General features: G+C 53.8%; 4 protein-coding genes across 14 annotated transcripts; all 4 read right to left on the bottom strand.

The window, feature by feature from the left end:
• Positions 1-18,670: 18,670 nt before the first annotated feature.
• Positions 18,671-27,219, bottom strand: LOC121056952. 5 transcript variants are annotated; one of them, XR_005813570.1, is made up of 5 exons: positions 26,926-27,219; positions 22,754-23,150; positions 21,884-22,043; positions 20,919-21,101; positions 18,671-20,789 (listed from the first exon to the last, which is right to left on the bottom strand). XR_005813570.1 is itself a non-coding variant. In XM_040530528.1 (4 exons), the coding sequence occupies exons 1-4, from the start codon at positions 26,965-26,967 to the stop codon at positions 20,499-20,501; spliced, it is 684 nt and encodes a 227-aa protein (XP_040386462.1). In that variant the 5' UTR covers positions 26,968-27,219; the 3' UTR covers positions 18,671-20,498. The 5 variants fall into 5 exon arrangements, 1 of the variants encoding a protein (XP_040386462.1); XR_005813568.1 differs by lacking the exon at positions 22,754-23,150; XR_005813569.1 differs by lacking the exon at positions 22,754-23,150 and having other exon boundaries at positions 21,898-22,043.
• Positions 27,220-32,160: 4,941 nt separating this feature from the next.
• LOC121056954 (Golgi apparatus membrane protein TVP23 homolog B-like) lies at positions 32,161-38,797 on the bottom strand. 3 transcript variants are annotated; one of them, XM_040530529.1, is made up of 7 exons: positions 38,669-38,793; positions 38,303-38,385; positions 37,291-37,435; positions 36,434-36,523; positions 34,991-35,122; positions 34,774-34,902; positions 32,161-33,790 (listed from the first exon to the last, which is right to left on the bottom strand). In XM_040530529.1, exons 1-7 carry the CDS (start codon positions 38,678-38,680, stop codon positions 33,758-33,760), a joined length of 624 nt encoding a protein of 207 aa, XP_040386463.1. In that variant the 5' UTR covers positions 38,681-38,793; the 3' UTR covers positions 32,161-33,757. The 3 variants fall into 3 exon arrangements, with proteins under 3 accessions (XP_040386463.1, XP_040386465.1, XP_040386464.1); XM_040530531.1 differs by lacking the exons at positions 38,303-38,385; positions 38,669-38,793 and adding an exon at positions 37,695-37,713; XM_040530530.1 differs by lacking the exon at positions 32,161-33,790 and having other exon boundaries at positions 34,787-34,920; positions 38,669-38,797.
• A 46-nt stretch (positions 38,798-38,843) lies between these two features.
• Positions 38,844-52,405, bottom strand: CDRT1 (CMT1A duplicated region transcript 1). Of its 5 annotated transcripts, none has more exons than XM_040530522.1 (14): positions 51,707-52,405; positions 50,813-51,019; positions 50,585-50,712; positions 49,913-50,035; positions 49,271-49,395; positions 48,620-48,823; positions 47,574-47,695; positions 46,899-47,047; positions 46,116-46,258; positions 45,257-45,412; positions 44,304-44,357; positions 44,089-44,231; positions 43,053-43,241; positions 38,844-41,654 (listed from the first exon to the last, which is right to left on the bottom strand). In XM_040530522.1, the coding sequence occupies exons 1-14, from the start codon at positions 51,792-51,794 to the stop codon at positions 40,789-40,791; spliced, it is 2,697 nt and encodes an 898-aa protein (XP_040386456.1). In that variant the 5' UTR covers positions 51,795-52,405; the 3' UTR covers positions 38,844-40,788. The 5 variants fall into 5 exon arrangements, 4 of the variants coding, with proteins under 4 accessions (XP_040386456.1, XP_040386455.1, XP_040386457.1 ...); XR_005813565.1 differs by adding an exon at positions 41,808-41,905 and having other exon boundaries at positions 41,581-41,654; positions 44,089-44,357; positions 51,707-52,402; XM_040530521.1 differs by having other exon boundaries at positions 44,089-44,357; positions 51,707-52,404.
• A 1,928-nt stretch (positions 52,406-54,333) lies between these two features.
• On the bottom strand, positions 54,334-61,459 carry LOC121057040 (cytochrome P450 2C16-like). The gene is made up of 9 exons (XM_040530689.1): positions 59,306-61,459; positions 58,762-58,924; positions 58,255-58,404; positions 57,443-57,603; positions 57,137-57,313; positions 56,782-56,923; positions 56,170-56,357; positions 55,655-55,796; positions 54,334-55,478 (listed from the first exon to the last, which is right to left on the bottom strand). The coding sequence occupies exons 1-9, from the start codon at positions 59,486-59,488 to the stop codon at positions 55,288-55,290; spliced, it is 1,497 nt and encodes a 498-aa protein (XP_040386623.1). The 5' UTR covers positions 59,489-61,459; the 3' UTR covers positions 54,334-55,287.
• Positions 61,460-67,768: the final 6,309 nt, after the last annotated feature.

The raw sequence follows: 67,768 nt of genomic DNA, 5'->3' as shown, positions 1-67,768 counted from the left end.
TCTGGTGTCACCGAGGAGGACACGGAGCTGGGGGAGCAGCCAGAGCAGGGACAGGCAAGAGAAAGTGCTTGTTTGTGTGCAAGCACAAGGAGGCAAATAGTTGACATTAAGGCTTCAGGGAGGCTGTGGGACTGGGCTATTTCTTTCAGCCCTCGCACAAAGGGACCTTTTTTGTCTCACTGCAGAACAGAAACGATATTGAAGGGTCTGTGGAATTTCTGGGCATTTTCTCCCCTTGGAGACGCGCTGGCCTGTGCTTCACAGCACAGGACAAAGTAGGACGCAGAGAACAAGATGTTCACATGTGGCCCTGCATCTGCCTCCAAGTGCTTTCTGTCCCCCCGCTGCCACCCCGCTCCATCCCCGAGGAGCCCCTGCTGCTTGCAGCAGAGCCCTGAGGTGCCGCAGGGCTCACGCCTGGCCTCAGAGCAGACCCAAAGCAGCCAGCCAAACCAACAAGCAGCTACAGGGTGCCATAAACACCACAGAGCTCTTCTCCATCCCGTTGTGGTGCAGGTACAGAGATTTCTCCAAGATCATTAAGGATGTATCTGCTGCCTGGCCCTCCCCAAGCCCCTGCCAATCTGAGAGCTCGGTGAGGCTGGCACAGGCCGCACACACTGCTCATCCTGAAGCTCCCCGTGCCATCTCCAGCCAGGGACAGTCAAAAACTCATCCTCCACAGGCAGCCAAGCTGCTGCCCGTGCTGCTGGAAAGCAGTCGGGACAGGGAATAAAGCTGACATCTGCCATCGGCCAGAGAGAGACGCCTCCGTGCAAGCAAAGCACCCAGCAAACCAGCCCTGACACAGCCACCGCTGCTGGAATGAAATCCCCTTCACCACCAGGACACAGCACAGCTCCTGCCTCTTGCAGGCATTTCCCTGCCTCACCCACTCAGCACCAAGGGGAAAACAGAGACCTTCCAAGTTCATCTGGAGTCCCGCCACGTTTTCCTCTTGCAGAACATGTACAGCACACAGCCAGAGCCTTGAGGTCACTTTAGGACAGCCTTCGCACAAAAGGCTGAAGGCGCATGGAAAATAAAAACCCCATTCTCAGGCAGCGAGCACCGAGCGTGCCCCCGTGCCAGCAGCGGGCGAGCAACCCCACCGAGCCAGCAGCGGGGCTGGCAGGGAGCCGGGACGGAGCGGGGACTGCACGCGGACGGCGGCACCGGCAGGATCAGCAGAGGAGTTGGCAGAATAATATTTCCCCACTTAACTGTGAGATTCTGGGGGAGGAAACCAAAAATATTGAGTGCATCTGCAGCCATGATGTTGAGCAGAGGGAGCCAGCCTGGTCACACTGGGCACAGCCAGGCACCATCTCTTTCGCATGGGTACCAATTCACTTCTAAACCCTGATTGCCTCCAAAAAACAAGCCCGGATGGAGAGCAAAGCCTCCTCTTCCTCCAAGCAATTAGGCTTTCAGTTGAGGAGCCCTTCCTGGTCCCCAGCACCTGGCCGTAAAACATTGCCTCCGCAGGTTTTATGCCTCTGTGGCACTGCACATCCTCGGGGAGAATTTCACCTCTGTGACCACAGGGAAGGCGATGGTGAGAAACCAGCCCCGCCGTTTCCAGCCGGTGCAGGGGAGGAAGCGGTGCCTGGGGAACAACAGGTACATTGCGAGCCCAGTGGGCAAGGAGCACACAGCAGAGCAGTACAAGTGGCGTGCAGAGCCAGAGGCACAGCTCAAACAGACCAGCCTGCTCGTCCTGCGTGTCCCAGAGGCCCCTGCAAGAAGTTCTGGCATTGCCACTTTGAATTAGTGCTTAGCTTGGAGAAAATGGGCCTCAGTCCCCTGAGAAAGCGCTCTGACTGGCTAGAGCTCTCCTTCCTAACTCCCGGTTTGAGTTTCCGTAATAAATCCCAGATTGCTCAACTTCCACAACACTGGTCTATGAGCTCAGGCAGCAGTTAACCCCATGTGGCCCCAAGCAATCTGAAAATATCTTTTCCTGCTTTATCTTCCTTTGATGCCATTTTTAGGATAAACTGCACATGAGGGAAGGCAACTAGCTCCCCAAAGCACTCACAGCTGTGCCATCTACCCCTATCCAAATCCCAGTACCCCCCAGTACCTTACACTACCTTCTTCTTCATACAGACCCTACAAAGCACAGGGCTGTGAGGAGTGAATGCAAGGAATACGGGTTAATCTCTGGCATGCTGTAACACCAGGCTACCATGCAGCAGCTTTCAGAGAGCATTAGTCCGTGCACAACCTGCCTAGAAGTCACTGCAATGCAAGGGTGTGGAAGAGCAAGCTCTACAGAGCCCTGAGCATGCACAATGCCTGTCTGGGAGTGTGGCTGTTGCACGCTGGACATCAGAGACCAAAGAAAGCAAGACAGTATTTTTCATCCAGAAAAATCTTTGACAGAAATAGACTTGGTTTTGGAAAAATCAGCAGCATTACCAACACTTTCTTGCATGGCAGGATAGGGATGCAGCCAGCATCACATCCCCACGTCCTCAGCCTCCTAACACACCTTGCAAGGAGCTGCCCAGGGCAGCAATTAACTCCCAATTAATTAGTAATTAGCCAATTAACTCCATGGCATCTCTACCTACTGCAGAGCAGCACATGCTGCCCCACAGCTCCCAAAGCACTGGTGGCCACAAATGTCTTCACAACCTCCACAGCAGAAGAAGCTCCTGTGTTTTCCTCCCCAGCCCGGGCTGCAGACATGTTTGTGCCACTTCTGGCAGGACCACAGAGATGGGCCTTGCCCAGGAGGAGCTCCTGGTGGCAGCTCACAGCCCCAGCCCCTCAGTGGGCTGCATCACAGGATGCTCCCCCAGTTCCCTGCCTTGCCACCTCATCCCGCACCCCACCGACCCCAGCCCCAGATGGCTGGGGGTTTGCTATCACTGCTTCCACGTAACCCCCCAGGTGCAATGCACACCCCAGCGCCACCCCCCCGCACTCTGCAGTCCCTAAAACCACCCTCTGCAATTCTGATGTCTGTAAACACCGTGGTAATAAAGTAAACCCTCTGCAGCAGAGCTCTACACCTTGCGTCATGGCTCGGACAGCCGCCTTAAAACCTTAAAAGCCCTCCAGGCTGCTAGAGATTGGGATAAAAGCTGCAACACTTCGTGTGTTTGTAAAGAAATACATTTGTAAAGACCACATCATTTGAGCTACGCTGACTCTGATTTTGCCTGGAAGTGAGCTGGCGTGGGGTGTTATTACAGCGCGGCTTCCTCTTAATGACTCTTGCAAACCTCCCACAGCTCACAGTGACAGAGCAATGCAGCAAGCCTCGTTGTGAGTCAGATCTTGAAAAAAGCTTAATCAGGCCTGTCGTTCCACCCATATAAACACTACCAGGGAAGCCAGAGAGATGTTATTCCCATTTACAGATCAACATGCATGTTGCCGTCTTCATAGTCAGAGCTTTCGGAGTTTTCCTGCACTGCTTTCTTCCACCACGGGACGCTCCTGTGGCAGGTCTGCTGGAAGTGCCACCACAAATGCTGGTGTTTGGGGCTTCTGAGTCACTTGGGGCTGTGCTTTCTCATGCTGTCTCCAGACTAACCCCACGGGAAGACCACAGCACCTTCCCAAGTGCTCTGGCTGTCCCCAGAGGTGCCAGGGCAGGGGGAGCACCAGGACACGTGGTGGCAGGGTGCACACTGCGGAGTAAAGCCACCAACAGCACCGTCCCTGTGACTGCCTCATTGCTGACATCCCTGCTTTGGGAAGCTTTCCAGGGAGAGTTGTGCATTCCCAGCTCCGTAGCACTAAATTTCACTTTCTGCTTCAGCAGCGACAAGCTGGTGGAAGTCCTTACACGCATCCTTGGCCCAGCATCACCCTCTTGGCATTGCTGTTTTGGGTGTCCAGCACAGTGGGGTACCAGAGCTAAGTAAAGCCTACCGAAGTACAAGTAATGACCACATTTTTCCCAGTAATCACTTTCCTAAGGCGTTAGCCAGTGCTTCCTTGGAAGGATGGCCATTTTTCACTGCTAGTTGACAAGCTCAAAGCAATGTTTTCCACCCACAGTTTTTCAGCAGGCACACCCAGCCCCTCCTGCAGGGCTCTCACACACCTCAGTGGAGATGCTCCGAGCCTCGTACCCAGAGCAAAGCACAGACAGCTGTGGGTCCTGCCCAGAACAGGGTGCCTGCCCCCAGCACAAGACTCCAGGAGGCTCTGAGCTAGCAATGCAGGCTCCTTGCAGGCTGCAAACCTTCCCCACATAATCTGGTCAATATTTGGACAGAAAGCACCGAGCTTCCTGCTGTCACAGTGCTCCTCTTCTGCGGGCACACATTAATTTGCTTCAGGGATGCTGCAACACAGTGACCTGCATTCCCCCCCAGGGATCTTGCCACAGCTCCCAGCACCTCCAGTCTTTGCACAAGCACTGAACCACCCCGAGCTGGTGGTTAACACACACCGCAGTTACCCCACATTCGGCAAGGACTGGATTTGGGGTCAGATGAAATCACAAAAATGAAGGGAGAGAAACAGGCTGGCAGTGCAGGCATGCAGGGAGGAATAGCAGCTTCCAGCATTAGTCAGAAAGAGTCAAGAGTTCATGTCCTTCCCACAGCAGAAGAGTTCTGCAGAGGCGCTGCGCTCAGGTTAAGGACTCCAGCAGGAGGGGAGGAGGATTTTCCCAGTGAGGACTTGCCCCTCACAACCTAACGCTTGCCCTCTCCGCATGAGAACGAAGCCCCAGACAAAATGCAACACAAAGCAAGCCAAAAACCCGAGTCCAGGCAGACAGCAGCACCTGCCAGGGAGCCCCAGGCACTATGGCCAGAGTGCTCGGCGTTGGGTACCAGACCCTCACCACACCAAGCCATGTGCTTCCTCCAGAAGAGCCACGCTGCGATTACTTTTCATAGCAGAGCTGAAATCCTGGAGGTGCCAGGGGATGGGGCAACCTCCAGGCTAACGCTCTGGATCTGGAGACCGAGCTCAGAGCTGGACTGGTGACTGGGGGAGTCCCCCTGGAGTCCACCCTCACCAGGAGCAGCAGCTCCCACCCCTGCCCACCCAGCTGCAGCATCAGACCTGTAAAATACGGCTCTGCAAGGCCAACAGGAGGCTGTTGTGTATGCACAGGGAAAGCCTTGCCTGCAGCTAGAGATGAGAGGAGTCCCTATTTCTCAGGCAGCAAGCAGGAGCAAGGAAATTGCTGCTGTGGAGGAGAGCAGCAGGGATGCTCTGCTCCTCCAGGGCTCTTCCTCTCTCCTTCACCAGGAGCTGCCCCCATGGAGCATCCTTCATCTTGTCCTGTGTGACAGCCCCTTGGCATTTCGGCTGCGGTGAAGGCAGGGCATGCCCCTGGGTATTTTCTCTGAGATCTAACAGGTACAGGGAGGAGATGCTGAAGCACAACAAAAACCTAAATCCAGACATGGATCTGGCCACACTTACAAACAGCCCTAACAAAAGCTTACACAGAGCTCCGCAGGAAGGAAAAGAGTATTCTCCCTCCTCACAGCCTCCAAGGCCAGCTTCCTATTTGGTTGCGCTCAGACACCACCCCAGCAAACGCCAGAACAATGCGGATAGCACCGTGAGGACACCAGCCCAGCACAGAGCAGCGCTGCAGCTCCCCGGCAGCGGACGGCCTGGCTCACACTCAGCCCGCTAAAGCAGCTGCCATCGGGCTCATACAACACAAATTAAACAGAAGGTTTTGCAATCAAGCCTCGCATCAAGAATAGTGATGAGATTTGAGTTACAGGCACAGCTTCAAACTAATATTTGTTTTACCCTAATTACTGCACCGTTAGCCCCTGCAGCAAGGCGACCCCGAGAGGCAGGCTCCTGCTGAGGCTCTTGCAGCGATCCCATGCCACAACCACAGCTAGCTCTATCTGGTCACTTAAATTCAGAGCACCTCTCCTCTGAAAGATTCCTGGATGGAATCGCGCATCTTTCAGACATGAAGCACACAGCAGGAGCTGTGGATGCCAAGGGGCCCACCCAGCTATTTAGTGCTGCCTTTTTGTCAGGCGAGACAGCCTGAATGTTAACTGGTGCATTGCTGGGCTTGCGTCTGATGGCTCCTGCATCCCACAGGAACAGGAAGGATGCTTTGGGCTCCAGCTCTTCTCCTTCCTGCCTCTTTTGTTATCTGCAATCCCAACAGAATTTCACAAAAGAAGTGGATTACCCAGGAAAGCCACATATTTTCCCTTGACTGACACATCCTATAACGTGACTCAGACAAAAAGAAGAGGAAAAGACAGCGCACATGCAGCAAGCAAGCATAGAAAGGATGGTGCAAGACTGCCAGGGTGGCTCACACCCAGACTCCAGGTTCAGCTTTGACCATCCCCATGGAGCTCCCCATGCTGCTGTTATCCCGGTGCTCAAGCAGAGCTGGAACAGTTCAGCAGCAGCTCAAGGACTGTCCTGGCAAATTCCCACCAACAGCTTCCACATGGCTGCTGGAGAAGCCCTCTCCAATGACCATTTTGACGGACATCCCACTTTTTGGCTGAGAAGGGTTTCTCAGCTTCCAGGCTGAACGGAGAAGACCAGATCAGAAGGTACTGCAGAAAACACCTCCTTTCCCACCCAGCAGCCTGGTCTGACTGCCAGCTGGACGAGAGATGGGGGACACCCTCTCGCTCCCAGAGGGGCTTTGGGAGAGGCCTCCTCTCCCTTACGAAGCACTTCCACCCCTGCTGTGGTCAGCTACAGCCCCATGGTGCTGGGTGCTGTTATCAGAGGGTCAGGATGTGGTGCTGGAGACCAAGGTGCTGGATGCTCGGTGGTCCTGCAGCAGGGACAGGGACACCCAGGCAGCGTGCTGAGCTGCAGCATGCAGACAGCTGCAAGAACAGGCACCAGGATACAAACTGATCGCAAAAAGAAGGATCCCTTGTAGCTGGGGAGCCTCCAGCAGATGAGGACCAACGGATGGAGCTATTCTTCAGTGGATTTCCTGGAAGACTGAGTCAGCTTCTCCATACCCCCACTCCTGTATCTAGAAGCAGGAGGCAAAGCTTCCGTCCCTGTCTTCTTCCCTGCCCATCCTGGAAGCTCTCTGGGGCAAGGACTGCACTGAGCTCACAGACCCCAACCTCCGCAGCACACCTGGTCCTGCTGCAAGAGGGTCCCCTTCTCCCAGCCTGTCCTGCAAGCACAAGGAAGGAGCTGTGCTTGCAGGTCCCCAGCCCCAGCAGCAGCCAGAAGGAATTTCACTGAGCAAGAGGTCAAGCCTCTGCGGTTTCTGATATTTCCCTGCCACAAGGGAGGCCCCAAGTCTTAAAGCACATTGCCTTGTTCGCAGCCCTGCCGAGGCTGGAGGCACCTCTGGAGATCCTCTAGTCCCACCTGCCTCCTTGAAGCAGGCTCAGCTGCAGCCTGCTCAGGGCTGTCTGGCCAGGTTTTGAATGATCCTGAGGATGGAGACTTTCCTGTTAAATGTTCCTTCTGCTTTCACTAAGAGCCCACCTTTTAATCATTATGCATGGAAAAAAGGTATTTGTACAAAAGCACTCGGATCAGGCAACATCCAATCTCAACAGCAATAATGAATTGAGCTGGCTGGAGATGAGTTGGGAGGAAAAAGGCTTCAGCTAGAAACTATTTTGCTGGAATAAATCTGCTTCTTGGAGTTCTCTCATTTTGAGAAAAAGTTAACGCCTACTGGAAAATGTCCACTTTGCATCAAAACTCTGATCAGCCAAGAGAACAGAAGACTTTGCCTTTTGGTCAAAACAATCTCTCAAAACAGCAAACCTTAAAACAGAAAACCTGCACTGTTTTGATTTCCTTTCATCATGAAATTCTCTCTAGCAGAGGAAAACACCTCCCTGCCAGCCCTGGGGTGACACTGGAGCTTGAGCGTGGTGCTCCAGCCACGGGGTGCATCCCGATGTGCCTGCACTCCTGGCCCCATCCCGCCTCCCACCAGCAGCACTTGGCTCCAGCTGGAGACCTGCAGAACATTTATTGACCAAGTATCTCCACGGCTGCAGGCCAGACTTATTGTTCACATACAAAACCCTCACTCCATTGATGTCCAAGTCCCACTCACAGCTTTGCCAGGCACAGGATTGCAAACCCCAGCCCTTAGCGAGCGACCTGGCCCTTGGAAGCAGAGCAGGGATGGACGGACGAGCTCCTTGTGCCCTCCAGCTCCCCGAAACGTGGATGCCACAGGAGCCAGCAGGCAGCAGGGACATGCCCATCGTGCCCCGGGGGTGCCACTCCGTGGTGGCAGGGTGTGCACGTGCATGCCCCCGGCCCCAAGCGGCTCTGGATGCAGCGTGCAACGTGAGCCCGGGGCCGAAATAGCATCTGTTCTTAGCAGGAAGATGCTGCAAGGCCGCAACACCCGCCCGCCACGCCAAAAATGCGAGGCGGGAATGTTCAGCATCCAGGCAAATCAGCCTCGGGAACAGAAACCCCGAGCTCGTGCAATTCGTCTTCCAGGGGAAGGGAACGTCCCCGGCCCACCCGAAGGAAACCCAGGACGACCCAGGACAGAGCTCCTGAACAACAAACAGGAACCGAACAAAGGCCAGGGCATAAAAGGAAGCCGTGCACGGACGTGCCACCAAATATATCTCAGGAAGGGGCCCGTGTGTTTGGGCACAAGGGCTGCTGAGTTCACCCACACGGGTTGTCACGTTTCTCTGCTCAAAGGCTCTGGCGTGGTTCAGCTGCAGCAGGTTCTTCTCTGTTCTTGCTGCCCCCAGATTCTGCAACGCTGCTGTCAGGGCAGCAGCCTGCACACGAGGGTGAGAGTTTTACAAGGCCAGGAAAGAAAAATCCCGCAGGTGGTCACTGCGGGAGCCTCCCGGAACAACTCATGCAGAGGAGTCAGTGAAAGCAGCCTCCTGGCGACCTCCTTTTCCTGATTTTAGCAAGCCCATGGCCTGAGAAACACTGATGGCTGCTGCACACCAGGGAAAAAGTTATTTTAAAGGTCAAAGTACAGGCACATTTATCCATCAGGAACAGCCCAGGAGCACAGCAGCTGGAGCCCGCAGGAGAACTGCCTGGTGTGCGTTACAGCCCTCCTGTAAGCAAGCCCTTCCTCTGCAGTCCGTAGCAGGGAAGTCAGTTTTGACAAAACAACGACCCTTTCCATGTCTGCCATCTCAGACAAATTTCTGACAGCCAGTTTCACTCAACACGGGAAGTTGTCTCCATTATTAGACCACAGCTCATCCAAAGGGAAAGCGTCCTCACTGAACACTGCGAACAAGCCATGAATATAATAATAACAAGCAAGCCAAATGCTTTCTAAGGACACAAGGTCTTACCTTTGGCTGGCTAGCTATGCACACAAAGCTGTGAAAACCTGAAAGTCTTTATTTGGGGAAGATCACCCTCTTGTTCACGGGTGCCCTGCTCTCCTGCAGAGACCAGCTCCAGCTTTAGGACCCAGCTTGGGGCCAGCTCTGGGACCAAGCCCCCATCCTTCACAGCTCCGATCCCCATGAACTAACACGCACATGTGCTGATGTTCTCCTGCAAAGCCCAGGACCAAGTCCCCAGCCATTTTAGTGCTGTGCGGTCACACTTAGGCAGTTGCTTACTACTTCAGTGCCACTCAACTCTGCTTTTTAGCCATAAATTGGAAGGCAGCCAGTTTTTGCTCAGAGCAGTACAAAGAACATAGCTGATCCCAGAGAGACCTTCACAGGCTCCCGTGTGCCAAGACCACCAGACAGTGATTTGGGTAACACACACCCCACGGTCCTACAGCTGCAGGGCAACCTGTTCACACCCTTTAGATGGCGGTAACTTTCTGAAAGCTGTGAAAATGCACAGATAAGGGAAAAGGGTAAGAATAAGCGCGTGAAGCTCACGAGAGACGAGTCTGGGTGAGAGGGAGGTCAGGAAGCAAGCTAAGCATGCTCACACCCCTCCAGATGTACACCCAGACTTGGAGGACGTGCAGCTAGAGCCGGCCAGCAGCACAGGATAAATGTAAGGAGCACATCCGAAACTATGTGAAGAGAGCTTTGTGGTGATTTCTGGAGCAACCGCCAGGAAAGTGATCTTTTCCAGCAGCCAGACTGCTCCAGCAGCAGCACTCGGTGACGGGGCCACCAGGCAGCCCCTCCGAGGGGACAGCCCGGTCCCTGCAGGACACACACACTCTCACACTGAAGCCCCCACATCAGTCATCCACAGTTAAAATCATACCCTGCTTTTCTGCAAGCATCCCCAAGATATTTGCTTGTGAGTTTCCTGCAAGGAAGCATTTGATATAGTTTTCAAGGAAAAGCAACACTGCAGAAGCCTGGGCATCAGCAACATGAGTTTCTTCATAAATACGAACACATCACTGAATTAATCACTTCCAACTTTCTTTTCCTAAGCCATGATCAAGTTTTTTTTTTTTTTATTTGCTGCATAGTGATTCCCAGAGGAGAACTCAGTCCCCTGAAACCTTACTGCATCCTCTGCTTGCCAGGGAGCATTTTGGCTGTTATTTCCATTTTAGAGAAAATGGAAGCAAGACCATCTTCCCAAGAGGTGCAAATTAAAAAGGTGAAACCAAAACAAAACCAATGAGTGGCTGCAGCAAGTACCCAAAACACCGACTTTTCCTGAGCTGGTAGGAAAGTTGTTTCAGATAGAGGAAAAAGAGTGAACTCAGAACAATGAACCACTGTATAAAGCAGGTTGATCCCAAATGAAAGTACAGAAAGATATTTCCAAAGTCAGCCAGGGAGTTTTGTGTTCCCAGCCCTGATGCATCCTTGGGCGGTGTTTCCTCCGTGCAGATGAAGCCCCCTCAGAGGTGCTGAGCTCCCAGACCTGAGTCCCTGCTGTGTCCTCAGCCACGTCTCGTCCCCACCTGCAGCACTCAGCCCTGCACAGCAGACATTTGCTCCCCAAATCCACCACTTGAAATCTTCTACATTCTGGGGGGCCAAATCAGGGCATTTGGTTCCAATTAGTTTTCCTAATCTGTCCTGAACACCAGCCAGGGCTGAAGCTACTCCAGCTGTACATACAGCTTGGAGCAGGAAGCGCCCAAGTCCTTCGAAACATCCTCTCCAGCACCTCACTCCAAGAAGGAAAGTCACTCTAGCACTGAAAGGTTTTCCTTCTCAAGCAGACTGCTCACGCTTCCTCTAGAGCTGTTTTTTGTATACTCTCTTCAGCCATGCACTTCCAGCCATCTTTGTAAATACAGCAGTAAACAGAGCCTATGGGCAAGGCAGAATAAAACAAATTTTTTTTTTTTAAAAGGAGCAAAGGAACTCGGATGGGCTCGCACAGGCACCTCCCTGTTCTGCAGCAAGCCGTTCCCTCGCCACATCCGTGCTGGAGGAATTTCCCACCCGGAGGCAGACACAGGCAGCAGTATGCTCGGCCAGCACCAGGACCCTCACTGCCCCAAGCTGCAGATGCTCCTGGAATTGCTGGGGCTCACGTGCTGGGCAGGGAAAGTTTCCTTTGCTGGGTTGCACCAGCTCCTCCCTCCTGTTGTGTCCTGGCCCCAGGGTCAGCAAGGGGATTTAACACTGACACAAAGCACCAAAACACTGCCAGCGCACCCGGCTCTATGCAGCAGCCCAGCCTGCTGCCTGGCCCTATTTAGATTTCATGTAGGGCCCACTTTCATCATCCTGAGCAAGATATGGCCCTTAGTGCTCACTTATGGACCAGTGAGCAAGTGTTACCTGGCACAAGCCACGGCAATACATTGGAGCACAACACAGAGGAAGGAGTCAGACATCTCCTGCATCTCCACCACCAAAGTCCAGAAGCTTTATGGAGCCCAGCCAAGGATCTCACCCATTTGGGCCTTTCTTTGGGTCTGAAGCTCAAATGGAGATGAAGACCTGACCCAGCCCCCAGCTTTAGCTGCTCTGTAGGGTAAATCAAGAAGGACCAACGGCAAGCCCCTAAATTCACATAGCCAGTGTCCTGCCCAAAGCCCCAGAGAAGTACCGAGACTTCCCAGCTCCAGCAAAAGGAACGTGTGGGACAGGACAGACTCGTCCAGTCTCAGTTTCCTACAGTCCAGACCTGGCACAGGTGACAACAGTGAACGGGAGGGGACAAGAGACCAGCCACTCGCTGCACCAGCTACCCAGCACTGATGGCTCCATCGACACACGTTCCTCCAGGGCAGCTCAAGCCCTTGGCAGAAACACTCCTTACTCATCCCAAGGCAGAGAAATCCTCACCTGCCCCACCTGGAGATCTGGAAGATTTCAGTCCATTTCCACACAGTTCAGTGAGCCCTGGAACAGCAGCAGGAGCCCCAGCATTGCCTCATCACTGCTCCTGCCTCCAGAAGTGGAGAAAAAATAAATGGCAGCTGTAACAGTCCAGGTGAATATCCTCAGTGATGAGAGCATTGATCTGTGCTTCAGCAGATGCCATCGTGCTCTTTGAAAGGTCTGAGCAGGTAAGCCAACACACTCCTCAGCTCTGCCAAGGCAGCTGAGGAGCATTTCTTTTCCCAATAGCACAGCCCCAACCAGCCCAAATGGGCACAGTGGTCAAAGGCTGAGTGGGGATGGGTCTGGAGTGGCAGGACTGACCCCAGAAGAGAGCCCAACAACTTATGGCAGCCCCCAGGCTACCTCAAGACAAGGGAAGAGAAAAATCAGAGCACCTCAGTTTCTCAGTTGTACTTCAGTTCCTATTTAAGAGGACTTTTAGGTCTGCTTTGCAGCTACCTGACCTTGAAACAAACACCTCCCAAGCCCCTGCAGAGTTAAGTCCAGCCCTGTCCCAGGCAGACAGAGGAGGCAGCCAGGAGCGTCGCCTATCCAGCAGGTCAGCGCTCCAACATCTGCTTCCCATGTCCCCCGGGCAAGGCTCCAGGAGCAAAGCACGTGCATCTGCCTGCCCGACTCCACGCAGCATAAGGCTTTTTTCTCCTCAGACACTGCTGATCAGCAATCCCAGCAGAACTTGGAGGAGCAGAGTGCAGAGCAGGAGCTTTCAAAAAAAACACACCTCATCCCTTGAGAAAAAGCTAGGCTACAAAACAAAGGCTAGAAACAGAGCAGCTGTGATTCCTGCCCATAACACAGGGCTGGAAAACAGTTCCACCTCCCCCAGTACATCCTGGCAGGGCTGTTCTCTCTCCAATGAGCATCCTTTCTCCATAGCAGGGAGGCAGCAACCTGCAGCCCCCACACCTGGTGCTAGCAGAACCACCTGCAGGCTGGGGCATGGGCAGGGCTGGAGGAACCGAGGGGCACAGGGAGCTGGTGTCCCCCCTCAGGATGCCAGGAGGGGGACGCTCGGTGCCAGGACAGCACATCCTTCCTAGGGCAAGTGGAGCCCAGCACAGGGCTGAGTCCCACACGTGCACTGATTTTGAGGTCACCTTTCAGGGTGACATGTGCCTCACCACCCAGGACCCAAAGGGCAGGGACCATGCAATGAGCCAGTGGCAGCCCCAACATCCCTGCACTTTGTGCTGCAGCATCCCCGGTGGCCTGGAGGGCTGGCAAGGGGCACAGCAGCACCCCAGAGGTGACCAGCACCACCAGCTGGGGGATCTCAGCTCACTACACCCCCAGGCACACATCACCTGCATCCCACACAAGTAACCAGCTGCTCAAAGAGCCCTTGAATGCCAATTCGCCTTCCTCTGTGCATGGATCCACACCACACACAGTTCCCTCGTGCTCCTATTTTTCAGGGGTGGCACAGACTCTTGCTGTCCTGACCAAGGCACCCAGGTATCAAGCCAGCTTCAAGTCCTATGCTAAGAGGACAGCCACTGGCCATCTAAGCACCATTATCCAACTATTCCATGCATCTTTTCTCTTAAAGCATTTAACTTATTTTTAATATCCATACAAAAAATAGCCTGGCCATTTAGGAATTAATACAACCATATGTATAGAACACGATTATATGTATCAACTACGTATCTATTAGCTTACAGACATGAAAAATAGCTTTTCAATCCAATATATCAACCTCTCCAGTTGGAATTGTCCCTATGCTGCAGAGGTTTGCCTGGAAAACAAGGAGGAGAGCCCACGGGTGGTGCTGCTTTGTGCTCAGAGTGCCAGGGCAGCTCATGCTGTGGGAGATCACACACATGCAAGGGTTTTACGTTTTACTACCCAAAAACATGGCAGAAAACATTATGGGAAGAGCTAGAGAGTCACTGATCTAGCCAAGATCACAGCAAGAGGCTCTGGCACAGCAAGGATGACCCAGCATCAGGCAGCCCCCTCCGTGCACATCCCTGCAGCCCCAGAAGCTGTGCTCAGGCTCATCCATTTCCCCAGGGAAAAACCCTGGGATCAGGTAGCCAGGTACCAGATATATATAAATACATAATGCAAAAAGCTAGACAAGATCCAGGGAAACGCAAAACACCAAACAATAAATATCCCATAGACCTAACATCACTTAAATTCTTGTTTGCTTCTTACGTGCAAGCCACAGCCCCAGGAGTGCTCTCAGCTCCGCAGCAGGAAGCCAGGCTGCCTTACACACACACGCGGCCACACTCACTGTGCCCGTCCCACACCACTTCACACACACAAAATACCCATTTGAACATCACCTGCTGCAAATAGGCACTCCCTTGCCCCCACAGTTTGAGATCATGTGTGCAGCGAAGACTGAAGTATCCAGTTACTAATGGCTGTAATTAGCCACTAATCACCCTCCCTTGCTAGGGACCTGGGGAAGGAGCTCACACCTGGGGACACAACCTACCATGAGCAGCTTAAATGAGCCCTACTATTTTCCTGAAACACCGAACCCTCACTGACATGCAGCAGCCAGGTTTAAACATCGACCCAGGGGATGGCTAAGGTCATGAATAAGGGGCACCAAGGTCTTCGCCCAAGCCCCCCCAGCACTTACCTGCACCCGAGCTGCTGATTGAAGATGTTTCCATCCGTGTCAAATGGTCAAAATTTTCCTGCTCTGAAGGCTTCAGGATTTCCTTTAAAAAGCATCCATCTTGCTCACTGAGCATGAGGTGAGGGTAAATTGAAAAAAAAAAAAAAGAAAAAGAAAAAGAGTACCACAAGAGGCTACAGGGCTAAAACCTCTCCTGTGTTTTCCCCCAGGCCAGCAACAGGAGGCCACGGTGCTGCCAACAAACACGGGGTTTCTATACAGATGTTGCGCTGCAGCTGCTCCAGGCCAAGCACGGTCACGGCCTGGTGCACAGCGGGCAGCAGGCTGGTCCAAGAGCCACCACAGGCGGTGTGAACCTGGCTGCAAAGGGTTTGAACCTAGTTCCACGTGTCTGACATTTAACAGAGCGCTGGGCAGGCTGTGAAGGCAGGCATCTCAAAGAAAACAGCGGGAGTGCCACAGATGAGCTAGGTCTACCCCAGCTCTCCCCACGCTGGGCACGCAGCCTCATTGCAGTTTTCCCCACTAAGACCTCTGTTGCCCATTCTGCGTGATTTTGCTTTGCCAAAGAAAAGCAAGCCACCCAGGACTTCTTTCCAGCCCTGGGACAGGCCCAGCAGCAGCAGGGCCATACCCAGCACTGCTCTGCCCATAGCTAGATGCTCATTGCAGAGCAAAGCCCCTCCAGCACCCATTAAAAGGAGAGGGGGAAGCTCAGCTCTGCTGCTGGAGGTGCTTTTAGCCCCAGAGCAGCTCCGCCATCAGTGGCAGCAGCTGTGCCTGCTCGCCCAGCCATCCCATGGCACGCCCTGGGGGGTTTGCCCTGTTTGGAGGCGTTTCAGCTGAATCAGCCAGCTGGTGGAAGGGCTTGGGGGGGGGGGGGCAGGCAGGCACTACGCTCGTACAGAGCTCCTTTCCCCAGAAATAACCCTAAAGCCAACCACGATGTCCCCAGCCATTCCTGTCGTCCTGTGTGTGGCCTCAGCTGTCCCTACAGGTGTTTCCTCGTCCCCTGGTGGACGTTTCTCTGGTGGTCCAACCTCATTTTGGGGAAGCCACGTCCCACGCAGAGATGCGCTAGGGAGCAGTGCCAGGCACCCAGCTGGGCAGCACCCAGAGTCCCCCAGGAGGGTGTGAGGGCGTTCTGACAGCGAGAGGGGCAGAGCTTGCTCATAATGCCCCCCGGAGCAGCAAGGAACTGCTGCAAGCACAGCCACACATCCACAACGAGATGTTGGGCTCATAAAGGGGGAGAAGCAGCCAGAGCTGCACAGGGAAGCAAAGCCCTGGGTGCTCGGTGGCACCCCCTCTGCCCCCATCTGCCCAACGCTCAGACCCTCCTCTTCCTTGTGGCAAACAGGGCAGCCCGGTGGATGCTGTGCCCATGTCACCGCCTCTCCCACCCCATCCCCTGTCCCACCAGAGCACATCCTGAGCCCAGCATCCCGCCAGCACTCACCCCGCGGGCACCCCGCAGCGCATTGGGACACCCGCGCGGGGCAGGTGCTGCCTGCGGCTGCGCTGCTCACACAGCCGTTGTCACCTGGAGCTGGGCGGTTCTGGCAGGGAATCGGTGATCTGGATACGTGCATCAAGCGGCATGTGAGACAAGGGACAGTGTTCTCGTGTTCCTGGTAGCCAGTACAGCAGAAGAAGGCTAAAGGATTGGGCACACAGGGGAATTTGCCAACCTTGGTGTGTTAAAACCGCTATAACCAAAGTGAGCATCCGTGCAGAAGCAGAGCTCAGGTACTTCCCTGCTACATTTCAGCCCCAGAACAAGACTTTAACCTGTATGCATAGGGTCCTAGCTCCCTTAAAAACTGGCTGTTGGCATTGTATAGCAGCTCAGCTGGCGTTTTCAATGTCTTGTAGCCTTGGCGAACTGAGCACTCATTGCACGCCCCTGCACAAGGAGCAAAGCAAAGTCAGGCACCAGCACACCACAGATATCGCACCAATGGACTCCTTATGTGTATCAGCTGGTGGACCCGTAGGACTTCTAAAAATATCCTGCTTTTACCTCTGTGTATTTTAAAAATAGCCAGGGACCGCGAGCTCAGCCTGCTGTAGCAGGAGGGAGATTTCACAACAACTTCTGCATCTGCAAGTTACACTGAAAAAATTTTGCAATAGCAGCAGGAAGAACAGGCTGACCTCATGGATTTTTTTTTTCTACACTTCTACCAAGCTTTTGGGAGCTTGTGATCCCTCCCAGAGCTTCCAGTTTGCTTTTTAGGATAAACCCCAGGCAAAGAAGGGACGGTTGGGGAGCAGCTGGAGCTGGAGCCCGTTCCCCAGGGAGGTGAGGGTTTTCAGCCCATTTTCAAGCCTCCTGCCCCATGGCAGCACCATAGATCCATGTGCTCTGAGCCTCCAGCTGCTGTGCATCCCTAAGGGCGCATGCCTTGAGGCCAGGCAGGTAAAAGAGACGTGTGATAGCTGTAACACAGAGCTGCTCGTGTGGGTTTGCACCTGCAGCAGGTGGCTGAGCACTCCCTGAGGGAAGCCTGCTGTGATGCTCATCACCCGACTGCTCACAGGGAAGGGATCTGGACGCCCACAGCGTGTCTGGATTGAGTAATACATCTGGCAAGAAGCAGGCGAGTTTGGGAAGTGTGTCACGGTGCATCTCGTGCCACAAGAGCCTGCACCGTGCAGCAGGCTGGGCAAAGCCCCGCTCCAGCCCAGCTCTCCTTGGGGTGCCGGCACCCGTCCTGCACCCACACGCACCCAGGTGCCCACTTCCCTGCCACCCTCACCCAGAGGAAGCCACACGTGACCCTCGGTGTCCCCAAGCTATGATGCAGGCTTGGTGGCAGGGGAAGGGGGGATGGCATGTGTTCCTCCCCTGCCCCCTCGTCCCATTTAGGGGCTGGGTTTGGCAATTCCCCAGGCAGCAGAGGGGAACGCCCGGGGCGGGGGCAGTGGGTGGGAGCTGCCGAAGGGCTGGGAGGCGGCAGGCACCGAGGCGGGGAGGGCGAAGCAGGGAGGATGCGCTGGGAAAGACAGGAGGCAGAAAACACCAAATTCAGCCAAGGCCAGCAATTCATCCCAAAACAACCCCGGGAGTGGGGATCTGGGCTGGTTGTCTGCCCAGCGTGTCCCTTCTGATGGGATGAGCAGTGATGTGCAAAGGAGAGAGAACCATCCCCATCTCCATATCCCCATCCCCATGTCCCCATCCCCGTCCCCATCCCCGGGCGTGTCCCGGCGCCTCTGCCGCGCTTCCCGGCCAGCAGCAGGAAAGGCGGGCGCTCGCGCGGCTTCTTTGTGGCTGCCGGTAACTGTTTTCCCAGAGCATCATAAATAAAGAGGAGTTCAGAGAACACGCGGAGAAGGCAGAGCCCTCCCTGCACAGCCACAAGTTTCAGCGCTGAGGTCACTTCTGGTGTCCCGGCCCAGCCGCGTCCCAGCCCTGGGCTTGGAGGAGAGGGGACAGAAGAGGAGGGCTGGGGGCAGGAGCAGGGCTCGGAGCTGGGGGCGATGTCATTCTGCCTCAGAAAGCTGTGATGCACAAGCCCCGCTCCCAGACCCCTTGGCTGCCAAAATCATGGTACCAAGGAGACGTTGACATCAGTCCCCAGCGAGGCGTCCAGGAGCTTTCCCTGGTTCAGATGTTCCTGGATGTGAATAATCGCTTCCTCGCCGCCCCCTGCCCTGGGGACAGGCACTCCAGGTCCGAGAAAAGAAGCGCGGGGACAAAGGCACAGCCTGGAGCTGCCAGCACGGCAGGAAGCCTGAGCCACTCACGGGGATGTGTGGGGCTGGCGTGACACAGATCCGCTGCCACCCCGCCGGGTCACTTACAGCAAAGCCCTTTTTTTCCCCAAGATGTGGGATGCGTCATGCATTTACAGCGTATGTTGCTTTTAATAAGGGAAGCTCGGTGTGTGCATGGCAAGAGGGATCCAGTGAGACAGCGCCTGCAGAGGTGAGGTGGTCGCACCTCGCGTGGGCTGGACCCGCTCTGCAGCTGCCTGCTCGCCTCATGGTGCTCACATCGTGTTGGGGAGGTGTCACCAGGCAAGGAAAAGGAGCGTGGTGAGATGCTGCTGTGGTCCAGATGGACCTACCGGAGGGAAAGCGCTTTGGTAGTGAGGGCAGCTCAGCACTGTCCTGGTGGGAACAGTTGTACAAGGTCTGGTGTTGGGGGAGACTGAGGCAGGGAGCTGAGGCAGACTACTTCCTGCAAAAGGGTCGATGCTGAAGCTGTGATTAAAGGCTGGTGGCACTGCCAGGTCCAGAGGAATGCAAGGTCTCTTGTCTAAATGTGTGCCTTTGGCATCCAAGAATATAAGAAAATAACGAGGGTAATAAAGTAATGGCAACGGTCTTGGGTGTCTGCTTTGATTTGTTGGGAGCAGGCGGCTGCAGGAAGGAGCAGCTCTCCCCGAGTGCCTGCACCTCTGCCTTGGACCCAGCAGTTGTTGCCCCCGACCCCTCCAGCTGCTTCCATACAGCGACAAAGCATTTCCATCCCTTGAGCTGTGACAAATCCTCCCTGTCAGAGCCGATGGCAGCCCTCGGCGTGCTGTGGCTCATCCCCTGGGCAGGGCTTGAAGTCGGGCACATCCTTCCCGTGCCGTTCCCAGCCTCGGCGCTGTGCTCTCCTGATCTGCCTGCCCGGCTCCAGCAAAGCTCTTCCTACCCCTGGCTTTGGTTTCCATGGTGTGATGGCAACTTCTTTCCGAGGGAGGGGAAGGCGCCAGCAGCCACGTCTGCACTCCAGGCTGCAAGTGGAGGACTTGGGAGGAGGATCCAGGTTCTCCACGGGGGCCTGGAAACCCTCCACATCTCCACCAGTACGCACTGGTAGCCCGGCTCGTGCAAAGGAGGCGCAGGGCAGCAACACCTTTCCATGCAAAAGCATCGACAGCCATTACAAGTGTGGCTGCAGAAGTCCTGCCCTGCATGCCAGCCACCAGCAGAGCAGCGCCGAGCCTGGTGTGGCTGTATGGAGCCTCTCAGCAGCCCCGGCTTCCACGGCTGCTGCCCGGCCAGTGCTAAAGCAGACACGAGACACTGCGTGGGCCGGAGGCACTGCAGCACACTGTGAATCCCGGGAGCCCTCTCCTTACTGGGATAGGAGGAGATGCTGCAACACGGAGCTGGGCAACGGCACCCGGCCCTTCCGTCTGGGGAGCCAGCGATGGTTTGAAGAACATCCCCGTGTTGCATCGTGCCCGGCGGTGTTGGCAGACTGCTGCTCTATGCACCTCTGTGCAGAGATAAATGGATCAACGTGTTCATCCAAGGCAGGGATGGATTTATGGGCAAAGCAGCAGCTGGTGCTTTTGATGGAGCTTTGTCTCAGCAGCGGTGACTCTCGGCAGAGTGCCTGCCTCCACAGCACGTAAAGCCTCACAAAAAAATAAGCTGTGCATGGGCTCCTGGCGTTCCTCTGGCACGCTCTGGGCCACGTACAGCACAGCCGATGCCTTTCTCTTTCCGTGAGCTCATGCTTCAAGCTGTGAGCAGCACAGAGCAGAGCCTGAGCTCCAGGAGACCTGCAAGAGCACATCCCACTGCAGGAGCAGGGGAGCAGGGCATGGAGAAGGATGGAAAGCTTTAAATTAGCATCACAGACATCAATGGGAGACTCCCCCAACTCCTACTCCAGGTGTTCACAAAGTCCCAGGAAGCACGAGGAGGAAGGTGGGTGAGGGAGATGTCACCTGGAGGGATCATGGAGCAGCAGGCCCCAGCAGGAGGTGGCCAGGTGGCCTCGTGTAGAGGCTGGAAGGGGAAGATGAGGGATTTAAACACAGCACCAAGGCCAAGTAGCCCCTCAGCGTGGGATGCAGAGAGCTCAGACTGCATGGAGGTCCCTGTTGCATTTTGGATAAGAAACGAGGCAAGAAAATCTTCCAAGTGTTGCCAGGGCTGGACACCTGAACTCGTCCTTGCACACCTGAACTCTCCGATCCTCTCCGTGTCTCTTCAAACCCCACTGAGAGCCAGAAGAACAAACAAAGCTGCTGGGGAAAAAAATAAAAATAAAATAAAATAATTTTTGAAAAACAAACATATGAACAACAACAACAACAAAACACTTTTTTCAGATGTTGAGGACAAAAAAAAAACTCTTCAGTCTCTTCCTTCACCTTTTGACCTTTCACCTTCCTTGACCTTTTTCCCCAAAAGGTCAAAGACAGCCTCCAAAGGCAGCAAACACGTGGCGTCGAGGTGAGAGCAGCGCTGGGTGGCCACGGCGGGACGTGACACGGGGTGAGGCTGGTGGCTGCCCATTCTGCTAATCGGGCAGTTAAAAAGCAAAGGGTGAAAACCTGGAATGAGCAGCAGAGAACAGGTCAGTGTCATAAATGCAAACAGCAAAATGCTACGGCAAGGGAGCCGTGACAGACACCCAGCGCCTCCCCTGCCCGCCCAGGCCAGCCCTCGTTCACTTTGGCTGGAAGTGATGCCGGAGCGAGCTGTGCCGTGACACACACCAGTGAGGACTCCAAAGCTCTCAGAGGGCTTTGCCGAGGAATTTTCAGCCCTGTCCCATGCAACGAGGCCTCTCACCACTGGTTGAAGCCGGGGAAGAGCCGCAGATCCCAGGACACAGCAGTGGCCATGGGGGGCTTGGCGGGGTCGCGGCGCCCCAGGCAGCGCCGAGCTAAGCGCATCGCTGCATCTCCGGGAAGTCTGAGCCAGCCCGGTGGGGTGGGGAGCGGGTGTCTGGATGGGCCCCCAGCAGCTCTCCCGATGCATCAAAACCACCTCCTGCCCCACCAGGGCAAGGGGGAGCCAAGGGCAGGTTTTCCTGTCTGGGCTCAGCATGAGGTGCGGTAACCAAGCTCTCTTTCCAAGGGGGATTTCCTCCCCTCCTCCGTGCATGCCTCATTTGTTCCCCGTAGGAAGCATCCCAGCGTGAGGCTGGCCCAAACCCACCTCCCCTCTGACACCTGTGGCTTTTTGGTTTGGGGGAAGAACGTGCCAATCTGGGACTGAGCACTCCCTCCTAGAAGCAGCGTCTCCAGAAAGATTTGGGGAACCTAAGCCAGGGCCCCGTGGCCCCAGCACGGTGAGGAGCTCCGTTACACATGATCTGGCAGTACCTCACCGCCTCCTATCCACCCGTGGTCACCTTGAGGTCTTGTCCCCGATCTCTTTGGGGCAAAGTTTGCCCTTGCCCCAGGTGAAAGGCTCCGGTGTCCTCCAGCACAGCGAGCCCACCACGGCCCTCCTCGTGGCGGAACCACGCAAACAGCCAGGTTTTCCCCCTGAGAAGAAGAGCCCAAGGCAGGGAGTACAGTCAGGACAGGGCACGTGCAGGAGATGCTGAAATTAAACCCTAAAGGGCTAATACAAGGGCTGGGGGGGATGCGGTGACACGTGCGGCAGCATCACGCCTGGGTGCTCCTGGGGTGTCCCAAGTGGGTGTCCTTTGGGTGAGCTGTCTGTGGGCAGCCCAGGGGTCTGAGTTGGCTGAGCTTGACTTCACCCTGAAGGTGAATTTCAATTAATCGATTCCAATTTAAATGAGTTAATCTAAACCCATCGCTCCGGCTGGTAACAACTGATACCGCTCATTTACAGAAGCCTTTATGTAATGAACTAACAAATTGCATGTCTTACTGCAACAGCACTTTGACAACTTTGTTTTCATTGTCCTGCATTTTAAGCTCTCCCCAGACACTGAGATGGCTGCAACAGCTGCTATTTCCCTCCTGCAGCTGCCACGTCCTACAAACACGCTCCCAATTTCATGCAAGACTGCAGCCCTTCACTTGTGCTCCTCTTCTTTTCCCTTTCCTCGCAGGAATGTGACACATCCCCGAGCTGTGCCTTCGCAGGGCTGCATGCTGGAAGCGCTGCGGGATTGCTAAACCACGTTTAAAGAAAACAGATCGCAGCCGCCCTGACACACACAGGCACCAGCCCATATTTTGCTTTTTGTTCCGAATGACACAGAAAAAACGGAATGTCTCACCTCCGACCTCGGGCAGGGTCGCACAGATGGCGTCCAGGCCCAGCGGGCTTTGAGGACATGGGATAATTCCCATGCACATCAGCCCGGCTGCTTCCTCTTGTGCAAGTACAAGATATTTGCAGCTGCAAGTCAGAGGTCCTGCGCGATCAAACCACAAGAGCCGAGCCAGGGAAGCTTTGCCAGGAGGGGTCTGGGCTGGAATTTCCTTCGAATTCTTATTTAGGCTGCGAGGAACCTGGGCCGTGCAGCTCGCCTATGGCCCCCAGGGTACATGTGGAGGTGGGCGCTGCCACGGGGCATGGCCGCGGTGTCCCCTGCAGCACACGAGGCGCAGGTTCCTCCCGTGTTTGTGGCCTGGGCTCAGAACCGGGACATCTTCAATCATCAGCAACTCCCCCTGCAACGGGAGACCACGGGCAGACTTTTCACACTGCAGCTGAGGGCATAGGCAGGGGTGGCGGCCCCACGTTGAGGTCAGGGGCTTGGTCTCAAAGCACATGGATGCAACCTGTGGTACATGTCGCCCTGCTTTGCCCCAACTCCTCCGTGAAGGAAAATTGCTGTCCTTTGTCCATGCAGGTGGACACCACCACAAAAACACCACCGCCCTCCCCAGCAGGGGCTCAGCCTGCCCAGGATCCTGATGCTCAGCGCCTTCAGGTGCCACTGAGCCAAAGCACGGCTGTCACCAAAGCGAGGTGCCCAGCAGCTTGGGGCAGCTCTGGCACACGGATGGGTCCCCAGGGGGCTCATGACACAGCCGAGAAGCCCTGGGCAAGAGCAGGGGAGCAGGGAGGGACCTGCAGGGCAGGGGCTGGCCGTGGGGGCATTGAGCGTCCCACCGGGCTGCTGCAAGAAGCGGAGGTGATCAAAGCCTGATGGAGCCTGTGGGAAAAGCAAACCCAGGGTCTGCAGTGACTGCATGGGATGGGAGGAGTGAATCCTCCCCCTGCAGGCAGATTGCTCTGCATCGTTATCACAGATGTATGAAAGCTGCACCGAGTTTGGCCATGAAACCCCCCCTCACCTGGCAGCACCCAGAGGCCAAGCAGGCAAGGAACGGAGGCAAGGTCATTTTAAGTTGAAAAACTGCCTGAGGGGAATCGCAGCAACCTCTGTCCTGGCTTCCAGGGCTTCCAAAAGGTGGTGGCTCGCTCGGCCCAGCGCGTGCTGAGCTCATCCTCTGCAGCTGCAGGACCTCCCTGAGGATGCACTAACAGCCCCGAGCCCTGCCCCCGCCTTCGGTTCAAAAATGCACAGCAAAAAATGTCCGTGCTGCCAAGGAGGCCGTGTTGGGAGGGGTGGGGGGCGTGTGGGTGGCTGGCTGGGGGCGCTGGGTCCCCGTAGGGACCTGCTTTCTCGTGCCCAGGTGCACTGGGTGCCAACACCTGTGCCATCTGCTTCATGTGTCCAGCACTGTCCCCGTGTCCTTGCGTGCCTGAGGGTGTCTGTCCATGAGCATCGGGTGTGAGAGTTGCCACAAATGCCGGAAGGAGATGAATAACTTGATTTTTATCGAGTGCCACAACTGTGCGCACCGCCGGGAGCTCCTGGAGGGTGATCTCAAAGCCCCGTTTTGGGGGACGACCTTTGCCTGGCTCCCCAGGCCCAAGCGGGCACACAGTCCCAGGACGTGTGCTTGCCCTCAGAACCTCAGCACCCGAGGCAGCCGTGGGACACTCCCCAGCCAGGCCCAGCCTGCACGAAGCAGAGACACCCCCAGGTTGCCGCCCGAAGTCACGCCACCCAGTACAGACAGCGTTTTTCAAGCCAAAGCCCTGCCGCGGCGCTGGGCTGCCACACGTTCTTCCTCTCCCAAGGCTTCAGCTGGCAAAGGGCCACCAGAAAGCAGGGAAATGTGTATTTGCAAGCAAATCTGCCCTTGCCCAGCTGGATTTGAATGGGTCAAGGTGGAGACGGGCAGCTGCAGCCAAAGCACCAGCAGGCTCCTCGCCCCGAGCGCCCGCCTGGGTCAGCCCCGGTCCTGCACGCTCCCATCACTCGCTCCCTGCCCGGGCCTTTTTTTTTTGCAGAAATATTTGGAGGATGACTGTTCTGCCTACAAATGTCCATATTTGCCTGCCAACTTGGACACAGATGCAAGATCCTCCCTTAGTCATTTGGACTCTCATTTTTAATTGACTTTTCTACGTGAGTACGCTCATTTTAAGATGTACTTAATATAAAACGATTAAGCAACAAGAGGGTGATTATGAGTATGCAAATGTGACCTACCAGAGAGCACGGGATTGATCTATAGTTCAGAGAGGTGAGTTTTATGCTTTAGATGCATTTAATTTAGATGTGTTTAATTTCAAGGGCTCACTAGCACAGCGTGTTCGGCTCTTCTGCGGGGCTGGGGGCAGATATCCCCCCCCAGGGGCAATCAGGCTGGGATCAGGGCAGGCCTGATGCTGATGCACATTTGGGGAAGGCATTCAGGTGGTGCACACCTGAGCTCTCTGTGGCCATCATCGCCTTTATAGAGAACGGTCCCGCTGCCTCCTGAGCCTTGGCGTGCCATGAAACCACTCGCTTCCAGGGGAGCATCCCCTGGGAAATACAGCCTGGATTCCTATTGTCGGTGCAAAATGATGTTGTAAAAAGATGAAAATGCCATGAACCGGCCTCCTCACTGCTATACAAGTAATAAAGAATCCTTTTCTTTTTTTGGCCACCAGACACTTTTGCTTTCAGTGTACTTATGTGCGTTGTTCTGGGGCCAGCAGCGTTATCACAATGCCAACAAGCTGGGCACAGGGTAGCCTTTCTGTAGCTGCTTTCATTAGTAATTTAGGAAATTACTGTCTTGTCTTTAGCCAGCGTTGTCCTGTGTGCTCGCAGGACATTAGGGCAAGCTCCAGTCCCTGCAGTTCCCACCCCAGCTAACGCAGCAGGGAAGGGGCTGCCCCGCTGCCCCAGTGCTGCTTAGGACACGATGGGGAGATCCCAGGACACTGGGATTTGGGGAGGAGAATGTCAAAGGCTTCACCCCAGCTCAGACAGACCTAGAAGCCTGGAGAGAAGACCTGAGCATGCTGGTGGAGGCATGTTGGTGGAGGATGAGGCTGCTGCAGGGCTCTGCGTGGAAGGGGATGTCAGATGGCAAGGTTCAACATGCAAAATGGGGCCGCATTTTGTAAAAAATGGAATCCGATGCCTGGATAGCAGGTGGGCTGTTTTGTGGGTAGCCCAAAATCATGTCAGAGCACTTTGAGGTCTTATGGGAGCAAGGATAAGGGAAAGCAGCTAAACGCAATGACAAGTCCTGGTGATAGATCTGAAGCCAGAAGCTCCGACGCTGCCAAAAATCACACTGGGGATGTTTGTGCTTGGCCTCTCCGAGAGCCCACCCGGGCAGCGGGGCTGAGCCAACGCGGGGAGCAGGAGGGATAAGGGAAAGCTGCAAAACCAGGCCCTGGTGGATGTGGGGGCTCATCTGTGGGAAATGGCAGTAAGAGGGGAACGTGAGAGCCTGAAGAGATGGAGAGGGGCGTTTGCAAGCACAAAACGACGGTGGTGACCTGTTCAGCTTTATACAGGACCAGGCTAAGTGCCGTGCAGTGTCAGTGTGCGGGGCTAAGAGCTGGCAGCCCCTGGCACCAGGGGGGTCCTGTCACCCCAAAACGCCATCGTTTGGGAGGCAGGGAAAGCACTGAGCTGCTCTGCACAGCACTGAAGACAGGAGCCTCAAGCTGTAGGCATGATTTCCCTTGTGGTGTCCAAAAGCTAAACACAGAGGCTCCGACTAAAACCGATGGGAAAATCCCTTCTGGTTTCTGGGGACAGACCAAAGCGGTGCGTTTCAGAAATCCTGTGCTTCGGGCTGGGCACCTGCTCGGGAGGGACAGGAGCGCCCAGGCTCCCAGCAGGAGCCACCAAGCCTCTCCACAGCCAAAAATTCCCTGTGGGGAAAGCGCCGAGCCCCGCCTGCTCCAGGCGAGGGCCCCAAACCGAAATCCTCACCGAGACTCTCCTCGCACCGGGAGGAAGAGGAGGAGGAGGAAAGCGAGGCTGAATCACTTCTGATGAAGCACTTCTTGAAATGGGAGTTTTTCCACACAAAATCCAAAGCCCGGAGCAGGAAGGTCACGATGCCTGCTGGATGAGACAGCCCAGCCGGCCGGTCCCACGCACACACCCAGCTGGGAACAACTTTGCTTTTTACTTACTTTTTCCAGCTCGAGCGGCTGCACAACACCGCCCCGTGGCATCACGGCAGTGAAATCATGTTCCCGTTATATCCCCGCTCGGCCCCAGCGAGTGCAGAGGGAGCACCAGAGGAAGGCGCAGTGGCTTCGGTTATTGTTTTCCTCTTTGTCATCCCTCTGCGAGGCGCGGGAGGACAGCGGCCGCGGCCAGCGGAGACGCCCAGGGCGGTGACACCGTCCCCACGGCCCCGCTCGCATGGGATGCGCCAGGCTGGGCAGGTTGCTCCGGGTGCAGGATCGATCCTAGGAGGCGTTTCCAGCAGCTCTTCCAGAAAACTTTATTTGCTCTTTTTTTTTTTTTTCTGATTTAAAAGACAAGCATGAGAGCTCCCTCTGCCGCTGCAAGGGTTTAGACCGAAGCCTGCGTCGCGCAGGGAGGCTGGAAGGGCCCTGACAGCAGGGTCAGCCCGGTGGTGTTGCTCCAGGTGCTTGCTGAAGCTGTCCTTAAACACAAGGGCTGTGGGAGAATAAAGGGTTTTGCCCAGGGGATGACAGGGTGGGTGCCACTAAAAGGGTGTTTCGACATCCCCTCCAGGCTGCCCAGTCCTCCAGCACGGCAGGGAACGCTGCGCCCCCCACCCTGCTGCAAACAGAGAAAAAACAGAAATGCTACGGATCCTGATTTCCTGCCCTTCTGCTGAGTTCCTGCCAGGGCAGCTGGAAGCGGTGGGATTTCTGTTATTCTGCTCCTGGCAGCTGCAGAAGAACCTGAGGGGATGAACCCCGCATAGGTGGCGATGCTCGGTGAAAAAGGCACCGCATCCCACGGGTAAGGACAAGGTGCCCCAAACTGCAGCGGGGTCTGTGCCGCCCTCCTGCCCCTGCCAGCCCTGGCTATGGGGTGGACTCAGCCTACGAGGCTCTGGTTTCCCAGCTGGGGAGTGGGCAGGACTCAGGCAAAGTCCTGGTGCCCGCTCTCTTCAGCCCAGCTCCAAGCTGCAGACCCTAATTAAACCCAGCTGGGCACTGACCCTGCAGTTTGAAACATGGGAAACCAAGGCTCACCTACCAAAGAGCTGTGCGGAAGGGCCCTTACTTTTTTCAACATCTGAAGAATATTTTTGTGAAGCCCCGGGTTTGGGACGCTGCCCGGAGGTGGGTTTGGGCACCCACAGCCCCGTGGGCTCCCCAAACCCACGAGATGCAGCAGAGCAGCACCAGGACATGGGTGTGGAAATCCCAAGAGCAGAGGCAGTGTCGGTGGGTGACTCAAATCTCTTGTGAAATGGGCCCAGATGTGAGGGAGGGCTCCAAGAAAATAGAAATGTAACCAAGCTACCGGCGCTTCACGGAAGCTTTAAAACCCATGGCTGGGGACAGATGACAGGCGGGGAAGATCCCGCAGGTGAATGGGATCTGTCGGTCAGGGATGAAGTCACACAAACTGTCAGAGCAGGGCCAGGCTGAACGTCGGTATGCGGAGTAGGAAACAGTGAGTAACGCGGCTCGCCAGCTCCAGCCTCTGATCTGGAAACACTGCAGCAGGCAAGAACAAATGAGTGCGTCCTGTGGCAGAAGAGCTAAGTGACTCATTTACCCCAAAGGTTACTACAGAACTGTTTACACACTTCTTTGTGATTGAAAAAAAAAAAAAAAAGGAAAAAAAAAAACCTAAAAACTAAAGAACTCGCCCAAAATGAACAACAGAGGAAGAGGTTTGAGCAAGCTGGCAGCACAAGCAATAATAAACTCACCAGGCCAAGGTTTCCTGGAGGAGCGCAAAGGGCTCAGGTAGGAACCTGCTGAGCCACAAATCCCCAAATAAACCCACTGCCTGGGGCTGCCAGCTGGGTGGAAGGCAGCGAGGGTGTTACGAGGCAGGTTCTGGGTTTTTTTAAAGAGATTTTGGGAGGACTATGAGGAATAACTGACCAGAAAATCTAACTCCTTTATTGAGCAAACTGCTCAGAGTCCCGAAGAGCAGCATTCACAGAGACAAGCAGCAGCTGAAGAGCATCGATGCAGCTTTTGCCAAGAAAAGTCCCACCTGGGAAATAACAAAGCTGTTTGAAATGTATAGCAAGCAGCTGGGGGATGAATCGATCTAGCATTAATGGCCATTAATTGGAGAATCTGAGAAATTAATAGTTTGTGAAAGGATCCAAAACAAAGATGGGACTAAAATGGGAGGTTTTGTACCGGGGAAGGTCAACAAAGGGGTTTCCTGGGAATGCATCATTTCTATATGATATACAGGGAGGGAGGGGACGATGACGTGAAGTCCTGAAGTTCATCGCTATTAAACACAAAGGTGCAGATCCTGTCCCCCAGACTGCAACTGCAAGGGAGTCATCATTGTTTTATACCACCATTTCCTTAGCATCACTGAGCAGGGTCAGAAACTGATTTTTGGATTAGAAGGACCTTTTGCATGATGCAGAGTGGCCCTTTTTATATGAATGAACCCATTTATTGGAAGTGGATAGAGTTCATCTGTGAATGAAAACAGCAGTCTGTCTGCCAGGGGACATTTCAAAGCCACTGCTGAGCGCAAAACCTGGAGCCTCTGTCGTATAAAGAGGTGAACAGAGAGCACCCCTGGCCTGGCAGGTTCCACACTAACAAGCTATGAAATACCTTTGCACAGCCAGCGTTAATTGTGGAGCTCTCTGCAGCAGGACACTGCAGATGCTAAAGGTTTGCGTGGGCTGAGAAAGGAACCGGCCAAATCAATGGAAGCAAAATCCATCAGGTGACAGAGCCCCAAACCTGCGGAGGTGCAAACAGCGCTCCTGGGAAGCGCAGCTGTGAGTTTGTCGTTTCCATTCGGTCTTTGCCAGGCACATGGGATTGGCGACTGCCCGGAGACAACCTTGGGTGCGATGGGGTCAGATGGATCCAGAGCACCGTTCTTGCTGCTTCGAGGAAGAGCTGGGGGCGCGGGTGCCAGCTGCAAGCAGAGGAAGAGGCTGTCCTGTCCCCACGGTGGCACGCAAAGGCTGTGCCTGCCCCTGCGAAGCAGGAATGAAACTCGAGCAGCTGAGGGCTGCAGGGTGCGACCGAGCAGTGGAAACCAGCTCAGCACATCCCTGCCGTCGGCTGCCCTGCGCCACACCACGGAGGATACAAAGGAGCAGGAGTCACGTTAAAAGTCCCTTTGCTTTTGGCGCACAAAGACAGGCGACGACGGGCCTGTGCTCCCCCTGTGATACAGAAGTGCTGTTATCAGGAAAACAGGAAGAGCATTTCCTCTTCTGTACCCTTCGCCTGTCTTATCAGGGCGGCTCGGAGGCTCTCGCTTTGCTGCGGGTGGGGAGGGGAGAGCTGTGTGCAGGAAGATGGGACGCCCGCTCCCATATTCGGGCTGTTTGCAGGGAAAGGCAGGAGGGAAGCGAGAAATTCCTTCCTGCCAGGAGGCCTGGAAGCAGCACTGGGCCCTGGCCAGCATCCAGCCCTCCTCACCCGCATCCCTGCTCCCTTTGGTCTCCCCAAAGGTCACTCTCCGCTAGTCACTGCAGCTTTTTGTTTAGCAAATACCAGCTGAGATGTCCTGTCCTGTGTGAGCAGGGCTGGCCGGGGCCTCTGCCAAGCCACTACAATAGACCTCTCCCTACAGCCCTCTGGGCCCGGCCAATCTCCAAGAAGGTCGTGGAGGAAAAGACAGACAGGCTCCAAGTGCCTGGTGCCAGGCTGCCCGTGCCCACTCAGCGCCGTTTCCTCCTGCACCGCATCCTTTGCCCAGCAGCTCTGCCCCAGGGCAGGGGAGATGCACTGAGATGGGGCAGAAGCGCCTGTATAGCTTCTGTGTTTTGAGAATATCCAGACACATCACACTGTTAGAACATCAGGGCACAAAACGCATTGCTTTTGGAGGCTATGCTCCAAGGACTCGAAACGGCTCTGCCTGTAAAATGAGGAGGATTTCAAGCCCACCTTTCAGCTTGCAACAACTGTGGCTCACTTGGCCATTTCAGAGCAAATAGTTGGAGGGTTTTTTTGTTTGTTTATTTATTATTATTTATTTATTTACTAGTATTGCTCTTGGATTATTTCTGCTTCTGTGAACCCTGAGAGTTCAGCCAACACCCAGGCCTGGAGGTCTTAAGGTGGGGCCACCATGACGCAGCTAATGCTCGAGAAACTGACCTAGCGTGGATTCCTGAGACTTGCCTAAAAAAGCATGTTCAGAGAATTTCCCCGTTCCGCTGCAACTCCCACTTCCTCCTTCACAGGAAACTCCAGCAGGCAGCGAATAAAAAAAAAATAAAAAATAAAAAATCAAACAACTATCACACCCAAGTGGAGCAGAGATAAGAAATTTGGTTCTGATCCATGCTGCAGAGCAATGTGATAAAATGCCAGCTTCTCAGAAGCCAGAAAACTGAATGTTTGCCAAGAGGCTAAAAATAAGCCATAGAGGGCTATAGTTGTTATTAGTTATATAGGGCATGTACTAATAAATGTCTCTGTCCTTGATTAATTACACCGCAACTTTCAGAAAAGCACAGTATTTTCCAGGAACAGTGTGGGGGGAGCTTTGGCAGCAGCAAACGTGAAGTCCAAAGCTTTCAACATGTTTTAAAACAACTACCTTGCGGCTGAGGCTTTGCCGTAGTCAGCGCAGTCTGTCCAACAGCAGCGGCACACGGGGGGCTCCTTCAACAGCAGCAGAAAGGATTTCCATTTCAGCACGCTGCAGGGGCCAGATGCTGCACTCGTGCGTCCCCGCGCGGCTGCAGAAGCGCCTTCACTCCAGTGATTTACTTCGTTTTGCCTGGTTACGTTCATTCATTAGAAACGGACCATCCCGCCCAGGTAAAAGGGGACAAGTTCCAGCCACGTGGCAGCACTGGTGTTACGGCCACGTGCTGCCTCCTGCCAGAACCGAGCCAGGGACCTGGGCAGGCAGAGGGGTCCTCAGAGCCCCCTCAAAAGCAGCATCTTCAGCACTCAAGCCAGGTCTCAGCGAACAGGTACACGAGGTGGTAGACCAAGAGTCAAACTAGAAACAGCCAGACTGAGCCACCCTCTGTCAATGATCTGGCTGCCAGAGTGACACTTACTTCAGCTGTATGACAATTCCAGCGTGCTTATGAAGAAGGCGTTTACACAGGCGAAGCTCTCCAAGACTCTCGGGGAAAGCGGCTGGGACAGAGCTCATTATTAGCACTGTTTAACTTCAGTAACCCCGATCAACTGCAAGAACACTGAACATAAACAGAGCGCAGCCGTGAATCACAGAAGGGACACCTGGTCTGGTTAAACAAAGCATTCTTTTAATTTCAAGACCTTATAAATAGATATTTACAAAAGGAAGGTATCAATCCAAAGAGTTAGACAAATGCACAGCTCCCGAGTATTGCTACAGTACAGGGAGACACATAGCATTAATGCGATCCCACAATTTACAACACCCATTCTTCAAAAAGAAACCACATTCTTAATTTAAAATACCTCATCAGAAGTTCACACTACCCCCCGCCGTGAAAGCACAACCTGCCTTGAACAGTTTGACGTGACAAGAAGGACCTGACGCCTCTCACACAGAACACACCACTGTCTGCCACCTAGGTGAACACTTCATGATCGTACTAATGGTTTTTCCCAGCCCGCAGACCCCTTGGGGAGCGCAGCTGGAGGACAGCACGTTGCATGGATTCAAGGAATGTAAGCGCCTTGCAGATCAGCACAGTAATGCCAGGTGTTCAGACAGCCCCAGCAGGCGGGTGATCCGAAACACCCTTGGGTCATTGAACAGCGGAAGGCAAACAGTCTACATCCAGCCTCGGCTCCTGTGTAAATGGGCAACCCCGAACCAGCTGCACGGGTGTTGAAACGAGCCCAAGAAGTTCTCTGCATGTGTAATGCAGCCTCCTGGTACCCCTGCCAGCCGCACTCCCCACTGCCGGGCACTGCGGGACGGTGAAGAGCCTGCAGACCAGACCACACCACGTCCTCGCGGCCACAGGAACGCACCAAATGCGTTATTACTGCCGCGCAGCAGTGACACGACACCAGGTGGCATCGCTGCAACAGCTCTGCCACCACCTGCTCCCAGATTCACTCCACCTCTGAAACCGTGCGTGCAGCTCTCCTTGCGGCCTGGTTTTACTCTGCCTGCGCTCTCCACACAGACACAGGCCAGCCGGTAAAAGAGGGACTCATCATAAATCCCAAGATTTAATCAAGGTTCCTGCATAGACGTTACTGAGACCTCCAGGAACACTTCAGATTAATAGAAGACCAGAGCTGCGCACGAGTCACTTCTGCAGTTTCCACGAGACTTCATCCATCTTCCTACTAAGCCAACGGCAACGTTTCCTTCAGACTTCCTTCACTGCAACGACCTCAGCGCCATTCAAATCACAGAATGAGAGATGCAGAGCCAAAAAAGAGCTACCTAAACTTCATAACAGAAGCAGCAATGACCTCCGAGAACAAAATGCAGCTGAGTCCACAACCGAAAACTGCTTGAGGTACCGATTGCTGGAGGCGGTGGGGGTGGTTCCTGGGCAAGAGACGGCTCAGCTTGTGCATGGTTTTTCAGAAGGATGCCTGGCATTTTCATCCAGTAGGTACAAACCTGCACCAGAGCTATCTAGGATGTTTTTTTTATTTAAAGTTCAGAAAACTTGATTCTAACTAATCAAACTAAAGAAAGAACATAAAACACAATCTGCTAGTGGAGAACCGAATATAAACCGCTAGGAGTGTTAACAGGAAGCCTTGCACAATTTATTTACTTCTTTTAATTCACACCTCGTTCACGCAGCTCCCAAATCTCACTGTCAGAGCAACATTCTCCATTGTTCACTTCTGTGAATCCAATCCGGCTTGAGGCTTCCCACCACACTCAAGATGCTGTTTGGTCATCTTTAGCCACGGTCTGCAAAAGAGAAAAAAAAAAAGTCCATCACAAGAGAACTGCGTAACTCACTGCCGCGATTCTGGGACATTCCCGCCAAAGACTGAGACCAGACTGGGCCTTTGGGTAACCACTGCAGTGGCAAAAGCACTCGGAAGCAAATACAGCTATAGAAGAGCACAAACCCAACAGACTGCCAAGAACGAGGGTTCATCAGTGTTTAAGCTTCTTATCGCACTAATGACAACGATTTCAGTAAACATCCGTGGCGCTGTGGCAGCCAAGCCACCTGTCCCCAGTCGTCCGCGTAAGACAAAGCTCCACAATCAAGAAACCTGGGGAAAGCAGAAGGCCAGGGAACACCTAGAGGCTGAACAGCGCATGGCAGAACCTCCTTCTGCAGGGACCTATGGAGGGAAGGAAATCTGGTGCTGGGGCAGAAAAGGACCCGATGAGAAGAGCTAGCTGGAAGTGAGAAAGAACACAAAAGGCAGCGGTGGGCCTTTCAGCGAAGGGCTACGCACACTGCAGCTGTGCACTGAAGCACAAGGACCAACCCAACATCCCTCCAGATACATGTTTTTGGGGTTAGCACAACCTGAAGAGGAAGCAGTGCAATGCAAGGAGTAATTTAGCAACGTGTTATCCAAGAGCAGCGGAGTTATCAAAAGCCATTCCATTCTGTCACTGTTTTCCCTCTGTGCTCCTCGTTTCCAATAGACCAGCCACATTCCAGTAAATTCCACAGCACTCGTCCATAGCGCTAATAAATAATACAAGCTCACGATATGCTGCAGATGGAACCTGATGCCAGTAACCAGCAAGTTACTCTGTGACTTAACCAGGGGGGTTCAAATTCACAAGGAGCAATATGTGAAGGGTCCCACTACGGAACTCCAAGTAACAGCTTTTTAAATCTTTCCTTTCGTGGCTCAGGCAGAAAAGGGAGCTTCCGGACAGAAGCAAATACAACGGCTGGGTTTCCAAAACCCTGGAAATCTTACCTGCCGCAAGAACTGCTTTCCGAGATAGCTGGTCGCCATGCTGGTCAGGTTCTTCCTACTGCCGACTTTGCACCTGATATAACCATAAAGGTTGGCTCCCTGGAGAACTACTCCCATTATAACCACTGCCTAGGACACAGGAAAACGCTGCAGTTGATTTACACCGGCTTATTGGCAACATGCAAACTCTATCACCGAGCTGAGGGAGGCAACTCACCAGCCACTTCACTTTGAAAGAAAAGAGAGCACTGAACGCAAATATCACCCAGATCATCGGACAGGTAATTAGACCTAACCAGAAAATTCGGGACTCTGCTTCCGAGGAGGCTTTACTCCTTTGTGCTGATACCTAGAAACAGAAAGTAAATGAAGATTAACAGGCTGCTCTATCATACAGATCATGTTGTCATTAAAAGCAGTCCAGAATCTACAAGCCTTCTGAGTTTTGCCTCTATACAACATTACTGGGTGCTTTCCAGGCCAACTTCAACATCACTAAGATATTTCTGTAACAGAAGATGTTTCCATTTAAAGGGCCCTTTTGTCAATCTGCTACCAGAAACAGCGGAGGCAGCAGCAACAAATCCTCTTGGAATATCTGGGGCTAAAAAGCCGTAGTAAATTTGGGAAGCGTTACGTTTACTGTGTGGTTGTTACAAAGCACGGAAGCAGCCAAACAGATAATGTTTTCCACCTCTGCATCACAACCAGGACACAACAACCAGACAACCAGAATATCACCCATCCTAGCGCTGGGAGAACTAAATATTGATACACGTGGCCATCAGACTAGGTAATTTTTACAGACACACCTGATTCACACCACACCACTGATTTTATAAAATCTTTATCGAGCAGAAGATCCCAACCAAGCATTCACTTCTTCCTATCAATAGCTAAAAAACCTGGACTGGCTTAACAACGTATGGCTAAACTTACTGCATCTCCTACTTTTCAGCTGTTCAGCTTTTTATTTTTAACCCCTCCCTAACATGTTCCAGTTTTTCTAAACTAGCACAGTTTTGCAAAAGAATCTGCCTGCACTAAGGGCACAAATTCAGCTGGAGGAAGGTTTAGGGTCAAGTCTCTACACCACTACAGACTGCAGAAAATGACCTGTACCTCAAACCAGAGCTGTACACCAGAAGTGCCGTTAGCTCCACGCGTACAGAGGTAAGAGATAAGGACCAAAAGAGTAAATACGTGACGTGATGTGAGGTGCCAACAGACGGGATACTAGAGGCATAGCAGTAGCCCTACTGAATGCAAGGGAGCAGCAGCAACCACGAGGAATGCTCTATGTTGCTTCCTAGTCCCCATAATTTTCAACAGGATGCAGGAACTATGTCAGCTGTTCCACGTTCACACCAGAAAATGTCTACGTTATTGACGTGACATGGGAACCTTTACTGCATCTTATACGAACCAGTTACTTACGTGAAGTCAGATCGGCACACCATGAGATTTTTTAAATAAACCAAAAATAAAAAAACCTAAAGTCATCCTCATTCAGTAGCCCACATGAAACAAGCAGGTGGTTACAGATCTGTGGCTGGAAGTACATGTCTGAACTATGCAATTTACCATCACAAGCGTAACTGGCAATTAACAGGGGTTTGATAAAATTGAAACAATCAAAAGAAATAAAAAAGGAATTTACCTTCCTGGCTTCAAATATCCACTGACTTCTACCATCATCATCCACCTGGTTCCACCAGCGAAGGCCAACCATTAGTCGCCCCGTGACATTCTGAAATTAAAAAAAAAAAAAAAAAAGCCACGAGCTTTCAATTTGCTGCTAAGAGAAACCATTAGCCAAACAAATCCTTGGGAGCGTTCCACCTCAGCACTGGACCCAGGAAGAAATGGCAGCTTTCAACCCCAGACCTCATCGCTGTCAGCTCTAAAAGGAGCTTTAAATGTTGCTGGCAGCAAATGCTACTTCTTACACCAGCAGCAGCTGCTGGAGTGACTTCACAGCAGTCTGCGCTCTCAGTGGCTGCACGAGTTAACAACGCTGGCTGTATTTTAGAATGACAGGCATCGCACTGTAAGGATCTTGTATTTTGTTGCTCTTAATCTTGCCAAAGTTCAGCTGCTTGGGTTGCTGCTTTCAATGCTGCTCTTTTGCCCCACGTGAGAAAACATTATGAATTCTTACATCCACAGCAGTCTGTTTTCTGGTACGTTCAGTACAACAGTAAGTTATTGTAATAACATAAACGAGGCACATTTGTAGTGATTCTAAAGGGATCTTCCTGATAACAAAGTCTGCATTACCTTAAAAGAAAGGCTGACATATATTCTCTGTTTTATTTTCAAACAGAAGTCAACTACGCAGGTTTGAGTTATTATTTCGTAACGCTTTGCAACACATCACAGTACTTGGGGGTATCTCGGGTATCACTCTGGTGGAAAGGCACAAAGAAGCTACCTTTTGTGGGACACGAACATCGCCCTGTTCAATTATTCTTATAGAACTAGGCAAAGATAACAAAAAGCCTTAGAGGAACTTACCTTTACAGCCCAAAAGTCACATGACAAGAGGAGGATAATTGTCACCATGCAGGCAATAAAGCTGCTAGTTAAGAGCTCACAGAGCAGATAGACAACTATCGCACTGACTCGGAAGAACAGGTGGAAAAATGACGCCACTAGATGCCTGGAATGAAGTACAGCACAGTCACAGCTCTTTCAGACAAGACTGAAGCAATTTCAGAGAAATGACATTGCAAGGTGACCTTCTCCCACCAACTCAAAGGCTAAGGATCAGCACCGTTACGTGAAAACAGCGTGCAGTAACTGCCAAAAATAAAGGGAATAAACTGACTGGGAGCTCATCGTAAGGAGGACACGTTCCACTTGCAGCCTTATCCCGGGTGCAAAGAGAATTTGGTGAGGAAGGGGCCAGGGAATTTTACCTGGTGTTTTATAGGGTACATTTGAAAACGGTTTTCTGACTGAAGAAACACCAGACTGAGCTGAAGAAAGATCACGTTTCTCGACATGACAGACTTGCCCTTCTTTATGACTTATGCAGTTTCCAGTTCAGAAACGTACACTACAGAGCTAAGGTCACCACGACACCAGGACCTGGGGCAGAAAGAGGAATGAGGCTGCTGGACTGAGCACATCAGGACACGGCAGGCAGTAGGGCAGCACCGAGACGACTCAGGAACAGAGAGTGGCGAAGGGGTAACAGACCAGCCCAGAAATGAGTGTTCAACACAGCAAAAGCCTCCTGTCACACGCAGCTCGGAGACATTATGTCGGTATACGCGCAGCAAGACAAACACCGCGTTTAATGTGGAGACACCCAGAAGCACAAAGGCACAGATGGACAAACTCCAGCTGAGCTTCTGGAAGTGGCGTTCTTAGCCACACGGCGGTTACTCCCCCCCTTTTCTTTTTTTTTTTTTTTAAGTTAATAAAGGCATTTGCTGCCCTGTACTTGGATGTGGCGGGGCAGCCCCCCCTCCTTCCTGCTTCTCTCTAGGCCTCATCCGGAGACCCCCTCCCGGCCGCTGACCTCAGTCTCGACTTTTTGGCTCTCCGGGACGCCTCATCGTCCGCATCGAAGAGCGACACGTCCTCGATGTCGTCACCGCCGTCCTGCGGGGAGGCACGCACGCAACCGGTCACGCACACGCGAACGCCGCCGGCGGGCCCACCCCTGCCTTCGCCCCAGGCCCAGAACGAAGCGGTACGACCTCCCCCGGGCAGGAGCGGGGAGGGGGCAGCGCCCGGGTTCCCCCCACCCCCCCCCCCAGGCCAGGCTGCCGGGAGCTGTGCGTGAGGGCACGGCCCGGGGATCGCTGCGGGACCCCCCCCACCCCCCCCACCCCCCCCACCCCCCAGCCCGGCCCCGCGCCCCCCGAGGCCCGCCCGCCCCCACCTGCCGCAGCATGGCCGCGGCCCCTCGCTTCCGCCCGCCGCCGCCACGTCACCGCCGCCGGCCAATCCCCAGGGAGGTGGAGGCGGGGGCCGCGCCTGCGCGCTGCGGGCGGGTGACGCCGCCGGGGAGGGGGGGGGCGGCGGCAGCAGGGCGCAAGGTGGGGGGCGGGGGGAGGAGGCCCTGTGTGGGCCCGGCCCCTGCAACAGGGCGGGGGGGGCGGTCCCCGTGTGGGGCAGAAACGCGGAGGTTTTAGGAAAAACGCCCAGCGCCGGGCAGCGTCAGTGCCGTAAAGGACACAGGCCCGGTTAAGAAGCCCCCTGCGTTCCCACCAACGCTTAATTCTTTAATTAGCACCCTGAGAAACGCAGCGAGGCACCAGGGGAGGAGCGTAACGCGCAGCAGGGCGCGTTAACCACCAAAAAAAAATAACCCCCAAAAAACCCCCCACAAAACTACCAAAACGCTTTCTGCCGCTCTGCCTGGCCTTATCTCTGCCTGCCCAGACACGCCGCTCCCTGCACACCGTCATTCCTGCCGACAGCACCCCCCGGGTGCCCCCCCAGGTCCCCAAAGGCCGGGAACACAAAGGTTGGTCGGCCTCAGCCGGGAATTGCAATAAACGAAACAAACCTGCACGTAGCCACCTCCAGCAGGGACCCCACACACCGTGTACGACATCTTCAAAGGCATCCCTGGCGCTCAGCGCCCAGCTTTGCACCTTCCGGGCTGAACTGAAGCTGACCACAGAGATTCCTGGTCCAGCCCTGCCATCGTCAGCGATTTTACACCACCTCTGCCAGCTGCAGCACCCTGCAGGCACCCGAGTGCCCGCACCCACAGGGAGATGCTGACCTGGCTCCAAACAGGACGACAGTGCTCTAATCCTCCTCGCTTTGGCATGACTAAAAAGGCATCAGCCTTTCCACAAGCTTTGTGTTTCTATGAGATGCTCTTTCTGTGAGTTTTTTGCCTCTACGAGATGTTTTCTTCCAAGTGAGTTGTACCCAAGGGCCTCTGGCAGCGGCTGTGCTGGGCTTATGCCTGATTTCTTGTGAGAAAGTGCCATCCCGTGGCTTGTGAGGTCCTTGCTGCTTCCAGTCTGAGAACTACAGTCAGGCAAAGCCCCTTCAGACCATTATAATCCCTGTGCCATAGCCCAGCTGCGCTGCAGTACAGCCCATTGCCAACCTCCTGCCCTCCCTCACCCCCTGCCCATGAAGTATTTCAGCAGTCAAACCCAATTACAACAGTCCAACTCACCCATCTTCATTACTTTCTGCCATCCTTGTAGTTTTACGCTGGCACTTAGTACTTTTTACCCGTTCATTATAATTTTGGGGGTACAACTACTGTTATTTGTCACTGTTAACAAGGTCTGACAGAAAGCCCAGGAATTGGAAGTCAGAGAACACATTAGTTGTTGTTTGTTTTTAAATCACCACCCTGCTGCCTGGGGGTCCCACAGACATTCACCTCAAACCAGAACTGCTGCCACCAGGACCCATGACATGACCACGGGCAGAAGGATCCTGCCCCAAGCTTCTAATGCGAGGAAATAACAGACTTCTGGTACACTGGCCCAAAAGCTCAAAGCTATACAACTGGAAAAATTTTGTCTTCCCAGCTCAAGCCAGTTCAGGTCCTGAATATTAGCAGAAACCATGCACATTTAGGTGTTTATCCACAGAAATAAAGGAATACAAACCACTACCTCTATTTGTTTTAAACACAGCAATTATTTTCCAAGTCCATATTTCTTTAGCTTATAAACTCTAGTCAGTGTATATAAACTTGAACAATAAAAATCTCTATTCAAACAGCTGAGCCATGTCTTTTGTATATTAGTTTTTCCAACAACAGCACTGTGTTTATAGTGACAACAGGTCTAGCAAGACAAAACCCAGGTGTGGTTTTATCCAGGAGTCACTCCATTCACTACCTTGAGAAAGAGATGAAGGTACCAACAATGATTCTTAGGAAAACTTACAAGAGAGATGTCTTTCATACTTATTTAGAAACCACAGGGATCTTGACACAGCAGGCTCAGCAGGACACCACAAGGGAGCTGCCACGTTTGTGAAGCCCCAGACACCAGTGGTTTGTTGGACTACTCGATTATCTCAGATAAAAGTATTAGGTCCAAGTTCAGGAGCAGCTATCTTCCCCTCCTTAGTAAAAGAGTCAGCGGGTAGGCCTTTAGTTTTCCTTAACCAGGCCTTCTTGCATGCTTTTTGATGGTCTTCTAAGAGCTTTGCCTGGTTTGCCTGACACTGAGCTATAGTAGGCACCTCATGTGCCTCCTTCTGGTTTCCTGTCAGAAGCCTGAACCCACCGTCAGTCTGGACAGCACATGCACAGAAGGGCTTCTTTCCCCCGTAAACTGCTTCATTTTTCATTTGTGCCATCCTTGCATGTGTTGATTTGATCAGTTCAGAAGTTGTACAGGGATTGCTAAGCTGACCCCGCTCTTCAGGGAGAGGAGTGACTTTACCGTGACCACCATGAGCTTTCTTTTCCTGTAGCAAACCACCACATGTCTTGGGACGTACAATGCATGGAGCAGGAATGGAGGAAGTCACAGTGGGTCCATGCAAAGAATTTTTCAGTTTGAGCTGCAGCATTTTGGTTTCGAAGGGTGTAGAAATCCTTTTCATAGTCAGAGAGTCACTGCGAGATCTCACACGTTGGAGCCGGGCTGTCTGATCCTTTTTGTGCTGCAGAGGGGTTATGTATATTTGCCTTTTTTCAAGGCGTCGTTGCTGATGCAGCGGAGCTTGCCATGCTTTCTCAGTTGCTATAGGAGGCTTTGTACTGGAGCGGGCAAAGGATGACTTGCAGCTCTTCCGCAGCATGTTGACAGTTAAGAGGAACTTATAAGAGGACACTGAATAATATGAGTCCTTTTTCTTTTCGTGCTGCAGAATGGCTTCTGCCATGTCAGGATGTTCAGGTACACAGACAGGAGTGCCATATTCAGATGTGCCATCTGTTTTCAAAGACAAAACGACACTGAACGTAACTGGACACAAGGACATTACCTGTGATCACTGTTGGGATGGACTGTGTAATTATGCCATCAACACAGAGATAAGCGGAGATTTTAACAAAGATTGTACAGCACTCAGTGGCATAGCCTCACCATAGCAGTTAATTTGTCCCATTGCAAAGCAAAGTCGTGCTGTTTGTATATCATTGCTTTGCTGTATGGCTAACCTGGTTAATTGAAGCTTCTGCCATCTGGAAATGTATTTCAGAGAACATTAAGTTACAGTTTGGAAAGGCAGAATACAGCGAAACAGACTAATCATAGAATAGCCTGAGTTGGAAGGGACCAACAAGGACCCTCGAGTCCAACTCCTGGCTCCACACAGAACCACCCAGAAACCAACCCCTACATCTGAGAGCAGTATCCAAGCGCTTCTTGAACTCCAGCAGGCTCGGTGCCATGCCCACTGCCCTGGGGAGCCTGTTCCAGTGCCTAAGCACCCTCTTACACCCAGCCTGACCCTCCCCTGTCCCAGCTCCGTGCCAGTCCCTCGGGTCCTGTTGCTGTCCCCAGAGAGCAGAGCTCAGCGCCTGCCCCTCCGCTCCCTGTGAGGGAGCTGCAGGCCGCCATGAGGCCTCCCCTCGGCCTGCTCTGCTCTGGGCTGAACAAACCCAGGGACCTCAGCTGCTCCTCAAGCATCTTCCCCTCTAGACCCCTCACCGTCTCTGTAGCCCTCCTTTGGAAGCTCTCCGAGAGTTTTGTGTCCTTCTTACATCGGGGTGCCCAGAACTGCACCCAGCACTCAAGGCAAGGCTGCAGCAGAGCAGGACAACCCCTTCCCTCCGTTCAGTGTCTGTCAAACTCTAAGATCCGACAGATTCTGAACTTAAAACCTGGGAGAAACTGTAAGTTTAGGAGAGAAATGCCATGTGACCAAGAACCACGTTTGTATCTCAGTGCTATCATTATCAAATTCTAGGTTGACATGTTGCTGGCAACAATGGGACAATTTCCGCATGTAATATTTTAAACAGGATTTTCTGAGTAGCTGCTGTCTATAAATACTAAATACCTGAACATATTTTGTACAGAATTCTCCTGCACATGATAAAGATATCAAAAACAGAATAAGGGTATGGCAAAAAAAAAAAAAAAAGAAAAAAAAAGCCTGGACACCAGAGAACTAGGCTTTATAGTTGGAGTTGATCACTTTTCCTATTTGATTGATCTAAAGCAGTTTTCGCAGACTCTGCACATGATCTGTTTTACCACTGCAAACCTTTCATCCAAAATGGCTTTGTTTTCTAGAGGTCGCTACCTTTTGTTTAATCCATTTATCCATCTTAGGTGCACTTACTTGAAGAACCACTGCCCTACCTAGCTGTGACAAGTTCTTACCAGCACCTGCCAGGATCCTTGCTGAACATGCTCTCACTGGCCGTCCCAAAGCAAAAGCATGGGGCTGTTGGTTACCAGGAATGAAAAGCTCCTGCTGTTGCTGTGCCTGAACGTGGAGAGTCCTTGTGCTCTCAAGCAAATGCTCCTGTTGCTTGCAAGCTGCTGTTTTTTTCAGTTCATTGTAGAGAGCTAGAAAACAAAAGAATACATCATCTCTAAGCTTTGCTGGTGTTAAAAATAATATCTTCAAAACTGATGAGATTTCAAGCCTCTGGTTACTGCTTTGCCTTTTATCACAGTTTCTGAAGGTATACGTGTTAGAACTAATCCACAAGTATTTGAATTCAGAGATGACAGCAAACACTGATTTTTAAAAAGTATTAATTGCATGTATACACAACCCATATTTTTGCCCCTAAAATTAAAATATTCCGTTCCCTCTTTCTGCAAACTGTACATCTTGCGCCAAGTACAGCTGTATCGAGGCAGCTGGCATTTGATGATATTACAACTTTCTCAGCCCATCAGTTTATCTGCAACATACAGTTTGATCACAGAACTGGAGAACTGTGGTACTGTATTAAGTATCTACTGATTTCTAAAAACTACATCATATTACAACGTAAAAGGTGCCTCCTTATGTGCAATTGCATTTCCCAGCAATGGCAGATTCTGGATGCAGGCGTCCAGTGCCTTTCTGGGGACTTTAATAACTAACTCAAGCACTGAATCAATGGCATGTTTCCATGCACACCAGCTGTAAGAACATGAATAATAGCATTGAAGCATTACTTAGTTGAAAAAATGACAACTATTGTCTTAAGTGTGCTGAATTTATACCAAACCTCTCTAAAAGTGCAAAGGTTTTACTAAAGCCTAGAAACAACAGAACCGCTGAAATGCAATCTACCCAAATGTACTTTAAAAAAGTGGAAAGTCTGACTATTGATTAGGATGAAGGCGCTGGGTACTTGAAACTATTTCTAACGCATTTCAGGAAGCAAAGTTGGTGCATTGCAAAGGCTGAATGTAGTACTTTGAGGCACTCCACAGTGTTTTGGCAGGCGGTCGCAGATCAAGCAAGACAGCATGAGCTGGTCAGCATCTCGCGTCTGCAGAGCGAGGCGATGCATCTGGCTGACAACGTGGCACTTGGTTTGCTGGGAATGCGACAGTGCTCTGCTCAGAGGACAGGCCTCCTGCTTTTCCTTCCGCACCATCTCTCGGTCAGCAGCTAGGGTATAGTCCCACCTGACATCCTCAAACTGGAACATCAGCAGGCTACTGGGTGCATTGATCACCATCCTGGAGAAGGAAAGAGAAAGCTTGTCAAAGCAGAGGTATCATTAACACAGCAGATATTACCTAAAGGGCCCATTTGCTTGTGTGTAATACAAAACCTGAGGGTAATTAAACAGAACTGAGATAACAATCACTCCCCTTTAGGGAAGGGAAAAGCATTAGCACTTAGTCCCATCAATCAGATGCTGTACTTTTAACTCACAGTCTGCATGAGCTCTGTGGCGCTCTTCTCATTTCTCTCTACAAACAACTTCATTTAAAAATAATTAGGATGAAAGTTAGTGAAATTAATGAAATAATTAGGATGAAAGTGTCCCAACAGTGGAGTTACATCAGTGTAATGCCAAAAGAAATTGTAGGTATCATATTATCAGGGACATTTAAACCTGAATTAGATGGGTGCCCTGGGTCTGGATGAGATGGAGTTAGTTTTCTTCCTGGCAGCCTACCTAGTGCTGTGTTTGAGAGTTGCGACCAAAACAGTGTTACTAACACACCATTGTTTTAAGCTATCACTTACACAGGAGCTGGGAACCACCCTTAGTTTAGAGGTGTGGGCCTGAAGGAACCTGGAAGGATTTTCCATCAGGGGGCAGGTAAAGGCTTTGTCAGATCTTGGCCTGATTATTCAACGTCTTAAGAAATTTGGGTTCTGAAGGCGGCTTTACAGTTGGGTTTTTGTCTTAAATAGTATAGAAACAGAAATGTATAGTCTGCTGAAAGGACTAAGCAAATAATTTTCAACCATTTTTAATAAGAATAAATTAGTTACCAAAGCAGTCCATAAGCATTAGAGTCCTTTAAACCTTATTTGTTAGACAGAGAGTAGAAGGAAAAATACATAATTCCTTAAATTACAGCATAATTTGGTAAAGAGACTGGTTACAAGTTTTGTCACCAACCTGTTTCCTGCAACACAGAAAGATATTGGTTCCCCTCTGCTATTGGCCATCAACACTTTCAGGCAGCTTCCAGTCAGGTAGTTAAATATACGAATCTTTCCATCAGCACAGCCACTGACAACTCTGAGATAGAGAAACTCCAGAGACAGAACTTCCCTAAAAACACAACATGCAACTGTTGGTATGATCATCATGCCTTCACAGGGAGACAAGATCAGCTACCTCGTCTTGCAGGAGATGCAGTGGCCTGCCTCCATAACAAGCCAAAAAAAAAAAAAAAAGCAGCGATCAAGATATTTAAAAAGTTAGTAATAAAGTTCTTCATAATTTTGAAGATGACCAAAATGACCACACCCAAACAAACAACCAATGCATCCTCAGAGCAACCATGGTGGTTATGGCTATCTATTCCATTTTAAGTTTCATTTTCATGTCTAGGAAAATGAATGAAAACACTAAGATGCTACAGTTTTCACAGATCTACAAAATGACATCATACACAATTGGTAGGGTTCAGCATGTAACGCAGCCACTGCAAACGAATACAGCATCTCTTCTTGACCAGTTAGCATGACATCCAGTTGATTACAGGTCGGGATCCTTGAAGTTTTGGACTACACGCTGTCACGGTCTTAAGTCACCCGTTTGTGAGCCAGTGGCTGTGTATTTGCATTTTAGGTTGTTAGGACACAAACTTTCTTTGTGATTACGGATTGCCTGACACTTTTTAAGATGACTGCTGAAAGAGGCTATTTCAAGTTCTAGGACTGACAACTAAGCTATTTTGTGTTGCTATACGGGAAAGTTTGTTTTTTTACAGTGTGCTGTTGAATACACCTTGAAACACACTGATACCTACTTTGGGTGGCGGAAAGCTGTTAGGCACCTCTTAAGGTCTCCCACCATGCTCCATCCCAAGGCGTATCCATCAGAGCTTCCTGTGACGAGATGCCACCGATCAAAGGACAAGCACTTCACTGGGCCTTGGTGCCCTTCCAATATCTGAGAGTAAAAGAAATACATGCAACACTGTCAGCAGTCTGGATGTAAACATGCCAAGAGATCTTACGGCACTCAATGCCATCCTCGTATGCTATACTGTTGCTTTATCAGGTGTTACTGCAATATACCAATATACCCTGGGGATAACTGCATTACTTTGACAGTCCCTTAAAAGTAAAATTCTGGGCTTGTTGCTGATGAGTGTCCATCACCATTATATAAGCTCAGTAGATGTTGGTGCACCGGGATATTTGTGATCTACTGGGTGTCCACACCAAAAGAGTGGGCTGCCCTGACCGTGGAGGAAGGGGTACCTCCAGCCCTAAAAGCTGTTAGTTAAACCCTCCCACTCTCCTCTCAGGTTCTGAATGTTCCTACAAGAGCAGACAGATGCATCTACAAAGATTAAATAATGAATGCATTTAAAAGCAAGGCAAATCAAAACCCAGATTACAATTTAGTTGTTTGAAAATCAGTTTTTAATATTATTCTTTTATCTATAATCCTGCAGTTCATTAGCTTAAACTGTTTTGTCTTTTTATTCTTTAAGAAAGTCTTTGGAACAAGAAAAAGTCTATGATTAAATAGTACGGATGATTTTTGATAGTTTAGCACAAAGTTATCTACCTAAGAAACTTACTTTGACCAGAGCACCTGTATCAGCAAGCCAGACTTTCACCAGCCCTCTGTCACAGCCGCTGACAACATGGATCCCATCCATTTTAACAACACAAACAACATCGTTGTGTTTTAGAGTCTTGAGACATACCCCACTATCCAAGTTCCACACTGTAAGGATTAAAGGGGAGAAATATTAGAAGTTTTCCCCAATGGTATGTTTTTTCTGAGCGCAATATGAATTAAAAGATGCTACTGGAATTACAGCTGCACCTTGTACCTGCAGCTCTGCTTGGAGCCAGGCGTTGACTTAGAGTGCAATTACATGGCAAAATTCTTAAATACAAAGCCCTGAGATGGCACATCCTTTTAATTCTTAATCTGTAAGCAAGTAACATGGCAACCTTTGGCAAAGCTGCAAGCTGATACCACTCTCCCAAGACTGGCCCTACAGCCACAAAGCCATTAAACCCAAATAAAAGCAACAGTTATAAGCATTTGCTGTGACACAGGGACCTTGCGTGTACATATGTCCCCAGCTTAGATTGTTCAGGAAGCAGTAATACAAGACGTTAAAATTCACCCTCTGATTTATACACTTGTTTTCAGACTCACACTGCACCCCACGACTCCCAGGTGCTCAGCCCATTTGTTGCTGCCATTTGCCCTTGTCTGGGCAGCTCCCCTTGGCTCTCACCTTTCACCATCCCATCTCTGGCTCCTGACACAAGCCTCCTTTCATGTACATCCAAGCAGATGATTGTCCCACAGTGACCATTAAAGATTTTCATGCAAGCACCACTGTATATATCCCAGCATCTACACAGTAAGGACCAGAAAGGGAATCCAGCGATTAACAACTTGATTGATGACTTATTTCCTACTTAAGAGGCCCAGCTCATCTCACATCCATGTCAGGTCAAAATCGGGAGACAGCCCACTGAGGTAATGAGGGATTCAGAACAATCAGGTCAGGCTCAGTGTTAAATTTTTACATTTAGTTTGTTTTTCTACCTCCAAATTGCCTGGAAATGTGTAGTTGGATTTCGCCTCTGGCATGGCTACTTTCAATTAACCTTCAAAAGCAGAGCTTTACAGATAAGGTTATTTCTTTACTGGCCGGTGCCAAGATGATTTCTGTTGACTTTTTCTTGAGAATTCAAGCATGCACTTGAAAAAACAGCCCTCTTGGGGAGGGGAAGGGCAGGCAGGACAGAGCCTGAATCGCTACAGCTCTTTCCCTTGTTGTCAAATGCTGTCTTTGAGGAAGATGGACGCTTGCCATGCCAGAGCTGTAGAGCTTTTCACCCCTCATCACAACACTCTTGAGATTCAGTGATAAATAAGATGTAGCAGCTGCTCATCTCCACTCCTCGTGTCAACACACAGGAGGTACCAGGGTGCTGGATCTGCTCAGCACAACGAGACTTCTGTAGTGTCATGGAGAAACTGGTACTGACCTCAGCAGGGCCAGAACCTCACTGCAGGCACCTACTAGACACATACCTGGTGTTTGAAGATACGGGGATACACAGGTTATAAGAAAGTATCTTCCTATTTTATCATTCAGTATCAGGTGAAACTGGAAAACAGTAGTTCTATGGGGGACGTGTTTCATTATCAGCCTTCCTTTCTGTAGTACTCTAATAAAAGTGATGGGAAGGAGGATTCATAAAGATTGGGGTGGTTAAGCTCCATTTTTCATGGGGATGGTAGCTGAGGCACAGTCCCAGGGCGGCTCACCTGATGCTGAGGTCGAAGCTTGCACTAAAAACAAACCCCTTCTTCTCATCAAGGAGCAGTGCTTTGTTGCTTCCAGCATGGCCAGAGAGCAGAGGTGGCACTTCTCTCATTGCTGATGTATTAAAAAACCTCACTTTTCGCTCTGTAGAGCCAATGGCTACCAAGTCTCCACCGCTGTAGTGAATTACTCTGTTTTGGTCTGATCTGGATAAGAAACAGTGATTGATATGAGCATTCGCCAGTTAACAAGGTCTAGAGGGGCTCGATACTGAGAGGTCCTCGAATAGCAACTTGGTGGGCAATCTGCTTCAGGAGGCAGATCCTTTGCAGGGCACCACAACCAGGTCCCTAGTTCTGCAGACCCAGGTTTGTATCTGGAGGGTAAGCTTTAAGAAGGGCAGGGGCTCCTCCCAGCCCCGTATCCCTTGTGATACTCCATAGATCCTAATCCTTGCACCATCAAAAGTGACTGACCTTAATATCTTTATAAAAAATGGATTTGATACTGAGGGTTGCTCATCAATGACACTGAGACCCTCCTCCAGCCATACATGCCCACAAAAGGATTGCAAGGAACAGGACAAGATTTCAGAAGCCAATGTTTGGCTCTACAGGGGTAGTGCAGAAAGCAGCCGGGCACAGCCTGCGTACCGGTCAGTGAGGACACGAATATTGTAGGAGCCACAGAAAACATTCCTCTCTTCCAGCTGGATCGTGTCAGTTTGCAGATCATGATAGGCTGCCTGCAGATTGTCCTCTTCCTCCTCCTCTTTCTCCTGATGGAAAGAGAAATAGGGAAGTATTACTCAGGGCGAAGGGGAATACAGCATTACTCCACAGCATTAGCCATATCATCCACCGCTTGCTCCCCAACAAGACCACTAGAGATAAAAAGTGTCAGTAAGGAACACCCAGCGTGCAGGAACTCCCTGGTTAGCACAGAAACAAGGGTTGTTATCCTTGCCTTGCTCAGTGGCAGTAGTAGAAGCCTTGACACCTGCACTCTTCATCTTCTGGGATAAAGGCCACATCCCTGTGCCCAGCCTTGCCAGTGCCATGGGGGGCAGCATTAGGACAAGGTAGAATTTCCTTCTGGGCATGGATGGTGGCTCCCTCCTGTGCGAGAAGGGGCTGAGCATGCATTGGTGCTTATGAACTGCTTGCAACTGTGCAAACCAGAAGAGCAAACTAAGTCCAAATTCACAGTCCTATCTTCCAAGACCACCATGTCCTCCTTCCTCCTCAAATGCTGAGATGTGAAAAGCCATGAAAGGCAAACCACCTCCAACATACCTTTGTTTTACCTTCACAGCTGTGGTGTTTCATTTCAATGACGTGTCCCTCTTCATTTAATTGGGGAATTGTCACATTGACTATTTTAGCATAGTTGGAAACTGCTCCCCTAGGGCGCAACCCCTAGAATAAAACAGCAGAGGCAACGTAGTCACTGCAGAGCCCACACACATGGACTTTACCTTTACTCTTGCTTCGTCTGTGACAGGTCTATACTAACCAGGGCAAACCTTTCTTCCCAGCTTTGCTTTACTGCATCCCAACCACTATCTCTGACTTCCCAAAAAGAAGCTTGGCATTTCCTTCTTCCATGTGGAGCAAATAAAGCTCATTGGGCAGAGCTACAATGAGTCCCTACGGCAGCTAGAACAATCTCCACTTGTTCCTGTAAGTCCAATATTGGCATTTGTGACCAAACTTGGTTTACTTGATTAAGAATTCTTGATTTTGATCAATTTTTTACAGTTGCAGGCTCCCTAAAGGTCAGTAAAGGCTATTCTGTTGTGCTTGTGGCCGTATGAACATCTAGCCTAGTTTTGCAGATGGAAGAAGGAGGAACAGGGCGAAGCTGGGAGGTAGCCTCCCAAAAAGGCACCTCCATCTAATGGTCTGAGCAACAACAGCAAAAAAAAAATTAAGTGTGTAGTAATGGCAGAAGTCCAGGCACCATACCTGCAAATACCGGATCTTCTCCTGCACTAAGCCTTGACATACATGCTCCCTCTCGACTTCTTTCACCAGAAAAGTCCAGTATCTACTCACAGCAGCACAAGCTTTAAGGGATTTTTGATCCAAAAGCCCTGAGAAATTAAGAGGACAGAGTAGTGAACCCCTACCCATGTCAGAGGTCATCTGTGACCCTTACGGGAAACTATCCTTGGAAAATTAGGGAAGTTTTACCCAGGATGTACTGGGAGAGGTAAACTGGCAGGCAGCGAATGAAGTCCTTGTACTTGACATGAGAGAGTGACTGGAGCGATGCAGGAGGCACGGTGACATCTCCATGGGCTAAGGATTCAGGAGGTGAGGCAGGTGCTGCATTCAGGCCCTCCTGGATGAGGCACTTGGTGTTTCGGGGCCAGAAGCACACTGCTGGCATTTGATGACCTAGAACACAGCAGAATTGACAGCCTTATAAGTGCTTGAGCTTCAGTGGCCACTAACTGTACTGTTGGTAGGAATACAGTGCAACAGTTTTCTCCTTACAAATGAGATATTTCCCCTCTTCCACCTCTGCTACAGCAGTCATCAGCACAGGAAGGTGTCTGTCCTAGACTTAAGGGAGAATATCAAAACAGCCTTATGCCAAGGACACGGATTTTTTTTTTCTGGGAGGAGTGGAAGACTCTTCCTTTAGCTGTTAGATTTCCTCTAATAAAAATAGGATTTTTATCATGACAGTGCAGCAGGAAATTTCTGTTGTCCCCAAGACGATGGAAAGGCGAATACAGCTAATGCCCTTCATCCTACTGCTAGTTTTTTCTCGTGTCCACATCCACCACTAGCATCTTTGCCAACCTGCAGCTCCGCATAGCGTACAGCTGTCCTTGTTTTCAGGTGCAGCACCATACACAGTGCTAGGCTGTAGAATTCAGGTTGTGCTGATGGAACACCTTAAACCTAAGCGAAGACCTTGCTGTCCTCAGTGAGCAAAAGGAGGCACACCATCTTTCCTTATCTCTGGGAGCATGGTCTTTGCTGAAAGACCACCTCCTTGTGCATGTCACTTCTCTGAACTTTCCAGAAAAGTGTTGCCATGCTTTTTTCCCCACCCTCCAAAATACTCAGTGGTACCTGCAGTACCAAGCTGGCCAATTCCTGTGGATGCACTTTGACTTTCATGGTGTGCAGAAGTGCTAGCAGGCTGTAGTGGAAGTGGCATCAGGGAGCCGGACTGAGGACAACTGCCGTTTCTGCAGCTTCTTGGGGATTCAGGAGATGATCCGTCTGTACCTTCTTCCTTTGGAATAAAGCAGCATAGAGCAGAACCTTGCAGTCACAGTAGGCATAGAGGTGAATTAGGGGACTGCAGAAGTTAGAGTAGCATATTAAGCATCTAATAGGTAAATCACACAGTATTATTCATTCCATCCCTTCTACCTACGCAGATTTAGCCCCTTCAGTGCTTTCTTTAGCACGGTTATCGTGCCTTAGAACATTCAACTCACAACCACCCCTCCCGAGACGTGCTGCCCACCGCAATTCGTCCTGGGAGGTTTTCCCATCTCCCACTCCCCACCGCAGGCTGGGGTCCTCCTCCCGCAGGCGACCACCCAGGACGATGAGCTGGGGGCAGCCGCCAGCCCTGAGCCCCCTCTGGCCCTGGGGTTTCTCCCCACAGCTTCACCCCCTCACAGCCCGCAGCTGGAAGGATCAGAGACCCCAAAAACACGGCGCTAGGGGTGTGAGGCAAATAAAGCCACACCAAGGGCTGTGGCATCCGGACTGCTAGTAGCAGCCGGAGAGGGGAGAGCAGCACCGAGGGGGCTGCCCGGCGCCCACCTCGGAGCCCCCCACCCCAACCCCGCCCGCTGCCAACCGAGGGGACCGGAGCGGCTCCCAGGGGCCGGCCCCGTCCCCCCGCAGCGGCTCCGGGCCTCGCTCACCCGCGGGGTCCCGCTGCCGAGGCCGGGCCGGGCCGCGGCCCCCCCCCCGCCGCGCCGCCGCCATCTCGGGCGGCCCCGCCGCGGCTGCCAGGCGACCGCCGCCGCCTCCCGGCCCCGCAGGCCGCGGGCGGCCGGGACCCGGCGCTTCCCTGCCCGGCTCCAGGGAACGCGGTGGGGGGCCCTGAAGCCCCCCCTCGGCTGCCAAGGGGAGCAAACGGGTGTGAGGAGGGAGGGGACAGCCCCTGGGTGCCGCCTGGGGTCTGGTTCCTCTTTGGTTTTAGCACACACTGAAACGCCACCGACACCAAGCACGGGGTGGGCAGAAGGCATCCAGGGGGTGTTTGGGAAGCGGCTGTGTAAAGGCGCTTCGTTGGGCCAAAACCACGTTACCAAGCTTCCCCAGGTTGAAGGAAGACTTCATTTAACGATCCCATGAGTTAAAAACACACGCAGAATAAAAGCCGTTGCATCCATTGTTTGGGAGAAGGTGGGAGGGCTGAGCTGCACAGAGCAGGCAGCACAGCGCTGTGCCTCTCCGGGGGCTCACTCCGCAAGGATGGAGGCACAGGGAGCCTCTCACACCCAGGGGCTCTCCCTGCACCCCCCCAGCTCTCCCACTTACCGCGGGCAGGAGGCCCCATGGGCTGGGCACGCAATGCTTGTGACCAGGCAGCAAGTCCTGGAGGGGCTTCAGGCCTGGTGCACGCAGAGCAAATGTGCCCTGTGGAGACAGTGATCTTGAGGTCACCATCCCACAAACACCGCTGTGGTCATGTTCACTGTGCAGGATTTTACCGTGACTCCTTGGAGGAACAAAGAGCCCAGCCTCAGCAGTTCCCCAGTGCAGGTTGTTTTCCTGCAGCAGAGCCACCTGCAGCAAATCCACCACTTGTCACCAGCACTGAGCACAGCAACGGGTGCCTCTGCGTGCTCGCTAGTCTCAACTGAAGCCTGGAGCCCCAATGCTGCAGAGATCACAACCCCACCTACAGAGGGACATTTCCCTCCCTCGTGCACAGAAATGCTCCTTTTACAGTGCTACCTGGGAAATAATTACTTTTTATTTTTGCATCCACTGGGGATGGCAGCACCCCTCACACTGCAGAGGTGCTACCCTGGGGTGGAAGAAGCCCCTGGCACCTCCAAGCAGCACCCACCCCTGACCTCACCTGTGCCAGAGCAAGCAGCCACATCTCCCCACAGTAGGTCTCCTGCCACCCCCTCTCCCTGCAGGAGCACCCCAGCAAGGCAAAGCCCACCAAAGCCAGTCCTGAGACCCCCAAAAACCACCCCTACACTGGTCCCTGCCCCTCTGCAGTAAAGCTAGCCCCCTTGCTGGGAGCTTGCCCTGCTCTGCCACTTTCTTCCAAAAATCCCTGAAATGAGATCACAGCTGCACAGAGCTGGGCCACACCCAAGGCTGTTTGCCAGAGGTAAATACTGCTGTGAAGGCCATCGGAGAGGCACAACCCAGCAGCACACTGGCTTTCTTATCTGCTCTGCTCTCCCACACTCTCCTGAACCACAACAGGTCTGGGCTGTGAATCAGCCCTTTTACTGGGAGCAGGTGCTCCTTGCCCAGCTGCAACCATTTTTCTCGAGCTCCGCTGCCTGCCCGGGAGCCCCATAGCCAGAGGCTGGGGGTTCATGTTCTGAAGCAAGCAGTAAATTCCTGAGATACTAAGATCCATTTGCAGTTTAAAGCCACATTGGCAAATCAGCTATAACCAACTGAATGTTTTCCTGGCTCAATCCATCCTGGGATACACAAAAAAACAAAACAAAAAAAAAAAAAAAAAAAAAAAACAGTTGGAAGAGGGGAAAGATGAAGACACCCCCAGAACGGATATGCGGCTGAAGTCCCGTACCTGGGAGGTTTGGGCTGGGAGGACCGGGATGCAGCAGGAAGCGCCCTGCTTTCCTGGGGCTGGCCGGGGACTCTGCGGCACAGCGCCTGAAGAACCCATTCAAGGTGCCCGGCTGTGCAGTTCTGTGGTGTGTGTGAGCCTGGGCAGGGTGTGCATGCAACCCGCTCATTTTTCCCTTGAATAGGGATTTAAAGAAAAATACCTTTTCTTTAAAGTCCCAATGTTTCCTAATAAAGACTAGAGTGTGCCTGGTGGCTGCCAACTCAATCCTTCATTGCATTGTAGGGTTAGTTAAAAGTGTGGGTCCCCCTAAGAAGAAAGGAGTGACTTTGGTGCAAATTCTTTTTGCTTCCCAAGCCCAGCACCCCTCTCCTACAGCACATTTCCCCCCACTCATCCTCTTTTATGTTATGGTTGACAAGTGGTAGCTCGCAAGGGTTTCATCACCATGCACTGCGGTTGCTCACGCAGTGCTGTGAAGGGCAGTGAAGGCTGAGCACCACCACCCTTACACCAAGAGGCACCGCGAGTGTCCACACAAACACCAACACCCAGTCACGATGACTGTTTTTATTGCAGAAGCTTCCAATCCCTCCCCAAAATCAGGTGCTGCCCCACTGAGCTCTGGGAGCTCCGGGCAGCATGAGGAGATGAGGTTCAAGCAGAGCCGATAGATGCAGGGGAGGAAAACCAGTCCTGGCGGCACTGGGACAGGAACGGGTAGGTCAGGGGGCCAGAATGCCCAGGGCCTGGTGGCAGGGCTGGGATGTGGCTCCTGGAGGAGCAGGAGCTCGAGGCCACCTCCTGCTTGTGGCTGCTGCCATGGTGCTCGGGTTTGCACTGCTCGCTCTGCTCTGGGAGAAGCGACGGCCCCGTCCTCCTCCCTGCCAGGACCATCCGCTCAAGGGCATGTACGCCGCACGGCGAAGAACGTGCCCGGTATCGCCTTCCTCTCTATCTTCCGCCACAGGGTGAATAAATCCGTCTCCTTGGACTCCATGGTGAGCTGGAAGGTGAAGCTCTGCAGCAGCGTCGTGAAGAAGAGGAAGAGCTCCATCCGGGCCAGGGCCTCTCCTGGGCACATCCGCTTCCCTGGGAGGCACAGAGAGTGGGAAAATGAGCAGGGGCTGATGGCTTCGGCCAGAGCTTGAGGGAATCGCTGCATTTGGGGGAAAAAGGGATGGGTAAGGAGCCCAAATCAAGGTGGGTGCCAGCCAAGGTGCAGCTCTTTCATCCGGAGCAGACCCAGGCACCGCAGCAGCATTCACCTGCTGAAAAAGCCATGAAGGCCTCGCACTTCCTGAAGTTGCCCTTCTCATCCAAGAAGTGGCCTGGGTCAACTTCTTTGGGGTTCTCCCACTGGGTTGGGTCCATGTGCACTGAAGAAAACAGCGGAATAATGGCTGTGTCCTGCAGGAGAAGGAATGGGAGAGGAGGGACGTCAGCACCGCGGCACAGGGCTCTGCCGAGCTGAGTGCACAGCGAGGAGCAGCTGGGGTGCAGGGGTGCTCCCCAGTGCCCACCCACATCCCACAGCTGGAAACAGCCCCGAGTGATGGCTCTGCCCTACAAACTGTGCAGGCACAGTGCGGCCGGGTCACGCCCATGAGAAGGAAATTAGCCCTGGAGTTATTCCCAGCGAGGTCTCAGAGCCCTTTCACTGCACAAAGCCCGAAGGAGGGAGGCGTCCCCCCGGGAGGGAGCTGGCACAAGGGCAAATCTCATTCCAGCCCCACTGCCGTCCCCCCACGGAGGTGCAGAGCACCCAGGGTCACCGTGGCACCTTGGGGATGGTGTGGCCCCCGAACTTCACGTCCCGCGTCGTCATGCGAGGGAAGTTCTCGATGCCGGCCCGCTGGATGCGCTGCAGCTCGTGGATCGCCGCATTGGTGTAGGGCATCCTCAGCTTGTCCTCCATGCAGGGCGCGCGGCCGGGGCCCACCACCGCATCGATCTCCTCCTGGACCTTGGCTGGGGATAAAGGAGGTGCAGAGCTGCGGTGCTTTCCCTGCAAGGCCCCCGCTGATTTCTCCCTGGCCTCACACTAGGGCTAAAGGACAAGCTGGCAGAGGGGGAGGAGGCTGGAGTGACCCATTGTAGGGACCAGAATTAGGGTCTCTGTCTGCACAGCTGCCAGGATCAGGTGGGATCGAGGCTTCTCGTGGGCCAGCCCAGGCCATCCCCGCAGGCAGGGACGGGGAGGAGAGGGGAGGCCGGCAGGCACCGGGAGCTGGTGCCCAGAGCCCCCTGTCTGCCTGCATCTGCCCTAATGGCTCTCACTTTGGGTGGCCACACCAAGTTTTTGGGCGATTTTGATCTCTCCCCAGGTGGGCTGGGGCTCTGCCTGCCCCCTGCTTGCACTGTGCACGGAACAGCCGCGTTTTGCTGCCCTTACCTTGAATGTGGGGGAACTTTGCCAGCGCCAAGATGAAGAAGACCAGGGTGTTGCTGGTGGTCACCGTCCCAGCACCAAAGAGGTCGAATACTGACATGACCAAGTCCTCGTCACTGTACATTTTCTCCACGCTGCTCCTCTCCTGCAAGGGTGCAACAGGGAGGGAATTCAGCCCAGTCCGGGTGATTTTCCCAGCTCCGAAGCACAACCCTTGGCCCCAGGCAGGCACGGAGGGCCGGGGAGGAGCTGAAATGAGCCCTGGCACCAACCCTGGGGGCCTCCCTTGGGCTGTCACCAGGGGTTAAGCCCCTCTGGGAACTGCCTCCGACATCACAACCCTTTGCACCAGCTCTACCTTTTCTGCTTTCATAAGAAAGCAGTCGATGTAGTCCCGGGGGGAGCTGGGGTCCAGCGTCTGCCTGTGCTGCTCGACCTGCTCTCGGATGTAGCCCTTCAGGTTCTCGCACTTGGCCAGGACTTTCCTGTGCGGCCCCGGCAGGCGGAGCAGGACGCTGGGGAAGATGTTGTAGACCTGCAGCCAGAGAGGCACAGGAGGGCTCGGTGCCTGGCCGGAGCCCCCCACATATTCCCTCTGCCCCATCCAAGACAGCCCAAAGCCGAGGAGCATCCCTCGGCTGCTGGGCACAGCAGGGGCACGTACTATGGCAATGGGGGAAACGAAGAAGCTGACAAAATTCCCGATCATGTCCAGCAGCTTCAGAAAGGCCGTGTCGCTGTAGCTGAAGTGGCTCCCGAAGACGACAGAACAGATCACGTTGGCCACTGCGTGCCTGAACACCATCATGGGCTCAAAGGCTTCTCCTGCAGCGACAGAAGGGGCCAGAAAGACATTGGAAAGTCAACAGCTGTTTATCTGCTCTGACATAGAAAGTGCCCTTCGAGCGCTTTCTCATAGCTCTGAGCCCTGGGTGACCGCTGGGTCTCACAGCAGCGGAGCCGTGGGCTGCTCAGCCTGCCTGCCTGATCCTAAATCCCTGCTTGGAGCTGGGGGGAGGGAGGCAGAGACACCCCCAGGCGCTGTGGGCTCCCACTGCTGTACCCCAGGGGCTCAGGGGCTGCAGGGACAGCACCGTGCTTCACGCCCAGCCTCCACCTGCCCTGCTCTTGCCTACGATCAGCAAGAGCCAGAGGAGGAGGGGGAAGAAGTTTGGCTTTGTCGGAGAGCAGCACATCACCCCGATAAACCCCGTGGCACCAGGGCACTGGTATTCATGTATTCTCAGAAATTTAGTTTCCTATTTCTGTTCTTTTGTCATGAAATGTTCCTCGGTGGTCCCCCACCACGTGCACCAGTTCAGGAGCAGGATCTCCCACCCTTATCTCTGAGCCGCGACCATCCCGATGGGACCAAGTCCCTCCGTGAGGATCACCCACACCAGCCACTGCACGCAGCCCCGGGGACCACCCCGTCCCGTGTTGCGTGTCCCCCGGGGCAGGCAGGACCCATGTCACCTTCGAGGCTCGCCAGCAGCTCCACGAGGTGCTGGGCCTCCTGCTGCACCCGCTGCGACATAGAGCTCTTCCCCATCCCGAAGTCCCGCAGGGTGCTGAGCGTGAACCTCCGCAGCTCCCGCCACTTCTTCTCGTTCTTGGTGATGATACCTGGGGGGAGGCGACGGAGACGGCTCGTCTGCCTGCCCCGTGGCTGCTCCGAGACCCTCTGCTCTCAGCCCACCCGAGGAGCCGTCGCGTGCTACAGAAGGGACATCCCTGGTGTGCACAGCATCCTTGAAAGGCTGAGGATCTCAGAACAAAGCTGGAAGCCTGTACTGATGGCTAGCAGGAATTAATACTGTCCTCAGACAAGAGAACTAATAGATGGAGGGGTTTTCAGGGTGGGAAGTGGAAATGAGAGGTGCAGGGTGCTGAGTCCCTCCCTCCCCACGGCACAGCCAGCTGCCGTCGGGGCCTTCTGCCCACCCAGCGGACAACGAAGCGTGCACAAGCCCAGCCACCCACCGTAGTCGTTCGACAGGTGCGCCATGAGGGGGATTTCAGGTCTGCCTCCGAACTCCTCGGCGTGGCCCAGCAGAGCATCCTTCACCACCCCGTACCCGCAGAGCACCACCGCCGGCGTGCGGCCCAGCCAGACGGTGAAGACGGGGCCGTACCTGCGGCTGAGCTGGGGACGGGGGGAAAGCGGCCGTGAGCGAGGGCTGCAGCCCTCAGCCCTTCCTTGCTTCGTGTCCCACCTCCGAGCATTGTCCCCGCACGCAGCGGAGCAGTGCTGGAAGGGGCAGCGGCACGGCTCAGCCGGAGGATTAGGGTCACTGCGTGGGGCCTGCCAGCGGAGCAGAAAGTCAGAGAGCAGTGCTGGTTGTGCTCAAAAACGCGGGGATTTTGGCTCGTCTGGCAGAGCAGGAAAGGGAAAGAAGAGGAAAGAGAAAAGAAAAGAGAGAAAAGAAAGGGGGGAAAGCGGTCACCTGTGTGACCCCCTTTGGTTTGGCGTGGGACGTGGACGCTTTTGGCGGGGGCAGCAGGGAGCTGCGAGCTGCTCTCTTACCTTCTCGTAGCTCTGGTGAAGCGGCAGGACGTCTTTTTGCCACAGGTTGCCCAGAATGGGCCACGGGGCAGGTCCTGGAGGCAGCCGGCTGCTCCTCCTGTCGCTGCTCCGCACCAGGAGGCAGAGGATGGAGAGGAGGAGGAGGAGGACGGTCAGCAGCACCCCGGCCACCCCAGCTTCCATCCTCACCCAGTGCCGCCGAGCAAGGAGAAAATCAGGAAATTCCCTCCTAGGGAAGAATCAGGAGTGAGCAGCGAGGAGCCCAGCTCTGCCTCCTGCACCCTTCCCGGCACCCTATATAGGCACAGCCCTCCCTGTGTCCCCGGGGCTGTCCCCAGGGTCAGTGACACGGAAACGCTGCTTCCCCCCGGCCAGGTGAGACCCGGGGCTCCGTGTCGCAACGCGGGGCCGGGCGGGCTGCAGGGCAGCGTGGACACGGTGCAGAGGCCTGGCACCTCCCCGGCAAAGCCCCCAGCCCATCGCCAGGTCATTGCTCTTCTTGGGGCTGCCTTGCTCAGTGCTGCAGTGACCGGGGGGGACGTTTTGTAACGGGGAACTGAGGCTGCCCCAGCTTGGCAGAGCCCAGGAGCTGCGTGTACTTCCCTGCTCTCGTAGGGTTTTGCTTGGGGCTGGGTGGGAATTTCCCACAGAGCTCATTTTGAGTGGAAAATGGGTCAGTCCGAGGGGGGGGGGGGGGGGGGGGAATAAGTTTTCTGAAAGATTTTGGGTTTACACTCATGTTTTTACTCAGGGAGGTCAGTCCAGGATGCTGTGGTTGTTGCAGGTGTGGGGTTAACTGTCCTTGGGCTCCTCCGGCTTCTATGGGTCTCCTCCAGGGACGGGGTTCAGCCTGGGTTTGAGCACCTTGCTCTGACACGAGCACGTCTGGCAGCACACCACACCTCTGGTCACCAGCTCTTGCAGCCCTTGGCTGAGCAAGTTCATCACAAGCCAGGTGCCAGCAAAGGATGCAGTTCCTCCTGGAGGACAGGGCAGGAGGAAAAGAGGGAGGATTTGACTTGCAGCAGTCCCTGCAACAGAAGGAGACCCTCAGCAGAGGGCATTGAGTGACATTCACTGAGAGGAGCCTGATCTGACGCTTGCCCACAGCAGAGGCAGGCAGCACAGGGAGCCAGGACTGCGACCGGCCGACAACACCAGGCAGGAGCCCTGCTCCGCACCTCGGGGCCATGTGGCAGGTTCGCAGGTGTCAGGCTGGCGGCCAGGGATGCTCAGCACCACCAGCAGTGCCTGGGCTCCGGGCTGCTCTCCTGCGGCCTCAGGTCACCCCAGGGGTCAGACAGTCGGTGTCCGTCTGTCCGTGCCACCCCCCTGGACGCCGCACAGCCCTGGGCACGGTGCCTGCACGTGGGGAACTTTGCCCAGGGGCTGATGTCACGTCTGTCTTTGGCACAGGGGTGAACAGCCTCGCGGTGGCTTGCACGGCTTTTCCAGTAGCAGCCCAACAATAGGGAAGACTCATGAAACAACAGAAAAGGAACAGCCCCGGGAGCGATGCGAACTGCATTTTAAATCCAATGGGAAGCTCCCTCTCCTGGGGGCAGCGCTCGGGCAGAGCCACGGCCACCAATAATGTTCCAGTGCAGCTCCTACTCATTGCATTTCTGGAGTACAAATGCCTCTCTTGCAACAAAAATCATTAGTATTTCGTGTTTGACTAACAAAAGAGAGAAATAAATGAATCACCCCGAGTGAGTGGTGCCAAGGCACCAGAAAAACAACAAGAAAAAGCTCCCAGACATGAGGAAACTTTGCATTTTTGAGCAGCTTCCTGAAACTTTGCTCTAAGTTTCTCTCCATAATCTGCAGAATAAGTTAAGCCAAAAGGCCCGCCAGACAGTGTCAGTATCTCAGGTGTAAAAAAATAAAGGAAAGTTAGAAATTGTCAGCTACACTTTTGGCAGCTAAACGCCTCTTTGAAGAAAGCTCCCTGGGGAAGAGCACAGAGGGGCTCTGGTGCAGCCAGAACCAAAGTGACCTCAAAGCACTTCATATGGACCCAAAAGCTTTGGTGCTTTTCTCTTTCTAGTGATTTTCTTACAAGAGCTTTTGGGGAGCAGGGTCTGTAGGGAAGCCGACTGCTGCAGGGCTTTGGGATCCCTTCTGGAGCACTCCATGGGACTTTTCTGCCCCCAAGCCTAAAATAGTAGGAAAGGGCCAGATAAAAATTCCCATGGGCTGAACAATGTGACATAGCCAAAAAAAGAACTTTTCAAAAAGAAAAAAAAATCCACTTAGAGATTGCCGGGAACTTTGGATTTCATTTCAAAGCCCTGTTGCTGGATCAGACCTGACTCTATCTCCAGGGCAGCTTCAAGGAATTAGGAGAAATGTTTGCGGGGTGTTTTTCAGCGCAGGTGTGTAATTGGAGGAGCTGCAGTTGGAGGCAAGCACAGCGACTAGGAAGCGAGAGGAGATGGCTCTGGTTAAATGAAGAAGCCGGTAACGTCTGGGTTATTAGATCCGGGGAGATCTGCCGGAGGAAACCACGGCGGCTGTTCCCATCCCTTAGTCGGCGTCGTGCTGCAGCGGGGAGGCGCAGGGCACGTCCTGTGTCACGGGGAGCAGGACGGGGAGCGGAGCCACAGCACAGCCAGAAAAGGGGGCTCGTGGCCACAGAGGCCGAAGCCCCCCGGGGGCACCTGGCCAAGGCGCTGTGCAAGGGGCCGGCACTGGAGGCTCCGGGCTGTGTCTGGTTAGGATGTGATGTCCCCGAGGATGGAGTCTGCACAGCCTGGGCTGCCTGTTCCCCTGTCTGACCACCCTCGCAGCAAAACAGCAGTGCAAAACAGCAGTGCAAAACCCCGCCTTGGTTAAAGTGAAGCTTTGGCTTCCCCTGACCTCACGCACTGCTTTGGCTCTGCCAGCTCAGGGTAAGCCGTCACACTACATACACTAAGGCAATTAATATCACCCTAATGCAATTTTCCCCTGCCAGCAGCCCAAAGCCTGGGCGCGCTGGAGATGCTCTGCTCACCTCGGGGCCTCGGCTGTGCAGAGCAGAGCGAACGTACAACCAGCTGCAAACCACGTTAGTGCCTCCTCTGCCCCTCTGCAGGCACGGGGCTGCAAAACCGCAGCTGAGCGGGTGTTTCTGGTTGCTCTGAAGGACACAGCAGCACTCACTGCATCGGAGTTTGGCTGTAATTATAGGGTGAGCATCATCTGTAACTGCCTGCACTCCATCCTGCCGCTCCCTTCACCCTCCGGGGGGTCCCCGCTGGGCTTTCCTCAGGAGCACCCAGCCCAGGCCGTGGCTGTGGCCATCCTCCCAGACACCTTCCTGGTGCTCAGGCAGCGAGGTGAGGCGATTCCCACTGGCACTGAATGAATGTCACCGCCAGCTGGCTCCTAGCACACCGCGGTTTGAATTTTAACAGGGCGGTAACGGGGTGACTGCTCAGCTGCAGCAAGGGGAGCAGAGCACGATCCAGGCATTGGGAGCAGGGTAATGGTTAATTGCAGGCTGCCAGGCATCACTCTGCTGGTTAAAAAAAAAAAAGACATTTTGCCCATTAATCAGCATTGCACAAGAGGAAAGCAAAGGCAGGCTTTGTCTGAGCTGCCCTGCAGGCTGCAGGATTGATCACACTCCAAAGCGGTGCCTGTCGAAGCGGGCATGCCCGGGAGGCTGCTTGCAGTAGGTGTGAAGATGGCACAAATATCAAATATCTGCTGCTGCGTGGCCTGAGAGGCACCCATAACGTGTGGTGCTGGCCCGCGGGGTTCACCCACGTGCTGCCGCATGGGAGCGGATGAAGTGAGCGGAGGAATTACCTACTGGAGGAAAAGCATCACTGCTGCAGGAGATGAGCCCCAGCTCCCAGGTTATGCCTGAGCCTAAAAATGTGATTAAACTTGTAATCAGCCCCTGCCTCCCCGACCGGGCACAGGGCGAGGGCAGCCGTGGCCGATGTGCTCGGTGTCTCCTGCACAGGCTCCGCTTGCTCAGTTCCACAGCACTAGTCCCTCCCTGAAGCTCCCCGGAGAACAGGGAATTATGCACTGCTTCTGCTGGCTCTGGAGGAAGGAGGGAGGGTGCAGCTCACGCCGGAGTCGTGCTTTCTGTGCCCCAGTTCCGCCCAGTAAGGGACCAGCCGCTGTCCCTTCCCCACCAGTGGCACGCATGGTCACGCCTGGCTTGCTCCTCACGGGCAGTTGCTCTTGGTTATTAACATGGCTTTATTTTTAACTAAGAGGATGCAGCTTTCTGGGGTGGGCTCAGAGGGAGCAAATCTTGAGCTGTGCCCGTGGAAAACTAGCCGCCCCTTGCCATGCTCCCATTTTCTGTTTTATGGGACAATGTTAGCGAGTTCTTAAGAAAATCATTTAAAAGATGTAAAATACACGGCATTTCTTAGTTATAACAGAGGTGCAGGCTGCAGTGCCTTGAAACCTTTCTGTCCTGCTGTTCACTGTTCCTGCAATAATCATGGAGAAAGAAAACGTCCCCCCCTTCTCCTGTGCCACCGTGCAAACACACCGTGTCCTTACCAAGGGCCCGCTGCCTCCGTTCCTTTTGCCTTGTGCATATGTGTATTTACCATATCTATAAAGCTCGTTGCAATATGTTAATTCCAGGAAGGGGAAAAAAATAGCACTTGCACTCAACTTGGTGCTTAAACCTTCCCCAGCACGTCTGTCGAGGTGGGGAGAGATCACTGCGAGCGGAGGGTCCCAGGGCTGTGCGGGGAGCCAGGGGGCTGCTTGTCGGGGATGGGATGTCCCTGCGGCCGGGATGTGACGTGCCCTGGGGACACAGAGAACCTCCACTGAGGGCTTTCCAGCCCTGGATGGAAATGCAAACACCCTCGTCTGCGTTTCTGTAACGGGGAAAACGTCCTGGGAATTGGGCTCTGGAAGCAGCCCTCTCCAGGGGCTTTAATCCTGGCTCCTCTGGCACGGCCGGTGGCACGTGGGATTTCTGCAGGAACAATGCAGGAGGGGAACGAGGAGCTGGACCCACGCCATCACTCCCCACCCGTCCAGAGAGGGGCTGCTCGGGTGCCACAGGGCTCGGCACGGGGCCAGGGCAGCAGAAGATGGCCCTGGGCGAGCGGCTGTGGGGTGCAGCGGGGCCATGCGGGCACCGCGGGCTGGGCACGGCGGCGTGGCCGAGCCCTGCTGCGTGGGGACGTGCTCTGCCAGAGCCTCTCCGTGCCGGAGGGTGCGGGTGGTTATTTACACTTGTGCGGCAATGAAGCCGAGAGCTGAGCCCGGTGCCAGCTGGGTTTGGGGAGCAGGCAGAGGGAAAAGGCTTGTGCCCCCAGGGCAGGGACCCGCTGGCAGCCCAGGCGCAGGGGCCAGCAAAGCCCGAGCAGAGGCACGGTGGGACGCGGCGTTTGCTCGTGGCACATTTTGGTGGCAGGTCGGTCACCGAGGGGCAGAGGTGGGTCCGGGGGGGGGGCCTGTGCTGGACCTGTGGGTGCGGGCAACTGGGACAGTGCCCTGTTCTCGCTGGGGCTGTTAGCCATCGTATGGTTTTCCACTAAAATGGGTTGCTTTGATGCTAATTGGCTGTGACCAATCTGGGCCAGCACTACTTGGTCTTGGAGGTTCAACAGCGCCGAGCGGTTGTCACCCCAGGGTGGCCCCCCCTCCTCCTTTTGCCACGCCAGGAAAATGCTGCAATTAAATGTGGAAAAATAGAGGAAAGAAGGAGCCTGCACCAGCTGATGCCAGGGGAGATGCCAGGAGGTCCCTGGCTGCAAAACATTCCTGGATTAAGGCAGGTTGTGCCCTGCCGTGAACCGAAAGCATCACAGCAGCAGCCTCTGCCCGAGCTGTCTTCGGCATAAATCTTCTCAAAGCGGAACGAGGAATCCTGGAGACACACAAAACCTGACTCTAGAAATACCCTGGCAGGCAGAGGAGCCTGGAGAAGAAAGCAGGAGGGATATGCTTCTAGAAATCAGGGAGTTCCTACGTGGCAAGCCTGCTTGGAAGGGCTCAGATACAGGGGAAGAAATCCAGCTTCCCACTCCTTCTAAATCCCAGGGGTGCTTTGGAAGACTCAGCGCTGGGGAGCATGCGTCCCCTCCTCGCAGTTGTATGGGAATGAAGCACGCACAGAGCTGCAGCCTGCATCTCCGAAATGAGGACGATCCCTTTTGGTCCTTGCCCTCCTGCCCCGGGGGTCCCCGCTGCCTGCCCAGGGACAGCCCCGAACCTCGTCCCTGAGGTGACACAAATGCCCGTGGATCCGGAGACACGGGCATGGGGAAATAGGAGAAAATCCCTGCAGGTGGCAGGCTCTGGTTTGTGTGGGGTGCATGGGGCAGCGCGTGGGGCTGTGGCCGTCAGCGCCCGGCCCTCAGCATGGAAACTACATCGGCTTAGGAGTGAATAAAGCCACTGGGAAGAATCCTACAGATTTTTGCACAAAAATGGTGACGGGGGCGGGGGAAAAGGAGGAAGGAAGGACCGTTGTTTGGCAAACACCCTCAGCCCACAAGCCTGGAAATGTCCTCGGATGCCACCTGGCAGAGGGGCGAGGGCAGAACGCTGCGTGGTGCCCCCGGCACCGCATGCCCCACGCTCTCAGGCCGGCTCTAATCTCATCCAGGTCCACCGGGGGCGGTTTTGCTCTTCATTAGCACTCCGCTTCTTGGCTTTTTCCACGAGACAAGCATCGATTTTTTTTTTTCCTGGGTTTCCAGGAGCTGGAAGGAGCACGGCTGGGGCTTGATGTCTGTTTAGGAACCTCACACCACGACCGCCTGCGTGCCCGGGTTGGTGCCGGTGCCGGCACCGTCGGTGGCAGCGCTGTGTTATTTGCAGGGCTTGTTTGGACTGACCAGAACAGCAGCTGAAGCATCCGATCATCTTATTTCGGGGATGATCTCGTGCACCTAACAGAGAGCTCATGGGAACTGCTGAACACCAGAAAATCCCCTCGGTCATAGAAGAGGCCGCTGTGAAGCGCCTTCCTCCCCCGGAGCCCCAGCCCTCTGCCCCATGCTGCAGGTGGGACCACTGAGGCTACAGCAGAGGCGCTGCTCTGTCGGGCGTAAGGGAGCTCGAGTTCCCCAGCCCCTTTCGGTGCAGTCAGGCACGGGGCAACCTGGAACACGTCCACACCAAAACGCTCGGGGCTGTTACCGAAGGTGGTAGCATGGTTTCAAAGCGTGCTCACAGCCCAGTGCAGGGCCTATTCCCTGCAGCACTGCCGTGCTGTTCAGCGTTTGGAGTAACCCTCCTGTGTACTGCAAACCAAGAGCCCACATCCCACTGCCCCCGGCCCACAGAGCAGCAGGACCTCAAGGTGTCCCGGCCACCCCGGACGTGTCCTGGGGTGAAAAAGGCACCGCAGCCGTGCCCGGGTTGCCGAGAGGCTCCTGCTGCAGCTCTGCTGAGCTGTGCAGGGGTAAGAACATCAACCCTGGTGCACCTCCAGCACCCCAACCCTGTGGGGCTCCAAACAGTATCAATGGGAGTGCTGGGGGGATGCTGGAGGATGCCAGAGGGTGCTGGAGGGATGAGGGGATTGCAGGGGGATGCTGGAGCAATGCTGGGGGTGTGCAGGGGAGAAGCTGAGGGACGCTTGAGGGATGCTGAGGGAGGCTGGGGGTGCTGGGGGTGCTGGGAGTATGCTGGAGGGCACTGGAAGGATGGTGGGGGGGGTGCTGGAAGATGTTGGGGGCATGCTGGGGGGATGCTGGGGGATTCCAGAGTGTGCTGGAGGAATGGTGGGGGATGCTGGAAGGATGCTGGGGGGACGTGGGGGATGCTGGGGGGATGCTGAGGGGTGTTGGGGGGATGCTGAGGGTGCCGGGTGTCATGCTGGGGGATGCTGGGGGGATGCTGAGGGGTGCTGAGGGATGGTGGAGGGATGCTGGGGTCGCGGGGGGGGGTTGCAGGGCGGCTGGACGAATGGTGGGCGATACCAGGCGGTGCTGGGGACCGCGGTGGGGGCGGGGGGGGCTGCCTGGCGGCTTGCCGGAGGGCTGCAGGAGGACTGCGGAGGGATGCCGGGGGTCCACCGGGGGCTGAAAGAAAAGGTGGGCGGTGGGAGGGGGGGGGGTCGCAGCCCCCCGGCCCCCTCTCCCCCCGCCGGGACTACATTTCCCAGCTCCGCCGCGGCGGGGGCGGCGCAGCGCGGAGCGGGGTGGGGGGGGGGGGACGCGGGGCGCGGAGCCGCGCAGGGGCCGGCTGGGCTCGGCACGGCTCGGCACGGCTCGCACGGCCCGGCTCGGCTCGGTTCGGCGGGGCGAGGATGCGGGAGGGGCGGTGGAAGCGGCCTCGCCCCCCCCGCGCTGCGCGGCCGCGTAAAGGGGCGCCCGCGCCGCCGGGCACCATGAAGAAGCAATTCAACCGCATGCGGCAGCCTCGCCAACCAGACCGTGGGCAGGTGGCACCGCACCGGCCCCCCCCCAGCACCCCCCCCCCCCCTTGCCCGCACCACTCCCTGCCACCCCCCCCCCCCCCGAGCCGCGGGGACCA

Source organism: Cygnus olor, chromosome 18, assembly GCF_009769625.2.
Source record: "Cygnus olor isolate bCygOlo1 chromosome 18, bCygOlo1.pri.v2, whole genome shotgun sequence".
NCBI lineage: Eukaryota > Metazoa > Chordata > Aves > Anseriformes > Anatidae > Cygnus > Cygnus olor.
Note: the sequence above shows the minus strand (reverse complement) of the source record. Positions and strands in the feature narration are given on the sequence as shown.

Bases quoted from the DNA above. Each gene is read 5' to 3' on its own strand.
- LOC121056952 (XM_040530528.1), bottom strand. From the start codon at position 26,967: ATGCCACGGGGCGGTGTTGTGCAGCCGCTCGAGCTGGAAAAA. The intron at 21,102-21,878 runs GTACTGCCAGAT...TGCTCATTCCAG, and splicing joins GGTGGATAGGAGGCGGTGAG to GTTTTCACCCTTTGCTTTTT. The intron at 20,793-20,918 runs GTGAAGGAAGAG...TTTTTTCCCCAG, and splicing joins GGAAGGTGAAAGGTCAAAAG to CAGCTTTGTTTGTTCTTCTG.
- LOC121056954 (XM_040530529.1), bottom strand. The intron at 35,123-36,433 runs GTAAATTCCTTT...TTCTGTTTCTAG, and splicing joins GGATATTTGAAGCCAGGAAG to GTATCAGCACAAAGGAGTAA. The intron at 34,903-34,990 runs GTGAGTTGCCTC...CCTGTGTCCTAG, and splicing joins CTTTCAAAGTGAAGTGGCTG to GCAGTGGTTATAATGGGAGT.
- CDRT1 (XM_040530521.1), bottom strand. From the start codon at position 51,794: ATGCCACTTCCACTACAGCCTGCTAGCACTTCTGCACACCATGAAAGT. The intron at 51,020-51,706 runs GTACCACTGAGT...GCTGTGTTCTAG, and splicing joins TGGCCAGCTTGGTACTGCAG to GTCATCAAATGCCAGCAGTG. The intron at 44,358-45,256 runs GTTGGTGACAAA...TTCCTTCTCCAG, and splicing joins TTCTGTGTTGCAGGAAACAG to GATGGTGATCAATGCACCCA.
- LOC121057040 (XM_040530689.1), bottom strand. From the start codon at position 59,488: ATGGAAGCTGGGGTGGCCGGGGTGCTGCTGACCGTCCTCCTCCTCCTC. The intron at 58,405-58,761 runs GTGGGTGGCTGG...GCCTCCCCCCAG, and splicing joins GCACCTGTCGAACGACTACG to GTATCATCACCAAGAACGAG. The intron at 57,604-58,254 runs GTGACATGGGTC...CTGTCGCTGCAG, and splicing joins GCTGCTGGCGAGCCTCGAAG to GAGAAGCCTTTGAGCCCATG.